This window comes from Lepidochelys olivacea, assembly GCF_965140295.1.
Source record: "Lepidochelys olivacea isolate rLepOli2 genome assembly, chromosome: 20".
Classification (NCBI taxonomy): domain Eukaryota; kingdom Metazoa; phylum Chordata; order Testudines; family Cheloniidae; genus Lepidochelys; species Lepidochelys olivacea.
In genome coordinates this window covers 11,545,065-11,616,140 of record NC_140430.1, presented here as the reverse complement: position 1 = coordinate 11,616,140, position 71,076 = coordinate 11,545,065, and the positions used below count along the sequence as shown (strand labels likewise).

At 50.5% G+C, this 71,076-nt stretch overlaps 1 protein-coding gene across 3 annotated transcripts; it reads right to left on the bottom strand.

Annotated features, from left to right (window-relative positions):
- Positions 1-16,244: 16,244 nt before the first annotated feature.
- Positions 16,245-46,742, bottom strand: NEUROD4 (neuronal differentiation 4). Of its 3 annotated transcripts, none has more exons than XM_084610269.1 (2): positions 46,468-46,742; positions 16,245-19,592 (listed from the first exon to the last, which is right to left on the bottom strand). In XM_084610269.1, the coding sequence occupies exon 2, from the start codon at positions 19,581-19,583 to the stop codon at positions 18,588-18,590; it is 996 nt and encodes a 331-aa protein (XP_084466395.1). In that variant the 5' UTR covers positions 19,584-19,592; positions 46,468-46,742; the 3' UTR covers positions 16,245-18,587. The 3 variants fall into 3 exon arrangements, with proteins under 3 accessions (XP_084466395.1, XP_084466394.1, XP_084466396.1); XM_084610268.1 differs by lacking the exon at positions 46,468-46,742 and adding an exon at positions 45,234-45,362; XM_084610270.1 differs by lacking the exon at positions 46,468-46,742 and adding an exon at positions 42,688-42,771.
- Between the last annotated feature and the right edge of the window lie 24,334 nt (positions 46,743-71,076).

Genomic DNA, 71,076 nt, shown 5'->3' with positions numbered 1-71,076 from the left:
CTTTGCCTTGGCTTTCCTGATTTTGTCCCTGCATGCTCACACTATTACCATATATATTTCCTTGGTGACATGCCCCTCCTACCATTTCCTGTGTTTATCCCTTTGGGGTTTTAGATAGCTAAAAAGTTCCTTCTGCAGCCACATTGACCTCCTGTGGCTCTTCCTCATTTTCCACTGTGTTGGAATAGCTTGATGCTGAGCCTCACGTATTACATCTTTTGGGAACTGCCAGCCCCCTTTGACTCCTTGGCTTCCTAATTGGTCTCGCCACAGGACCTTGCCTACTATTTCTCTGGGTTGGTTGAAATCTGCCTTTCTGAAGTCGTGTCCTTGTTTTGCTGTTCTAGTTTCCTCCTTTCCTAAGGATCTTGAATTCAGTCAGATCGTGATCACTTCCTCTCAAGTTCCTGACCACCTTTATATTCGCAACTAATTCGTCCCTCGTGGTCAACACCAGATCCAAAATGGATGACCCCCTAGTTGTTTCCTTGTCCCTTACAAATGCTAGGAACTTGCAGGACATATTACACTTTGCTATAATAGTCTTCCAACAGATATCAGGGAAGTTAAAATCCCACATTAATACTAGCTCATGTGCGTTAGCTGCTTGTGGAATGCCGGATCCACATCCTCTTCTTGATTTGGTGGTCTGTAATAGACCTGCACCATAACATTGCTACTTGTTCTTTCCCCATTTTTTCCTCACCCAGAGACTCTCAGGAGGTCTGCCGCTCACTTCCTCTTGGACCTCAGAGCAAGTGTATGCATTCTGGACATACAGCACAATGCCTCCTCCTTTTCCCCCATACCTATCCTTCCAGAACAAGCTATATCCCTCAATGGTGGTACTCCAGTCATGGGGGTTGTCCTACCACGTCTCTGTAATGCCAATTAAGTCATAATTTTCTTCACATACCATGACTTCTAGTTCATTCTGCTTGTTTCCCATACTCCTTGCATTGGTATTCAGGCATCAAACATATTTTGCCGACTGCCTTGTTGCTTTTCTTCTTGCCTCTTTGATGCAGTTGTGGTTTCTAGTCCCTTCTCCAGAATTTATGTCCCTTGCCTTCACTTACTCGCATCTGGGCAAATTCCTCTGGGCCTCATCAATCAACTTGCTGGACATGTTCTCGATGCCACAGGCTCTGTCTGGGGGCAGGTCTACACTACAGTCGGGATCGATGCTGTGAGATCGATCCACCAGTGGTTGATTTAGCAGGTCTAGTAAAGACCCACCAAATCAACTGCAGATTGCTCTCCAGTCGACCCCTGTACTCTACCCCCGACGGGAAGAGTAAGGTAAGTCGACGGGTGATTTTCTCTGTTGACCCCCCTGCAGTATAGACCCCATGGTAACTTGACCTAAGGTATGTGGACTCCGGCTACGTTATTCATGTAGCTGGAGTTGCGTAGCATAGATTAATTTACTGTGGTAATATAGACATAGCCTAAGATTCCCAGCTTGAGTCCCGTACTGGTTTCCTTCATCATTCCAGCCCCATCCTTGGCCCTGCAGATTGGGTCTGACCAGCTAATCTGTTGATCCTGGTTTCTTTCTGTCTCCTCCACTTTCCGAGGGTTGGGGAATGTGGTCTCAGTGGCTAGGGCTGTCCAAGTCCGTCTCTGTGCCAATGAGAGGTTGGAGCAGCCACTGCCTCTTACAAGCATAAACCCCCACGGCTCTGCAAAGCTGCAGTTGAAGTTTCTCTTTGAATTATTTATAAATACGTAAATTGTCTCATTAAATAATTTACATCTCCCCCATAGTGTTAAAGAACTTGGCTGTGCAGGAGCAGAAGTTTCTCTGAAGAACAAATTCACAAGCCTGCTTCCCTCCACCAATCCCATGTCACTGCTGTGGGACATTCATGTCAGGTTATTACGGGATTCCCTGCTGGAGCCAGGACACTGCACGGGGCATGAGGTCACTGTGTGGTTAGAAATGCACGTCCCCAGCTATGTGTTACCAGGGCCTGCAGAGAGGCCAGGTTTTTGGGCTGCTTCCCGCTTGGTTCCAGGCACAAACAGGGAGTGCAGAGCCCTGACAGCCAACAGCCCCTGGCACCAAGCCATATGGAACTAAAATCAGCAGAACCCTGCAGTATCTGGGAGATTGAGTCTGGGGAGAAGATCGGTGAGAACTAACCCTTTGGCCTTTGAGAGCAACTGTCAGCCCAGGTCTCCAAGAGCTTCATCTGCACCAGAAGGTGCCATGCAGGGTCCTGTTGGTTTAAGTGCTACACGCCTTCCAATACCCCAATCCTGAATAGACTTGTGCAGGGCCCGCGGTGTGAGAAGCCTACTGGTTTCTGTGGGTTCCTCACAAGGCATAATGCTCCATTTGTGTATTGAAAGGTCAGGTCCCAGATTCTCAGTCCAGGTTCAATCACTCTACTGTTTGGTGCCAGTTATATTTATGTGACTGCTCTCAGTTAAGCAGCAGCCATTACCTGTCCCTCATTAACCTAAATCAGTTTCAGCAGAGATGTTCCACTCGAGTGACTCTCTCAACATAACACCGACCCGGTGAGCTGGAATGGGCAGCAGTAATATTAACTGATGTCACCATCTTGACATTCTTGCTCTAGGTACATAGAGCCCCATGGAACTGCCCCAGGAGAGTCCCGAAGAGCTGGCAGCCAGCACTAGGCATGAGGGACAATGGCTCTGGGGTGTCTAGTGAAATATCCTCTTGATAGAAAATGCCCCTTTTAACATCATTGACCTTTTCTGCAAAATTTTCCCCCTTTGTTTTTTTCTCCCACAAAGCATTTCCCAGCCACGTTCATCCTGAGGTATTACCCGGAGACATTCATGCCCAGACATTCACCCAAGACGTTACCCAACCATGCTCACCTCCAGATGTTACTCAGCCACGTTTACCCCCAAAGTTACCCAGCCACATTCATCCTCAGATGTTTCCCAGCCATTTTTCCCAGTGGAGTTCATCCCCAAAACATGCCCTGCCATGTTCATTTCCAGATATTTCCCAGTTGTTCACCTGATCCCCAATAGGAGCTGCACACTCTGGGCCCTGGGGACAGGAGATTCCATTCCCAACTCTGTGACCCCTGATTGACCCAAGTTTGAGGCTTGATTGTGGAGCCAGCTCATATTACCAGGCACCCACTGCTGCCAGTATGCTCAGTGATGCTTCTTTGGTGGGGTTCAGCAAGTCCATGCTCAGAGCATGGGCTTCACACTCTGGCTTAGTGCAATGGCAGCCAGTGAGGTGCCACTCTATTTAGCCCTATGGAATGTGTGTATGTGTGTGGGCGGGGCAGGGCGGGAGGAGGAACACAGCCCAGTGCATTAGTACTGTCCAGGTTAGTTTCACATACACATTGCAGCTGTTCCCGCAGCAGGTTCTGGCTGTGCAATAAATTTGTTGGGGATGCGACTTCTGCTCATGCCAGCATGGGAAAGCCCTCCACTGCCCCGCTCTCTGCCAGTGCCAGCCCACACTAATCAGCAGCAAAGTTAGTTGCCAAAATCTGATGTTCCCCATGGGAAAAGACGATTAACTCAAGAATCAACAGTCTGAAATTTCAGCTTAGTGGAGAAATCCTTATGGCTTCCCACACTGGGCACATCAGGAGCTCAGTGGCTCATGGAGTTATCAGATTACATACAACAGAATTATAGCCGTTAAGTCTGGGTTTAAAAAGGCTTAGCAATTATACTGCTCTGTGCACTCCCACCCTGCGAAGGAAACCAGGGCGCTGGGGAGTTGCTGTTGGGGAAGGGCAGGAACATGATCAATAAGTTATCATTGCCAGGAAAGCCATGCTTCTGGCTTCTCCAGGCTAACTGGAAGAGACCTCGAGAGGTCACCTAGTCCAGTCCCCTGCACTGAGGCAGGGTTAAGTATGATCTAAACCATCCCTGACAGGTGTTTGTCTAACCTGCTCTTTAAAACTGCCCATGACAGAGATTCCACAACCTCCCTAGGTAATTTTTGCCAGTGCTTAACCACCCTGACAGTTAGGAAGTTTTTCCTAATGTCCAACCTAAATCTCCCTTGCTGCAATTTAAGCCCATTGCTTCTTGTCCTGTCCTCAATGGATAAGGAGAACAATTTATCACCCTCCTCTTTATTACAAACTTTGACATACTTGAATACTGTTATCATGTTCCCCGGCACCCGCAGTGTTCTCTTCTCTAGACTAAACAAACCCAACTTTTTCAATCCTTCCTCATAGTTCATGTTTTTTAGACCTTTAATCCTTTTTGTTGCTCTCCTCCGGACTGTCTCCAGTTTGTTCACATCTTTCCTGGAGTGGAAACTGAACACAGTACTCCATTTGAGGCCATGCCAGTGCTGAGTATTATTTCTCATGTCTTGCTTATAATATTCCTGCTAATACATCCCAGAATGATGTCTCCTCTTTTTTTCTTTTCTTTTTTTTTTTTTTTTTGCAATAGTATTACATTGTTGACTCATACTTAGTTTGTGGTCCCCTATAACCCACAGATGCTTTCCTCCTTCCTAGGCAGTCACTTCCCAGTTTGTGTTTGTGCAGTACATTATTCCCTCCTAAGTGTAGGACTTTAAGTTTGTCCTTATTAAATTTCATCGTAGTTATTTCAGACTGTTTCTCCAGTTTCCCAAGATCATTTTGAATTATAATCCTGTTCTCCAAAGTGCTTGCAACCCCTCCCAGCTTGGTATTGCCCACAGACTTTATAAGTGTATTTTGTATGCCATTCTCTAAATCATTGATGAAGATATTGAATGGAACTGGACCCACTGGACAGATCCCTGTAGGACTCCACTTGATAGGCCCTTCTAGCTTGACTGTGAACCATTGAGATCTACTCTCTGAGTACAGTTTTTCAACCAGTTGGGCACCTAAACTCTAGCAACCCAAGCACCCCCATTTTTATTTTAAAATTTTCAGGATCACCAAACCACCCCTCCGGCTCAGCTCCAGGCCCTACCCCCACTCCAGTGCTTCCCCCAAAGCCCCATCCATGCCCTACCTCTTCCCACCGCCCACTTACTCCATTCCCCCTCTCTCTGTCACTCGCTGTCCCCCACCCTCACTCACTTTCACCAGGCTGGGACAGGGAGTTTGGATGCAGGAGGAGGTGAGGTGTGCGGGCTCTGGGAGGGAGTTTGGGTGCAGGGTGCAGGCTCTGGGCTGGGGCAGGGAGTTGGGGTGCGGGCTCCGGCCAGGTGGTGCTTACCTCAGGAGGTTCCCAAAAGAGACCGGCACATCTCTCTGGCAGTGCCTCCTAGGCAGGGGGGTGGGAGGTCTCCATATGCTGCCCCTGCCCGCAGCACTGCCCCCACAGCTCCCATTGGCCACAGTTCCAGGCCAATGGGAGCTGCAGGGTTGGCACTCGGAGTGGGGGCAGCGCGCACAGACCCCCGTGTCCGCCCAGAGGCTGCAGGGACATTATGGCCGTTTCTGGGAGTGGCGCAAGCCAGGGCAGGTTGCGAGCCTGCCTTAGCCCCGCTGCGCCTCCAGACTTTTAGCGCCTAAAATCTCTCAGTTTGGCTTCAGTAGCTTCTGGGAGATAGAGGGAGGGGAGGAGTTAAGGGAGGGAGGGGGAGGAGTTGAGCAGCGGGGCCCACGGGCCCCCTGGAGTACACTCGGGGACCCCCTTTGAGAAACATTGATCTAGGGTATAGTTCCATAGTTTGCTTATGAGAAGGTCCTGTGAGACTGTATCAAAAGCTTTACTAACTTTGAGATATGTCACATCTACTGTTTCCCGCATCCACAAGGCATCTTATCCTGTCATGAAGGATATTAGGTTAGTATGACATGATTTGTTCTTGACCTTATTATCTTCTGGCTGCTTACAAGTTGATTGTTTGCTTATTTGCTTCATTATCTTTCCAGGTACCGAAGTTAAACTGACTGGTCCATAATTCCTTGGATTATCCTTATTCCCCTTTTTATAGCTAGGCACTATGTTTGCTCTTTTCCAGTCCTCGGGTACCTCTCCCATCCTCCACGAGTTCTTAAAGATAATTGCTAATGGCTCAAAGATCTCTACAGCCAGTTCCTTAAGTATTCTAAGATGGCTGACTAGAAGACATCTCACTTATCTAAGGCCATGTCTACACTACAAACTTTTGGTGATGCGAATTACATTGACATGCAGCTGCCACAGTTATTATATTGCCGGTGTGTGTGCATACTTGGATCCTTGCATCAACACTGCTCCTACTCATCAGCAGTGTTTGTTCCAATGCGCAGAGTGGTGCACCATGGGTAGGTATCCCAGTGTGCAACTGGCCACCATCCAGGGTACTGTCTTTTTGGAAGTTTTGGCAATGCGTGCTGGGGCAGAAATGAGTCACTCAGGGGTGACTGGGACTGTGGGGTCAAATTTCCATCATGCAACTTTCTCTACCCCGTAATGCTATCTCTGACAGCAGCATAAAGCCTGCACAGCTCTGCACTATTGTCATGAACGTTGCAAGCACAAGAATCCATGGGAATTTGCAGAGCCTGTGGGAAATAGAGAGAACCAATTCAAGATTGTTGGTGGCGTCTGGGAGCCTGTAAGGAATTGTGGGGTACTTGGTGCATATCTATGGATATAACACTGACCATGCACCTCTGAATTTTGTGGTGCTTGCTGTATATTTATGATTGTCACAGAGTGCTTGTGTCACTGATCCTATGAGTTGTGTCACAGTGTGCAATAACAACTAAGTGGGTGCTTTCACTACCGCCAGGCATTCTGCAGAGTATGTTGGGAACTCATAAAGAAGAGTTATTTTCCAAACAGCAGAGTTTTATTGAGTAACAAAAACACTGCTAAAAATTCTATGAAGTTAAACACAAATTCATTAAAACCTTAAGAAATGTATGGAATGGAGCTTAGAGAAGGGGAAGGAGCGTTCATGTCCATTGTAGCTACACATGCAGCAGTCGTGGCTCTTGCATGTGAGTGTAAGTGAAACTGTGATTGTTCTGACTGTCCCCCGGTGTGGAGTCGTCAGGGTGGGGATGCAGTCCCTGAAGCCATGTGCAGTGTTGAGGGTGGAGGGGAGGGGAAGGGAGGTGTTGTAATGGAGTTGTCCGTGGACTGCAAAGGGGAGTGAGCCAAGGACTACTGAACCTGCAGCATCTGTGTTTGCTGCCGCAGAAGCCCAATTGTGTCCTGGTGCGTCTCCCTCTCCAACTCCTGGGCCTTTCTCCTGCCTTTTTCCTTCGGCCTATAGTCATAGAATCATAGAATCACAGAATATCAGTTTTGGAAGGGACCTCAGGAAGTCATCTAGTCCAACCCCCTGCTCAAAGCATGACCAATCCCCAACTAAATCATCCCAGCCAGGGCTTTGTCAAGCCTGACCTTAAAAACCTCTAAGGAAGGAGATTCCACCACATCCCTAGGTAACCCATTCCAGTGCTTCACCACCCTCCTAGTAAAAAAGTTTTTCCTAATATCCAACCTAAACCTCCCCCACTGCAACTTGAGACCATTACTCCTCGTTCTCTCATCTGCTACCACTGAGAACAGCCTAGCTCCATCCTCTTTGGAACCCGCTTTAAGGTAGTTGAAAGCAACTATCAAATCCCCCCTCAGTCTTCTCTTCCACAGACTAAACAATCCCAGTTCCCTCAGCCTCTCCTCATAAGTCATGTGTTTCAGCCCCCTAATCATTTTTGTTGCCCTCTGCTGGACTCTTTCCAATTTTTCCACATCCTTCTTGTAGTGTGGGGCCCAAAACTGGACACAGTACTCCAGATGAGGCCTCACCAATGTCGAATAGAGGGGAATAATCACTTCCCTTGATCTGCTGGCAATGCTTCTCCTAATACAGCCCAATATGCCATTGGCCTTCTTGGCAACAAGGGCACACTGCTGACTCATATCCAGCTTCTCGTCCACTTTAACCCCTAGGTCCTTTTCTACAGAACTGCTGCCTAGCCACTCAGTCCCTAGTCTCTAGTGGTGCATGGTATTCTTCCATCCTCAGTGCAGGACTCTGCACTTGTCTTTGTTGAACCTCATCAGATTTCTTTTGGCCCAATCCTCTAATTTGTCTGGGTCCCTCTGTATCCTATCCCTACCCTCCAGTGTATCTACCTCTCCTCCCAGTTTAGTGTCATCTGCAAACTTGCTGAGGGTGCAATCCACGCCATCCTCCAGATCATTAATGAAGGTATTGAACAAAACCGGCCTCAGGACCAACCCTTGGGGCACTCCACTTGATACCGACTGCCAACTAGACATGGAGCCATTGATCACTACCCATTGAGCCCGACAATCTAGCCAGTTTTCTATCCACCTTATAGTCCATTCATCCAGCCCATAGTTCTTTAACTTGCTGGCAAGGATACTGTGGGAGACCGTGTCAAAAGCTTTGCTAAAGTCATGATATATCACAACCACCGCTTTCCCCATATCCACAGAGCCAGTTATCTCATCATAGAAGGCAATCAGTTTGGTCAGGCATGACTTGCCCTTGGTGAATCCATGTTGACTGTTCCTCTCCTCCAAGTGCTCCACCTTCCTCTCTTCCAAGTGCTTCAAAATGGATTCCTTGAGGACCTGCTCCAAGAGTTTTCTGGGGACTGAGGGGAGGCTGACCTGTCTGTAGTTCCCTGGGTTCTCCTTCTTCCCTTTTTTAAAGATGGGTACTCACACCGGGAGTATTGCATCCAGGTTTGGTCCCGCAACTACAGAAAGGATGTGGCCAAATTAGAGAGAGTCCAACGGAGGGCAATGAAAATGGTTAGGGGGCTGGAGCACATGACTTATGAGGAGAGGCTGAGGGAACTGGGCTTATTTAGTCTGCAGAAGAGAAGCCTGAGGGGGGATTTGATAGCTACTTTCAACTACCTGAAAGCGGGTTCCAAAGAGGATGGAGCTAGGCTGTTCTCAGTGGTGGCAGATGACAAAACAATGAGCAATCGTCTCAAGTTGCAGTGGGGGAGGTTTAGGTTGGATATTAGGATACACTATTTCACTAGGAGGGTGGTGAAGCACTGGAATGGGTTCCCTAGGGAGGTGGTGGAATCTCCATCCTCAGAGGTTTTTAAGGCCCATCTTGACAAAGCCCTGGCTGGGATGATTTAGTTGGTGTTGGTCCTGCTTGGAGCAGGGCGTTGGACTAGGTGACCTCCTGAGGTCCCTGCCAACCCTGAGATTCTAGGGTTCTATGAGAGGGATGCTTGGGTTGCTGGTGGGGTCAGGTTGGTGGGGTCAGGGAGCTGAGCAGGCATAGACACTACGGGATGGAGTACCAAGGTGCCTCACAGCCTGGGTACCCTGGGAAGTGTCACACCCAGCCCTCATTGAGCTGCACTCCCTTTACTGGGGTGTCTTCCCTTCCCCCCGTGCTGTGGGATCCGCCTGATGAGCTGGATACGCAGTCACACAGACTGGATGTAGATAGGCACGATGAGTGCGCCTCGCACACACACACACACACACACACACATTGGATACACACACACACATCAGATACCTGTATGCGCATACACACACCCCTCACACACACACAGAGAGGGACAATACAGAAACAATTTGCAAACACATGCACACAATGGGTGAGCACACCCTCACACACACACATTGTGTGGTTACTGCTCAGTTCTTCCCCCTCCATAGATCTTCTGGGAAAGAATGCTTCTGAACAGCTGCAAGCTGGGTCCTGGCCGGCAGCTGCGGCTGAGCTCCCAGAGCAGTCCAGTTCAGCGCTGGGCCGGGGAGCTCACACCGAACGCTGGGAATTGGGCATGTTGTCAATTGCTGCTTCTACTTGGCTAATATAAAACTAACTGTACCCAGAGTCCAGCTGTGCCCCAGATCTGCCTGCTACCCAGAGACGGGCCTGCCCTGGCTGGCCTGCTGCCACTACTCTAAGAGGGGGCTGCCAGCAACGCCCCCCCCACGATCAGCTGCATGGCCCCGGCATGTGTGCACTAGGACCGGGAACTCTACCCCTTCAAACTAAACTGCTTCCTGCAAGCCAGAGCTGGGGAGGCCAGGCACCCGGCTAGAAATGGCCAGGCACAGTCCTGCCGTGGTTGTGTACGGCTAGCGGAGCAGTGTTCAGCTTGAGCGGGTTGAGACTGGGGTGCGTGTGGCAAGCGCGTGTCTGTTTGTGTGTTGCTGTGTGCATGTGTGTGTGCCCATGTATGTGTGTGTGTGCAGTTGTGTGTTTGTGTGTCCACGTGTGTATCTGAGACTGTGTGTATGCAGCTGTGTGCATATGTGTGGGCCCGTGTATGCGTGCATCCATTTGTGTGCAGTTGTGGGCATGTGTGTGTCCATGTATGTGTGTGTCTGTGTGTGTGCAGTTGTGTGCATGTGCATCCATGTGTGTGTATATCTGTGTGTGTGTGTGCAGCTGTGTGCGCCCATGTCCACATGCATGTGGGTGGGGAGGGCAGTGTGTGTGTGTGGTGGCCGGGGGGCTTGCAGGATTTGTCCAGCTCTGCTGCTCAGCGATCCATGGTTTAGAGCCATTCCTGATCCTCTAGGAAGGACCCAAATACCCTCCTTCACCAGGTGAGGAGGAAGCTGCAGGGTGTAGAGGAGAAGGACGGCTGGAGCCAGGCGACGCAGGCTAGTACTGAGCCCCTCATCCCAACGCCGCCACCCCACTCCCACCTCGACTCCTGCCACCCCATGCCTCCGGAGCTTACAGGGCCGCCTTTCCCAGTAGGGCAGTCAATGCATTTCAGAAATTCGGGGCAGACCACAGGTGTGCCAAGTTTTGACTTGAGCCCCTGGGAGCGAAGCCCTTCTCCTCCTCCATCCTTCTAGGGTTCTTTCTCCAGCTCTGGGCACTGCTGTAGACCCAGGGCCCTGGGTGCTGGGCCAGGCAGCCACTGCAGCCTCTCTTCCAGTTCCTTGCAAGTGCCCAGAGCTGCGTGGGAGGTTGCAGTTGCTTTCTCTAGCCTGCTGCTGTACTGTGCACCGCTGGGTGGGGGCTGGAAGAAGGGGAGTGGACTGGAGGAAGGTAGCAGTGGTGGAGGCTTCTCTGCAGTGGTGGAGGCTTCTCTTCTTTGCAAACTGAAGTGCAGAGTGCTTGAAACACGGGATAAAAGGCATCCTGGTCTGATTTAGACCAGGACAGGCATTGTTTTACTTACATAGGGATGTTGGCAGCCCTATTGCCTGGTGGTCCAGGCCTGGCCTTGCTCAAGGGCTCAGACCCAGCCTTTCCCAAGGCTGAGCCAGGAGGACAGGGCCTCAGTCTGGGTGTGCTAGCAGCTCTCACTCTAGCTGGGCAGAGCATGCTGGTCAATTATACTGGGGCAGCATGACCTAGTGCAAGGGCTGTGGTGAGCTAGAAGCACCCCAGGATGATCCTTGGCCAGCAAATCCTTCCACTGTGCCTCGGTTTCCCCAGCTATAACATTTAGGCACATGATACTTCCTGACCCCAAGTGTGGGGCTGGCTGGGGACCAGTGTAGCAAGGGCAGCAGGGGACAAGAGGGGGCCAAAGGGTCAGCACACTTCCCCTCTGTAGTCCAGAGGGAGGCAGGAGAAATATCAGTGCCTGTCCTGTCCTTGGGGTGAGTCTCCCCCTGCCTCCAGGGCTCTCACTGACCCTGCACATAGTCCCACCCCTACCTCCTGGGAGTACCCAGGTTGTCCCGTCCCCTTCAGGCTGGGCAAACAGTGACGTGGCCGTGGCACCCTGCCCCCAGCTGGTGAGTTTCCAGCTCTGCTCTCCAGCTGGACGTGATGGAGCAGAAGCAGTGGGAGCAGCCGAGCGAGGTGGCTTTGGCCTGCCTGGCCAGGGGAGCCATGTGGCTGACGTGGGAGCCTTGCTCCTCCAGCATGGCCATCCCCTGTTCATTGCTGCTGCTTGTTACCTTCTCTCCGCCCCTCGCAGCTACGCTGCAGCTGCCCATCCCTCCAGAGGGCCCCCGAGCCTACGCCTCCCCCCTCACTCTGCACCAGGGGCGAGGAACAGCCTGCCCCATGTCTTGCAGGGATTAGATAACTTTGGTGGCTCCCATTGGGCTCGGCACGTGGCAGACAGGGGCTGCTGGCAGCAGCAGGCTTCGTGATGCACAGGGCTGGGGAGCAGCAAGGCACTGAGCTGTACAGGACACATGTGCTGATGAAGCGTGTATCTGTGGCGCTCCGGGGCCTGCTGGGGAAGGCCACATGGCATTAGACCAGGGAGTAGACCAGGCAGGGGGAGCCCCAAGGTCAGAGATTCTTGTTGCAGCCAGGACTGAGCTGTAAGTGTAAGCGGGGGAATGGTCCCACTATTGTGGGGAACTTTCCTGGCTTATACATGACCCCAGGGGAATGGGCTGGCAAAAGGATCTGAGTCCTCGCTCCCACTCCCTTTACCCAGAGGCCTGCCTGACCTCGAGGGCTCCCCTTCCACTCTCCTGTGGCAAAGTCATTGTAACCCCGACAAGGCTGGGCCCAGGATTCCTGGGGGGGCTCGACCCCCAACCTTGTCGTGGTCACTTAGGGCAAGGGCTCGGGTGTCCCCACTCCGGGGTGCTCTCTCTGCTCTGGACGCGTCCCTGACCCACTGATCGTCACACACAGTTATTAAACAGCAATCAATTTTAAAAAATAAGGAGAAAAGGGGAACCGGTTAGAGGAAAACACGTCACCCCGCTCTGTGGCCCAGGGACACCACAACCAGCATCTCTGGAATGTCAGAGCAGATCACAGTCCGTCCCGCACATGGCCCTGGCTGTGCTCCGGACTACTCCAGCCCCAGCTCCAACTGCTGCTCTGCCTCCAGCTCCCTGGGCTGCTTTTCTGGCTCTGGTTGCTGCAGCTCTGCTCCCAGCGCTGCCCTGCTCCCTGGGCCTCTTCTCTGGTTCTGTCTGGCCGGCGCAGCCCTGCTCCCCAGATCAGCTCGGGCCCCTGCAAGAATCTTATCTTAGCTCCACCCACTCTGGCCCAGGCAATTCCAGCTCACACAGAGGATGGGACCCCCCCTTGTCTCCTGACTCCCTCATTAGCCTGCCCGCTCTGTCAGTCAGGCTGACCTGCAGCATTGGCCTCTTCTCATTGCCCCTGGGGACTGTCAGTCTCAGGGCCCTGGTTTCCCATCGACCCTTCCCCTTCCTTTGGGACTGGGAGCTAGCCAGCCAACCCTCCCCACTGAGTTTTAGTAAGAGGACAAGAGTCCTCTTACATACGGATCAGCTGCTGCTGGGCAGGTCCCATGCTGCAAAGGGAGCTGTGAGCTTTGGCCCTCTCGCCACGTCATGTGCCATGCGGAGTGGGAGGATGATCGATTAACACTGGCCTATAATAACAGTGATATTAATATTCTGGGTTCCATACCCAGTGGTGCGAGGGAGCACGGTACAGTGGTTAGAGAAAGGGGGCTAGTCAATAGCAATCCCTCATTCAATTGGTTAGAGCAAAGGACTGGGAATCAGGACTCCTGGGTTCTTTACCTGCCTTTGTGAGAGGAGTGGTGTCTCGTGGTTAGAGCAGGGAGTGCTGGAAGTCAGGACTCCTGGATTCTGTTGCTAGCCCTGTCACTGACTCTGTGTGGGGCTTGGGCAGGACACATCCCTGCTTCGTACTTCCATTTCCTCCTCTCTAGAATGGTCGGTGTTACTGACCTGCCCAGGGCGATTGTGTTAACATGGCTGGAGGGTGATTGCTCTGAGCTGTCCAGTGGACAGAGCCATGGAGGGGCCAGTTTGCCATGTGGATTGATCTCACTGACTCAAGATGTCAAGTGGCATGAGCAGCACATGGGTTTTCTCTGTGATCTCCCCACATTGAATAATGAGCCTAGCTAATCCCCGTCAGGAGCCAGGGAATAGAACATGGAGCTTCCCATCCCCAGGGCACCGGCGCAGCTCCCTCTGTCGCTCTCCAGTGGCCGGTTTGGAATGAGCAGTGTGTCTGGTCAGTGAGTTCTTAGTGGAAAGGGCACAGAGCCCACACCCTTAGCAATCGCTCGTTCCCGGGATGGCTTTCTCCAATGAGTCGTTGCCCATCTCTGGGGCTGGCTGGGGAGAAGAAAGCTGCCTGGGGGAATGCTCAGTGCCCTTCCCCATGGGCGCTGGGTGGGGAAGGGTGTCTTCCCAAATCCGTGCCTTTTCACCAGTGGTGCAGGAATGCGCGAGAGACAGGTAAGTGCTTGGCATGTGGCCGTTCTGCTGAGGGTGAGGAGGGCTCTCCATCACTTGCAAGCATTGAGTCAAGCCTGGGTGTCTCTTTCTAAGGGCACAGCTACACTGCAATTGCAAACCCGTGGCACCAAATCTCAGAGCCCGGATCAATTGACTCAGACTTGTGGAGCTTGGGTTGTGGAGCTAAAAATAGCAGTGTAGACGTTCAAGCTCGAGCTGGAGCCTGGGCTCTCAGACCCACCTCCTCATGGGGTTCAGACCCTGGGCTCCAGCCCCAGCCTAAACATCTCCACTGCAATTTTTAGCCCCACAGCTCCAGCCCTGTGATCCCAAGTCAACTGACCTGGGCCAGCTGAGACTGTGTGCTGCGTCTGTTGTTGCAGTGTGGACGTACCCATAAAGATCTGCTCTAGCTCGACCAGACTTGCTGGGCTCTGGGTGGTGCTTTGCAAGAGCTCCGGTTGGATGAGTAGAACCGTCCCTTCTAGCCTTAACGTTTATTAAGCTTGCCATGGCTCTGGGCGGTGTTGCTAGAGCCCTGAGGCCTCTAGGTGTGCCTACAAAGTGCATAGTAACAGAGATGGCAAACCTGAGCCACAGAGAGGAGAAGGGACCAGAACCCAGGTTTCTTCAGTGCTGGTACATGGACCTCTCTGCTGTCGGATGGGTAATATGGAGCTAAGTCAATTGTGTGACCGACTATATGGACTATATGACCAAGTGTTAGGTCAGTCTAACGAGATAAATCAATTAACAGCAGGATACCAAGGGAGTAGAAATCTCTTTTGAAGTAGTAAGAGAGTGGCCCATTACGGACAGTTGACAAGAAGGTGTGAGTAACAGTAGGGAGAAATTAGTATTGGAGAAATTAAGTTTAGGTTTTGCAATGACCCAACCACTCCCATCTTTATTCAGGCCTAATCTGATGGTATCTAGTTTGCAAATTAATTCCAGTTCTGCAGCTTCACGTTGGAGTCTGTTTTTGACGTTTTTTTGTTGTTGAAGAATTGCCACTTTGAGATCTGTTATTGAGTGACCAGAGAGATTGAAGTGTTCTCCTACTGGTTTTTGAATGTTATGATTCCTGCTGTCAGATTTGTGTCGATTTATTCTTTTGTCTGGTCTGGGGTGGGTGCATGGCCATGTGACCCCCCCCCCAATCATTCTGAATGTGTGGTTCACCCTGTGATGAAGCGGGACTATTCTTAATGTTTCCTCTGAATATTGTGGGGGTGCCTCAGTTTCCCCTATGCAGTTCTTAAGTATCTAGGTGGTGGGATAAGGGTGTATGATCATTCCAGAGCCCTAGAGGGCAGGTGTGTGAAGGGGTCTGGACACAGAGAATGGCCGACACCCTGTTTCCTGGCGACTGATGGCGTGGGCTCTTCCCCCCTGCAAGGTGAGAGCTAAAGGGTTGAAGACAAAGAGATCAGGTGACCTTCTGGCCTGGGAAAGGGACAAAACCCAGAGGAGGAGGGGCTGGAGAGAGTTTCAGTTTGGGGCTGGCTGGGGACATGGAGTGAAGTGCAGACGTGGTTGTCTGGCTCACTGCCCCTCAAAATGGACCCGGCTGAGAGGTCCTGTTCTCTGTACCTACAAGCTCTGTATTAGACCATGTCCTGTCATCTAATAAACCTTCTGTTTTACTGGCTGGCTGAGAGTCACGTCTGACTGCAGAGTTGGGCTGCAGGGCCCTCTGGCTTCCCCAGGAGCCCGCCTGGGCGGACTCGCTGTGGGAAGTGCACGGGGGGGCAGAGGATGTTGAATGCTCCGAGGTCAGACCCAGGAAGTGGAAGTTGTGTGAGGTGTGTGTCCTGAAGACAGTCTGCTCACAGACAGGAGACTTCCCCAGAGTCCTGCCTGGCTTCATAGGGAGCAGTTCCAGAGCATCGCACAGGGACTTTGTGACACACCCCATCCCCACACACATTACACCCTGTTCTGAGACATGTAGGGCCCGATCCAGCTCCTAGTGATGTCAATGGGAATCGCTCTCCTTGCTTTCATTGGAGGTGGCCCAGGCCCTGACACCAATACCGTTACAGCTGGAGTGAGAGTCTGCAACATGCGTGGTGGGAGGCCAGCCAACTGCTCATTTGCCTTGGATTCAGCAAGAGCAGAAAAAGAGAAAACAGGAAAACAATCCACAGCCCTGAGCAAGACCATGTAAAACAAGAGCCACAGCTTTATTTGCGCCAACAAGCCGATTTTGCTTTCTTTACAAAAGGATAGAACGTTTGCTCTTAGTACAAAACAAATGAACCAATAATAATAATGCTAGGGGCTGTACAAACAGGTTCCTTTGGAGTTCGAGACATTACAAAATTCCAAACTCTATACAAATGTCCTCTGCAAAATAGTGAGGATTCCCCAATAAAGGGCTCTCTGGGCCAACAGTCATAGCGTGGGATTCCAAAAATAGTGGCCTGGCTTTTCTTTAAAAGTTATTGCTCGTATAAAAGTGTTTAGGGACAGAGTCAGGAACTGATAGGCCAGGTCCTACAAAGAGCTTCGAAAAAATGAAAAAGGGCAACATTAAATATGCAATTCCTTGGTTAAATACTTGGTTTAATAACCAGAAGATGGGCACAGAAGCAGCAGAGGGAGAATAAATTAAATAAATAATGTTCTAATAAATAATCATGGAGCAACAGCATGGCAAAAACCTACATGCATTTCCCTACAAAGCTAAACTCCAGCTAGACACTTTGAAGTTGATTGGGAAACAAGCAGGTTATTTAGCATGTTCCACATTTTCTGTAAAATGGAAAAAAATAAATTAGACCCAGTTAAATAATAAATAAGAGAGGAACTTAAGACACACTTATTTTGGCAGGATCTGTTTTCGAAACATAGGGTATGATAAATATAATACAAACCATAATGACACATTTGCCCTGGCCGTGTACATGTCTGTGGTTTAGTTCTAAACACTTTTTTAATTATTACGTCCAAGTTTTACGTGACAGATATTTGTGCTTCTGCAAGGTGAAGAGTCTTACGGTTTGGAGTCTTCGGTTTCTCCGCAGGTTACATGTAACTGTACCACATGCTTCTGCACATGGTCTCTGACATGACCTGAAAAAGGGTTTCATACTCTGATAATCTCATGCTGGTTTTGAGCAGCACAAAAAGTGCTGAAGGACAGGATTTCACTGGAGGGAGATCGGCAGCCTCAGGACAGGCGTAGATGTAGGAGGCAATTTCCTTGAAGCTTTGAACCTGGGCTGATCTTCTAGTGCCTGATTGAGAAGGGGACAGTGAAGGCAAAGTGTCCAGGGTTTCAAGCTTCTTGTCTCCATGAAGTTAGACACTTCAGGAGGGAATAATAATTTTGTTCCTGCTTGGAGGACAGGGGATGTTTGGGAGCTGGGAGGATATCAAACGCATTGAAGAGCTCGCTGGGAGAACTCACCACAACATGTCTTTTTGCGCATTTATTTTAGTGCTGTCTGTATCTGGTTCAGATAATCGCCACCTTCCCCAGCCAATAAAGCCACGGCTGGACTTGAGAGACCACTAGGGAAAAGCTGAGCTGCCTTTCCCAGGAGCATAGTCCATGTTATGCTGATCATTCAGAACGAAAAAACCCTGCATGCTGCCCTCAGAACAGTGGTTATTAATCATGTGGCTGAGATGCATCCACACTCTGGGAGTATCTTGCGTCTAAATTCTGTTTGGTGGGATTCCTCAGGATGAAGTCTGGGTGCAAATGCAAGGTTCTGGTGCCAAGACACCCCAAAGAAGGAGCTAAAGGGAGACCTATTTGATTGGCAACAGACAAAGAGAAGGTTTGTCCAGTGGCTACTGCACTGATCCTTCTTCGCCCCCTGGCAGGGATGGAGATTTCTGCAGTATCGTTTTCAGGTTCCAGTCTAGCTGTCTTGTGTTTGTCTCTCTTTCTTGATTCAAGCTCCTTTGGGAGGCGGTTATGACTCAATTGACTCAATTTCTTCTGTTAATGGCTGTTGCTTTTATCAGTTCCAAATTCCAGAATTCAGCAACCAGGTTTCCCCCGGATGGATCAGCGTGTTGGATTCTGTTGCTTGCGGCAGAAGCCTGGTGACGAATGGCTGTTCCGTTCCGATACTGGATGCATCTGGAACCAGTGCAGAGCCCTGAATGGTGCAGATATCTTGAAATACTCTGCAGGCTCCTACCCCCACCACTGTATCTCTCAGGGTGTCTGCAGAAGGGGGCATTGGATGTTCCATTTAAGAGCCAAAGTGATCATCCCTGTGTGTGCTTGGCTGTCAATAAACAAAGAAGGAGACAGTCACGGAGTTTCTGGGGGCAAACGTGAAAACCAGCAAAATAGCACAACTAAACAATTGTCAAGACAGTGTGAAAAGGGCTAGCAGAGATTTTCATAGAAGTATCTCAATGAGACCAGTCCAGAGATCTTTCATACAGCTTTGGAGCAGTGATATCCCTGTCCCAGTCGTGTTCACTCCAGAAACATCTACGCCGCCTGGCTGCATTTCTCTTGATTCTCATATGTTCATGTCGAACTGTCATCTTTCTCATTATTCATTAAATATGGCGTTGAGCTGGGGCCCAACCACATGGTGCGGGTAGGACTCGTAGTTCATATCTATGGGGAGCTCGTAGCGGGGCACTGTGCTTTGGAAATGAGACGTGTGTCCATGAGCTCCGGCCAGGCTCACCGAAGGGTAGTGGGCCATGAACGTGTAGGACTTGTCCAGGTCTGGAGACCCATCCTGCTTCAAGGAGAAGTTCCCACTGATGCTCAGGGGAGGCGTCAGGGGCCCTTCATACGGTGGAGTGGTGCAGTCTGGGTGGTGGCTCCCAAAGGAAGGATCCACCAAACTTTTGAAGGTGGGAGGCTTTAGATGTAAGAGGTGAGTTTCCATGTTCCCATAGGGGGGGCTCGGCAGTCCCGGGGATTGGTAGTTGAAGGTATGGCTAGGTATGGCAGAGTCACACACTGGGGACTTCTCTTCATGCTTCTCAAGGAAGAGGGACTGAGGCCCCAGCTGCAGACAGCCGGCAACTAGGTTACTGGTAGGCTGTGACAGACCTTTGCAAAGCATCTCCACAAAGCCCTTCCCTTCTGGGGTCTGCCCAGTCTCCAGCACCTCAGACAGAGCCCATATGTAATTCCTTGCAAGCCTCAGAGTCTCAATCTTGGACAGCTTCTGAGTCTTGGAGTAACAAGGCATCACCCTCCTCAGATTATCCAGAGCATCATTCAGACCATGCATCCGAGTGCGCTCCCTGGCATTGGCCTTGACCCGCCGGGCTCTGAACCGCTCCAGACGTGCCTTGGTCATTTTCTTCTTCTTTGGTCCTCTTCTCTTAGGCTTTTCTCCATCCTCCTCCTCCTCCTCTTCCTCCTCAACACTGTCATGTTCTTCGTTCAAGCCAGCCATCATTCCATAGGGGGCTTGTCTGCTGGCTTCTTCCTTCGTTTCATCTTGGGAGCTCAGGGCTTCATCCATCCATGACTGGGACCTGACAAGCTCTGACATCTCTTTGGGTTTGGCATATGTCTTGGTCATCTCTGATGTCTGCAACAAAGAAAACAGTGGGTGTTAATAAGGCCCAGGCCAGGGACTCACTCATCACTTCACATGCATCAGAAATTGAATGCAAGATCACCTTCCAATAATGTTAATGTTACAGAACAAATCTATGAATGACAGGCAGTATCTAGCTCTGCATCTATCTGGCTGTCTCTCTGCCTATGTGCCTACAGTATCTAATCTAATCTATGTTTTTATTCCATGCCTATCATTGTGGTATCTGGGCATCATGTGCATAGATTTCAGTGGCGTTGACTCCTGCCAGCTGGGATGAGCTTCTCCCAAGAGCGCGAGGCAGAGGCATCCCCGGCACTCCCTAGTTAAGGAGCTGTATTTTGGGAGCAGTAGACCACAAGTTCTGCCCATCCCCTCCACCCCCCTTCCATACCGCATGGGTGGGATTTACCGGTGAGCCCAGTGCCCCTTATTGTGCGTGGCCGTGCCCAGCTCCGGGTTCAGTCTCCTCTAACCCCTGCATGCTAAGGGTGCATTTTGCCTAAGGGGGGGGGCGTGGAGACACCAGCTGGTTGCAGAACCAGTGCCCCTGCTGGGCAGCGTTAGAACTCAGCGGGAGCCTCTTTGTCACCTCTGAAGTACTGGAGGAGAAGAACCCTAAAGTCCCATGCTGATGCTGTGCAGATCTTCCATTCGGGGTCTCATGGGTTCCAGGGACTGAGTTTTATGGATTTTTTTTACTCCTTTAAATTTCATTGTGAGTGTTTCAAGTCTGAATTCAGTCTGGCTCCATGAGGCTCGTGACCTGCCTGGCCATGCTGGGGCTCCACTCTGCACAGCATGGAACAGGGATGGATTTGTCTGACTGCTTCATGGCTGGTTGGAAAATAAAAATAAAGGGAATGATCCTACTCTGTCCACTGGAAATATGCAGGAGGCAGGAGAGGGACAGATCTCCACAGAGCAATTTGGGTTGAACCAGGCAGACCTCATCCTGAAAGTCCCCAGGGCAGACACAGCAATGCTAGCTCAGCCCCTCTGGAGAGGGGTAGCATATTCCCTGCTCCACCATCTTCCCAATCCACCATATCCTGTGACTGATGAGCTGGAGCATGGGGCCCTCAAACTTTTTAATGCAGCTGAGTCGGGGGGATAGCGGTCCTGGCTAGCTGGGAGAGGGCTCCCATCATAGCAAAGGTTGAGAATTACTGAGCTAAGGAAAGGCTAAGGTTTACTCTTGTAAAGTGTGTGTGTGTGTGTGAGCATATGTGCATTCTTTCTGCCTGGTTGTGGAATTGTGTTGCTGTTTGGAACATGGGCGCCTCTGTGCTAGCTTGGCTTAGCATCTCTGTGTTCAGGACTCTCATGCTCTCTTTTTCAGAGGTGCTGAGCTCGTGCGGCTCCCACTGACTGTGGATGGGACTGACAGTCTCCAGAGCTCTGGAAGCTAGGCTTATGGACAGGGCATCCCTATGCAAGAATAAGCTGTGATCCAGGACCTGGAGTTTGAGCTCCATTTCAACACACAGTAAAGCAGGTTCAAATGTTGAAAAAGCAATAGCAAAAAAAAAAATTAAGTACATCAGAAGCAGGAAGCCTGCTAAACAACTAGTGGGGCCACTGGACGATCGAGATGCGAAAGGAGCACTCAAGGACGATAGGCCATTGCGGAGAAATTAAATGCCATCTTTGCATCAGTCTTCATGGCAAAGGATGTGAGGGAGATTCCCGAACCCTGAGCCATTCTTTTTAGGTGACAAAACTGAGGAACTGTCCCAGATTGAGGTGTCAGTAGAGGAGATTTGGGAACAAACTGATAAACTAAACAGTAATAAGTCACCAGGACCAGATGGCATTCACCCAAGACTTCTGAAGGAACTCAAATGTGAAATTGCAGAACTACTAACTGTGATTTGTAACCTATCATTTAAATCAGCTTCTGTACCACATGACTGGAGGATAGCTAATGTGACGCCAATTTTTAAAAAGGGCTCCAGAAGTGATCCCAGCAATTTCAGGCCAGTAAGTCTGACTTCAGTACCAGGCTAAGTGATTAAACCTATAGTAAAGAACAAAATTGTCAGACACATAGATGAACATAATTTGTTGGGGAAGAATCAAATCATCACTCACCAATCTACTAGAATTCTTTAGGGAGTCAACAAGCATGTGGACAGTGGGGATCCAATGGATATAGTATACTTGGATTTTCAGAAAGCCTTTGACAAAGTCCCTCACTAAAGACTCCTAAGCAAACTAAACTGTCATGGGATAAGAGGGAAGGTCCTCTCATGGATCTGTAACCGATTAAAGGATAGGAAATAAAGGGTAAGAATTAATGTCCTGTTTTCAGAATGGAGAGAGGTACATAGTGGTGTTCTCCAGGGACCAGTACTATTCAACATATTCATAAATGATCTTGAAAAGGGGGTGAACCGTGAGGTGGCAAAATTTGCAGTTGATACAAAACTACTCAAGATAGTTAAGTCCCAAGCTGACTGCAAAGAGCTACAAAGGGATCTCACAAAACTGGGTGACTGGGCAACAAAATGGCAAATGAAATTCAATGTTGATAAATGCAAAGTAAGGCACAATGGAAAACAATAATTCCAACTATACATAGAAAATGATGGGGTCTACATTAGCTTTCGCCACTCAAGAAAGAGATCTTGGAGTCATTGTGGATAGTTCTCTGAAAACATCCACTCAATGTGCAGTAGCAGCCAAAAAAAGCGAGCAGAATGTTGAGAATCATTACGAAAGGGATAGATAATAAGACAGAAAATATCATATTGCCTCTATATAAATCAGTGGTACACTCACATCTTGAATACTGCGTGCAGATGTGGTTGCCCCATCTCAAAAAAAGATATATTGGAATTGGACAAGGTTCAGAAAAGGGCAACAAAAATTATTAGGGGTGTGGAACAGCTTCTGTATGAGGAGAGATTAATAAGACTGGGACTTTTCAGCTTGGAAAAGAGACGACTAAGGGGGGATATGATAGAGGTCTATGAAATCATGACTGGGGTGAAGAAAGTAAATAAGGAACTGTTATTTACTCCTCATAACAAAGAATTAGGGGTCCCCAAATGAAATTAATAGCCAGCAGGTTTAAAACAAATAAAAGGAAACAACGAGGAGTCCGGTGGCACCTTAAAGACGACCAGATTGATTTGGGCATAAGCTTTCGTGGGTAAAAAACCCACTTCTTCAGATGCATGGAGTGAAAATTACAGATACAGGCATAAATACTGTAAGGTAACTCGCTTCTCTTCATGTGCCAATATATATTTATATTTGTATCTGTAATTTTTACTCCATGCATCTGAAGAAGTTGTTTTTTTACCCACGAAAGCTTATGCCCAAATAAATCTGGTCGTCTTTAAGGTGCCACCGAACTCCTCATTGTTTTTGTGGATACAGACTAACAAGGCTACCCATCTGATAAACAAAAGGAAGTATTTCTTTACACAACGCACAGTCAACCTGTGGAACTCCTTGCCAGAGGATGTTGTGAAGGCCAAGACTTTAACAGGGTTCAGAAAAGAACTAGATAAATTCATGGAGAAGAGATCCATCAATGGCTATTAGCCAGGATGGGCAGGGATGGTGTCCCTAGCCTCTCTTTGCCAGAAGCTGGGAATGGGCAACAGGGGATGGATCACTTGCAGATTACCTGTTCTGTTCATTCCCTCTGGAGCACCTGGCATTGCCACTGTCAGAAGACAGGATTGTGGGCTAGAGGGACCTTTGGTCTGACCCAGTATGGCCATTTTTATGTTCTAATCTTTGTAATGCTAGTCCCAGGGCCCCACAGTGCGGGTGTTGACATGCTGTGCAAGCCCCTTATCTAGCAGTGCAAAGACCCTGCAAGACAATTGGGTGCATCATTGCTCTGAAGAAGGTGCTATCCAAGCTTCTTTTGCAGGAAGTTTGGTCACAATGGAACAGAGCCTGGGGGGTCAGTGAGGAAGTCTCTTGCAGAGGATTTCTCCTGAAAATGTAGCCATGGTGGTGCGGGGGGGTTGTCTGTCTGTCTATCTGTTACAGTACATGGTTAGATCAGGGGCTGGTACTTACTCTGGATTCTGTAGATGTGAAACCAATGTTTGCTACATACAGACAGTGCCAGAGACAAGCAATGAAAAGAAAGGGCCATGCTGATGGATGAGAGGAAGGAAGGCCCAGTAGATCAGACACTGGCCTGGACCTCAGGAGAGCTGTGGTCAATTCCTGGCTCTGCCACAGACTCGCTGAGTGACCTCTGGCAAGTCACTTCATCTGTCTGTGCCTCAGTTCCCCCACCTGGAAAACAGGGACAATAACCCTGCCTTTGTGTCTTGTCTGGATAGGTTGTAAGCTCCCTGGAGAAGGCCCACTACTCCCATGGATCTGTGCAGTGCCCAGCACAATGCAGGCTTGACATGGCTGGGGCATTTAAGTGCTACTGCATCATAAGTAAACATGTAAAATCAAATGGCTCTGATGGGTGGGTTAGATCTCAGCAAGAACCTATTAGACATACATTGTCCCTGGATCTCTCACAGTGGGCTCCAACTTGCCATCTGAGTTCTGGTAGATATAACGTCTTGCATGTACTGAGTTGTTTCAGTCCTTACAGGTCATTTAAGGCTCCTCTTCTAAAGGGCAAATACCAGGTAGCATGAAAACCTGATCTTGGTAGGAGACAGGGGCAGAGCCCTCTGTGAGCTGCTCTGGTTTTCATTTTTCTGCATTAGCTCTTGTAACCTGAGCTTGTTTGCCTGGAACTTCGTTTACCTCCGCTGCATAATTAATACAGTCACACTGCACAAAACAGCCTCGGTTTCATGTTAATCAGCCCCCCAAATCCCGCCAGCTTGACTGGCTCATTTAATAAAGCTTAAAGTGTAAGCAGCTTTATTGAAAGTGTGCCGTCCAAGCAATGGGTCAACTGGCCACCATCCCATCCAATGTGGAAAATCCCACATTTAATATGCATTGTGGGGCTTGTGCAGTGGATTAGGTTGTTAATTGCTGCAACCACGGGTCGCATCCCAGAAGCACCAGGTGGGCACTAATTAGCAACAGTAATAGGAAGTAGTCACATGATATTTTCCCTATTAAATCAATCATAGAATCACAGAATCAGAGAATCTCAGGGTTGGCAGGGACCTCAGGAGGTTCTAGTCCAACCCCCTTCTCAAAGCAGGACCAATCCCCAACTAAATCATCCCAGCCAGGGCAATGTGGGCAAATATGACAGGAAACATTTTGGGGCCATATCTGTGGATGCAGCCAAGCCATGAGGGGGTATGTCCTAGAGATTTCATTGCTCTCCTCTGTGCTAGGGAGCAGCCAGGGACTGATCCATTCTCTGGCATAAGGAAAGCCAGGTTCTGGGCTGCTCTAATCTATATTGCAATGGGCCTCTATGGGTTGTTCCACTGCCCTCGGATGGCCAGAAAGCAAAGCAGCCCAGCCACACCTGATCCTGCCACAGCACATCCCTATGCAAGATGACCACTTGGGGCAGCTTTCCAGACCCTTTGCATCATGAGCTGAAGAACTGCTGCATTCGCTCTTCAGACTGGGGAGACTGTCAACCCACCAGCAAGGGCAGAAACTGCATGGGATTAACTCCAAACTCCCATGCTCTGGTACTGAGCACAGGGCTAGCACTGCCTGGGGGAGTTCGCCATCGCTGCCTACTTTGAAATCGAGAGAGGCTGTTCTTCTAAAAGATCTGCTCAAGTTCAACCAGGAATGAAGGCGGGGCAGATCTCTGGCCCATGTTACAGGTCAGGCTACATGGCCACAGGGTCCCTTCTCACCTTTACCAATAATCTAGGAATGCAAAAGGTGAAGTGGGATTTAGTGGCCGGTCTCACCTTGATTTTAATGGGAGATCTCAGAATCCACGAGTGAGAATGACTAACCTGCCAGCATTGACCAGTTTGACAGGAATGCAATAAAGTGAACAGTGCAGATAAGGGGAGGATCAGGGGAGTGCTAGGAACCCACAGCTGCAGGGTGTCCTGAGGGAGGGGAGGGAATGCCCCGGAGTGCCATTTCCAGTATCCGCAGCGTGCATGTGTTTGAGAGAGAGAGAGAGAGGATGAAATCCAGTAGTAATGTCCAGCCTCCAAAGGCTCAGGACACTGGCATGTAGTGCTCCATCACAGGAAGATACCCATTCATACAGCAATGTTCAGGCTGAAGGGGGAACGGTCTCAAAGCCCTTCAAAAACAGAGCAAGTGAAAAGAAAATCTGCATTGGGCTCAGTTTATTCTCCACTGAAATGCAGACACCTTTAGGATGGCCATGCAGAGGCTATAAAATGGCGCACAGTGACACTACCCAACAATCTACATTGGGTAAGGAAAGAAGATTCCCTTATCCAGCTGACAATGCAGGAAGAATGTGATCAGTTTCCTGAGCTGGAGTTTGAGCAGAATACGAGGCAGGACACCCCAGCTGCTGAAAAAAAGTGTTCTGTTCTTTTTTTTAAGACTACAAAGGGCCAGCGCCTCTGTTCTATCCCCCACCCCAAAGAAGCCATCTCTCAGAGCACGGGGTCCTCTGGAATCAGACGAGGGTTGGGCTCAGGACTCAGGACTTGATTCTGCCACGCATTGCTAAGTCACATTGATGCGAGCAAGCTCAGTGTGACTAATGGTGGGAGTCCGGAGCTACTCAGCAGGAAGGCCAGGGATATGGCCCATTTGAGGGAAGGGAATAAACAGCATCAGTCCCGGGGACACCCATGTGCTCTTTGTTGGCTTCACACAGCCAAACTCAACCGAGTTTATCACTGAGCTGCAGGATCTTGGTACCAGCTGTTACCTAGGGCAGCTCAGATTTGCAGGGGGGGGTCATGAAAAAGACAGAAAACAAACAGGTTTTGTTCATTGGACCTTTTACATTTTTCCCCATTTTCAGTGAAATATTCCAAGTGAATTTTTTTTCAAAATGAAATGAAAATTTTTGTTTCGTTTTTAATAATTTTGGTTTGAATTTTCAGGGATTTTTTCCCTTTCTCTCACTTTTTTACATTTCTCCCTTTTATTTTCAATGGAAAAGTGGGAGGCAAAGGGAGTAAAGAGTTTAAAATGGGAGTTGAAGTAAGACTTTCTTTTGCAAAACTCTGTTCACATTTTTCCAGCGAAGAAACGTTTAAAAGTACGAGGCCCTGCTTTTTCCAGTGGGAAAAAGGGGGTTGGAAAATAAGACACTGAGAGAATTTCCCCTTATTTCAAAATAAAACATATTTAAAAATCAATATTTTTTCAACAATTTTCATTCTGAACATTTTTCATTCCACATTTTTTTTGCAAAATGAAAAATTTCATTGAAAACTTTTTTTTTCCAAAAAACTCATTTTCTGTGAAAAATCATATTTCGACGAAAAGCTTTTTCACAAAATAATGTCGAGCTACTCAACTCTTCTGACGGTGCTGCAGAGGGGAGAGAAACGAATGGACAAGGCCTGCAACAGGAACATCACAACTCAGGAAGCCACAGTGAGGCTCAGGCATAAAGAAGGGGGATCCACTGGTCATGGTATTAGCCTGGGACTTGGGACACCTGGGTTCTTCATAGATTCCAAGGCCAGAAGGGACCATTGTGATTGTCTAGTCTGTCCTCCTCTATTGCACAGGCCAGCGACTGGGGGTACTGGGCATGGATTTGTAGATTCATAGATTCCAAGGTGAGAAGGGCCTGACCTGGTGTATAGCACAGGCCTGAGAGACCTGCCCCCAGTAACTTCTAGAGCAGAGCTTTTAGATACACATCCAATCTTGATGTTAAAAGTGTCATTGATGAAGCGTCCACCACAACCCTCGGCAAATTGTTCCAACGATTAATTATGTGCCCGGGTAAAAATTCACACCTTCTTTCCAGTCTGGATTTGTCTAGCTTCAACTTCCAGCCATTGGCTCACGTTAGACCTTTCATTGCTAGACCTAAGAACCAATTATTAAATATTTGTTCCCCGTGTAGGGGTCTTACAGGTACTTGTAGACTGTGATCAAGTCTACAACCTTCTTTCTTAAGATAAATAGATTGAAATCCTTGTGTCTCTCACTCTAGGGCAGGTTTTCTGATCCTTTGTTCATTCTCATGGCTCTTCTCTGACCCCTCTCCAATATATCAACATCCTTTCTGAATGGCGTACATCAGAACTGGACACCGTATTCCAGCAGTGGTCACATCAGTGCTAAATACAGAGGTAAAATGACCTCTTTGCTCCTACTTGAGATTCCCCTGTTCATGCATCCAAGAATCGCATTAGCCCTTTTGGCCACAGCATTGCACTGGGAGCTCATATTCAGCTGATTGCCCATTTTCAGTCACTGCTTAATCAAAATATTATGCAGTATGAAGACAAAACCTTACAGAAGTCCCAGTCTATTACATCAACACTATTTCCTTTATCACCCAAACTTGTAATCTCAAAAAGAAAAGAAAAAAAGCTACCAAGTTAGTTTGAACAGAATCTATTTTCTATAAACCCATGTTGATTGGCATTAATTATATTACCCTCCTTTAATTCTTTATTAACTGAGTCCTGTATCAGCTGCTCTCTTTTCTTGTCTCAGCTCAATATCAGATTAATAGGCCTATAATTACCCAGGTCATCCGGTTTACCCTTTTAAAATATACTTGCACAACATTAGCTTTCTTCCAGTTCTCTGGATGTTCCAAGACTTATTGAAAATCAACATTAACAGTCCAGTGAGATCCTCAGCCAACTCTTTTAAAAGTCTTGGATGCACATAAGCTGGACCTGCTGATTTAAAAATGTTTAATTTAGTAGTTTTACATTCTCCTGATATATTAGTGGAAGGGGGAAACATTATCATGCTCATAAGATAAGACTGCATTATCTGTTTTTTCCCAAATAAGGAACAGAAATATTTATGGAACACTACTGCTTTTTCTGTATTGCTATTGAGAACTTTACCATTTCCATCTTGCAATGTACTGATGCCATTGTCGGGGTTCCTTTTGTTCCTAATATACTTTAAAAATTCCTTCTTATTGTGCTGCCTCACAGTGAGCAGCATCCCCTACCAGATCACTCATAGCACTGAATGCAGGTGTCCTGCTGCGGGTGTCCTGTTTCTCCCATGTGGGAGTCACTGGAGATACTGAGCAGTTCTCCATCAAAGGATTGTATTGAGTCACCCCCCCCTCTCTCTAGCTGCATTAGCAAACATTAGACTGGGCTCTACCCATGGTTCCTTGCTCGTGCTTCGCTATGGGGGTTCCGTCCTCCAAAACAGCTGGTACCTGGCATTGTCTGAGAGGGGGCTCTGGGCACTGTCTAAGACCAGGCTAGATGGATCCCTGCTCTGACAATGCCTCTGCTTCTTGCTTTGCATTTCCTTTAGGCTGGCACTTGGCACTAAACACCCACCACATGATGGGTGGGCCAGTGCCTTTGGGAACAGAATATTCAATCCCCCCCCCCCCACACACACACATATTCTCCAGAACCAGGCAAATTGGGCCTCCCAGACAAACACTGTGGACCCCTGGCAGGTACTGACACTGTGATGGGTATTTCAGAACTGTTGGGGTCTCCAGAGCATGCATGTCATTCCCCAATGGCTCCCAGAGCCGTTAGTATCATTGTTTCAATTGTGGTGGTAGGCAGCAGAAGCGCACACCAGGGCCATGTTGTGCCTTGAAGGCAGTGCACAGACTCAGAGCAAGAGACAGCCCCTGCCCTGAAGGACTCAAGGCTGCACAAACACAGGTTGGGAGAAAAAGTTGAGTCATTATACCCATTTTGCAGATGGAAACTGAGGTCCAGAGCATTGCAATGACTTGGCCAGGGGCTTTCAGGGAGTCACTGGCAGAGTTGGATTTGAATCCAAGTCTCTTAAGCCCCAGCCCTGTGCGTTCATCATAGGCCCATCCTTCTTCTACCTGTAAGCCCCCTACTAAAGGAGAAGGAAAGCCAGCATTTGTCAATACAAGCTTGACTGAGCTTTTTGGGACATAAAATCTGAGCATTACCCCAGAAGGAATTCCAGATCTGGATGAGATGCTCCCTTGGGCTCTTCCCCTAATGGCCCTGAATGTGTTTTCACTGGAAAAATTAGTACATTTCTCTTTAAACTGGAGAGTTAAAGGCATTCCCCAGGTCTGGTCAGAAGAAGCCTGTTTTGGTGATTACACTGATTTCCAAGCTAGTCTTCCTGGGGGATTCAGGCCTAGGTACTATATATCTCCCACCCTGTACTGCCTGGCAGGTGGTCTGAGGGGCAGGGAAGGAGGTACTGAGGAGGGGAGGGCAGCATAGGCAGCTCCAGGTTGGAAAGGAGACACCCCAAGGTTCCCACCTGCTCCTGGGCCCATTCTAACCCCTCCAGGTCCCAATCCTGGGTCCTACTCTCACCTCTCTCCCAATCCCCACCGTGCACAAGTTTATGCAGGGGCAGAGGTGTACACAATACTTCCATAGCAAGGGTGCTGGTCCTCTGTCCCCCACCGCCCTGGGGTCTAGGCACTTCACAGTCTTTACTGTATTGGCTAGATTGTCGGGCTCAATGGGTAGTGATCAATGGCTCCATGTCTAGTTGGCAGCCGGTGTCAAGTGGAGTGCCCCAGCGGTCGGTCCTGGGGCCGGTTTTGTTCAATATCTTCATAAATGATCTGGAGGATGGTGTGGATTGCACTCTCAGCAAATTTGCGGATGATACTAAACTGGGAGGAGTGGTAGATACGCTGGAGGGCAGGGATAGGATACAGAGGGACCTAGACAAATTGGAGGATTGGGCCAAAACAAATCTGATGAGGTTCAATAAGGATAAGTGCAGGGTCCTGCACTTAGGACGGAAGAATCCAATGCACCGCTACAGACTAGGGACCGAATGGCTAGGCAGCAGTTCTGCAGAAAAGGACCTAGGGGTGACAGTGGACGAGAAGCTGGATATGAGTCAGCAGTGTGCCCTTGTTGCCAAGAAGGCCAATGGCGTTTTGGGATGTATAAGTAGGGGCATTGCCAGCAGATCGAGGGACGTGATCATTCCCCTCTATTCAACACTGGTGAGGCCTCATCTGGAGTACTGTGTCCAGTTTTGGGCCTCACACTACAAGAAGGATGTGGATAAATTGGAGAGAGTCCAGCGAAGGGCAACAAAAATGATTAGGGGTCTGGAACACATGACTTATGAGGAGAGGCTGAGGGACTGGGATTGTTTAGTCTGCAGAAGAGAAGACTGAGGGGGGATTTGATAGCTGCTTTCAACTACCTGAGAGGTGGTTCCAGAGAGGATGGTTCTAGACTATTCTCAGTGGTAGAAGAGGACAGGACAAGGAGTAATGGTCTCAAGTTGCAGAGGGGGAGGTTTAGGTTGGATATTAGGAAAAACTTTTTCACTAGGAGGGTGGTTAAACACTGGAATGCGTTACCTTCTTCTCCTTCCTTAGAAGTTTTTAAGGTCAGGCTTGATAAAGCCCTGGCTGGGATGATTTAATTGGGGATTGGTCCTGCTTTGAGCAGGGGGTTGGACTAGATGACTTCCTGAGGTCCCTTCCAACCCTGATATTCTATATTCTATTGATCCTTGAACCACCTGTGAGACAGAGCCGATGGGGAACAAAGGGCCAGAGAGTCTAAGTGATGTGAGAAAGGTCACAGGGGGAGCAGTGGCAAGCCAGGGACGGGAGCCTCCGAGCACTGTGGAAGTTCCAGAAGACTGGAAGAAAACTAATGTTGTGCCAGTTTTAAAAAAGGGTAAATGGGATGGCACAGGGAATTATAGGCCTGTCAGCCCAACATCGATCCTGGGCAGGATAACGGAGTGGGTGATATGGGACTTGATTAATAATGAACTAAAGGAGGGTGATGTCATTAATGTCAGTCAAAATGGGTTTATGGAAAATAGATCCTGGAAAACTAACTTGATAGCTTTTTTTGATGAGATTACAAGTTTGGTTGATAAAGGTAACCGTGTTGACGTAAAATATACTTAGGCTTCTGTAAGGCGTTTGACTTGGTGCTGCAGACATTTTGATTAAAGAACTAGAACAATATAGAATGTACATGGCACACATTAAATGGATTAAAAGCTGGCTAACTGATAGGTCTCAAAATGTAACTACATGGGAAATCGTCATCACATAGGTCTGTTTCCAATGGGGTCCCGCAGGGATTGGCTCTTGGCTCTACGCTGTTTAACATCTTTATCAATGACTTGGAAGAAAACATAAAATCATCAATGATAAAGTTTGCAAATGGCACAAAAATTGGAGGAGTGGTTAACAATGAAGAGGACAGGTCACTGATTCAGAGCAATCTAGATTGTTTGATAAACTGGGCGCAAGCAAACAATATATATTTGAATACAGCTAACTCAATGTACACAGCTAGGAACAAAGAATGTAGGCCCTGCTTACAGGATGGGGGCGGGGGCTCTATCCTGGGAAGCAGAGACTCTGAAAAAAGATTTAGGGGTTGTGGTGGATAATCAGCTGAACATGAGCTCTCAATGTACACTGTGGCCGAAAGAGCTAATGTGATCCTGGGATGCATAAACAGGGGAATCTTATGTATGAGCAGAGCGCATCTGTATTTGGCCCTGGTACTCACATGCTGTGCCCACAATTCACAAAGGATGTTGATAAACTGAAGAGGATTCAACGAAGAACCATGAGAATGATTAAAGATTAGAAAACCTGCCTTATAGTGACATACTCCAGGAGCTCAGTCTATTTAGCTTAAGAAAGAGAAGGTCAAGGGGTGACTTGGTCAGAGACTAAAAGTACCTACATGGGGAACAAATATTTAATAACGGGCTCTTCAGTCTAGCAGAGAAAGGTCTAACATGATTCAATGGCTGGAAGTTGATGCTAGACAAATTCAGACTGAAAATAAGGCATAAATATTTAACATTGAGTGTAATTAACCACTGGAAAAACTTACCCAGGGTTGAGGTGGATCTTCCATCACTGACAATTTTTCAGTCCAGATTGGAAGTTTTTCTAAAAGCTCTGCTCTAGGAGTTACTCGAGGCAGGTCTCTCTGGCCTGTGCTATACACCAGGTCAGGCCCTTCTGGTCTTGGAATCTATGAATCTACAAATCCATGCACAGGGCCCCAGTGAGGCACTAGGGGGCACTGTGCTGCTGCAAGCACCATCTTTTGGGACCAATACAAAGCCATGCTCCCGGCATCCATGGTCACTAAATATCACAGGGCACTTTCCAGAGGAATAGGCAGCTGGCAGCTTCGATTTGCATGCATGGGTTCTGCTCACTCACACCTCACTGGTCTGTTGCTAAAGAGGCCACAACGGTGCCAGGATCTGGCCTGTGGATTCCTTCAACCCTCCTACATCTCTTCAACTGGATCAGAACCAAACCCATTTCAGTTTGGAAACGGGCCATCTCATCTGCCCTCCTCCCCCACTCCTGATCTCTGTGCTGGGGTTTCTGGGCCAAGTGTGGCCTACTAGCCCCTGTTGCTGTTCCAGTGATGGGTGCTGCCCTCACAGGTGGGTTTGCTCCCTTCATTGCCCTCTGGGGCCCACCTCGCCAGTTCTGTGTCAGAGACTCAGAAACTGCCCTGTTGGCTCCTGCTGCCCCCTCCCTTTAAGCTGTTATGGGGCTGGGGAGCCGAAGCCTGGAGCTCTCAGGGAGCTCACCCATCCCCCACACAACTGGGGCAGAAGGAACATGGGCATCAGAGGGGGTTCCCTGGAGCCAGGCCTGCTCTGTGGTGGGGATCCGGGGCAGGTTTTCAAGAGCCAAGAAGCAGAAAAGAGAGTCCCTGGTTACTGGATCCCTCAGTTCCAGGCCAGTCACTGAACTCCCCTGGAGATCCTGGACCCACGTACTAGGTCTCATTCACCAAGGTACCCTAATCCTATTGGGGCTTACTGCAGCCAGTTCCAATGCTGACTCTTTGACGGTCCCCTATCACAGTACCCATGCTTACAGGGTCTGGGGAGGGCGCTGCACACCACAGTGGCACACACTGCCCTGGCAAAGGCCCAAGACTATTGAAAGCGGAGTCACCAGGACCCACATGACCAAGACCAGGATCTCAGGGACGGTGGGGGTCACCTGGGGCCAGGCTGTCAGGCCAAAGCTGCAGCTTGAAAGGTACACAACCAGAGAGACTTGTAGGGCCCAGCTCCCTCCCCATTCACACCAGGTTTTACACCAGTGCGACTCCCCTGGCCGCAATGCAGTCACACCCAGGTGAGGGAGATCAGAATCAGTGTCAGACAAGAAGATAAACTTAGCTTCAGGTCCCTCCTCAGCCTTTTTGTAGTTTTATGATCCCAACCCCTCATAAACCATCCGGCAAGCTGCCCTGCAGAAGGACCCTTCAAGCAGCCACAGCCCAATTTGGAGCCCATTCCCCTGCAGCTCCACGGCTGGCTGTGCTCAGCACCTCTGACAAATCCGACACCAGCTGCTGGAAATGCAGCCAGAGCACAGATAGGAGTGGAGGGTTTGCACTTCCCATGCTCTGACCATTACAGTCTGAGCTGCTGCTGTAACAACATGAGATGTGCATGTCCAGAAAGGAGCTGGGGTTTTATCAACAACAGCCATCCCATGCATGCGCACACCCACACATACACATATGGACCTATGCACAGACACAGATATGCACCTTGCCTGGCTTACCTATACTGGTTGCAATATTGGAGACTTGGATTAGGATGAGTTGGAGAAGATGGATTTCTGTCTGGCCTCTCTCAGTCCCAAGAGAGAACAACCACGTAAACAAAAAGCACAAACAAAAGCCTTCCCTCCCACCCCCCGCAAGATTTGAAAGTATCTTGTTCCCTTAGTAGTCCTTTGGGTCAGGTGCCAGCCAGGTTAGCTGAGCTTCTTAACCCTTTACAGGTAACAGGATGTTGCCTCTGGCCAGGAGGGATTTTATAGCACTGTATACAGAAAGGTGGTTACCCTTCCCTTTATATTTATGACACGCCCCCCAAATCACAGATAGGGTGAAACACTGGCTGTGATTTCTTCCTGGAGCTCTAGGAGAAAACAGAGTTAATAAGACACATGCATCTCTAAATATACTACTAACTGTATAAAGACTAACAATATTTTCCACATCTTAAAGACGATTTGGACCAGTTGATTCTGGGAAACTTTCACGGGAGAGTGCATCAGCCACTTTGTTAGAAGCTCCTGAGATGTGTTGGATGTCAAAATCAAAATCTTGGAGAGCTAAACTCCACCGAATACGTTTTTTGTTATTTCCCGTGGCGGTATGAAGCCACCGAAGCGCAGCATGGTTGGTTTGCAGGTGGAAACGCCGTCCCCAAACGTATGGGCATAGCTTTTCCAGAGTGTAACATTTTCCAGTGGCGTAACATTCCTTTTCACTGATTGACCAGTTTCACTGATTGACCAGTTGCTTTCCCTCTCAGACAGCTTCTTGCTGAGAAACACAACAGGATGGAACTCTTGATTCGGTCCTTCCTGCATTAAATCTGCTCCCACACCACGCTCGGACGCATCTGTGGTTACTAGGAATGGTTTGTCAAAGTCTGGAGCCCTTAGCACAGGGTCAGACATGAGTGTCGCTTTAAGCTGGTTAAAGACCTTCTGACACTCTTCAGTCCACTGAATGGCATTTGGCTGTTTCTTTTTGGTTAGGTCTGTCAGTGGGGCGGCAATTTGGCTGTATTGCGGTAGAGATCGCCTGTAATATCCAGCCAAGCCTAAGAAGGATTGGACGAGTTTCTTTGACTTTGGGACAGGCCACTTTTAGATAGCATCCACTTTGGCCTGTAGGGGGTTGATAGTTCCTTGACCCACCTGGTATCCAAGGTAAATCATTCTGTTTCGGCCTATTTGATACTTCTTAGCCTTAACAGTTAGTCCTGCCTCCCTTATGCGCTCTGTGGCAAATTGCTGGTACAATTAGGATGGGTCCCGCGCTTCCTCTTCTTGTGGGTGGGTTCAGGGCACAGTTTCCTGCCCCTGATCTAGGGTATTTACTGTCCCACTAGTAACCCAGAGAAGGGTAGTGGAGAGGGAGGGACCTGGGCCCGCCCTCTACTCCGGGTCCCAGCCCAGGGGCCCTTGGGATAGTGGTAAACCACTTGAACTAGTGCGTCCTTCCCCTGGGCTACTTCCCCCTCCTGCTCTTCAGCTTGTGGGGCTTCCTGCCCTCTCTCTCTGCACAAGCCAGGTGTCTCTTTACCTAGGGTCTTGGTCTTCTAGCCAGCCACGGCAGTTCTCCAAACTCTCCTCTACTTCAACTCCTCCAAACTGCACTCTGCTCCAACTCCTTCCCCTGGCTGATTGAAGCAGGGGGTTTTTATCAGGTGACTAGCTTCAGGTGCTCTAATTGGCTTCAGCTGCTTTTAATTAATCTATAGAAACCTTTCTTCCCTCTACAGGGAATAAGGCTTCTCCTCATCCTGGGACTTACATATCTCTCCTATATCACTCTCCTGCTGCCTTCTGGCCATGCTGTATCACAGCTCGAAGACTTTTTGCAAATGTTCCAGGTGTTCTGCCCAGGCATCCAAAAATATGGCCACATTGTCAAGGTAGGCGACTGCATATTCTCCTAATCCTGCTAGGAGACCATCTACAAGTCTTTGGAAGGTGGCGGGTGCATTCCGCAGCCTGAAAGGGAGCATATTAAATTCATACAGCTCGACATGGGTGGTGAAGGCTGACCTTTCCTTGGTAGATTCATCTAGCGGTACCTGCCAGTACCCCTTGGTTAAGTCCAAGGTAGAGATGAACTGGGCCCGTCCCGGTTTCTCTAATAGTTCATCTGTGCATGGCATTGGATAGTTGTCTGGGCGAGTTACAGCATTTAGCTTATGGTAGTCCACGCAAAAACGTATCTCCCCATCTGGTTTGGGAACTAGAACCACTGGAGATGCCCATGCACTGCCAGAGGGGCGGATTACACCCATCTGTAACATATCCTGGATCTCCCGGTCTATAGCAGTTTTAGCTTGAGGAGACACCAGGTAAGATTGGACCCTAATTGGGTGAGCATTACCTGTGGCAATGGAGTGGTATGCCCGTTCAGTCAGTCCTGGGGTGGCTGAGAACGTTGGCGCGTAGCTAGTGCACAGCTCCTTGATTTGCTGTTGCTGCATACGCCCAAGGGTCATGGAGAGGTTCACCTCTTCCACACCACCAGCACTTTTCCCTTCGTAGTAGACACCTTCAGGCCACTCAGAGTCATCTCCTCCCTGGGCTGTAAACTGACAAATTTTTAATTCTCTGGAATAAAAGGGCTTTAGAGAATTAATATGGTACACCTTAGGCTTTCGGTTGGAGGTGGGGAATGCTATGAGATAATTAACAGCTCCCAGGTGCTCTTGGACCGTGACGGGCCCTTCCCATGATGCTTCCATTTTATGGGCCTGGAGCACCTTTAAGACCATGACTTGGTTCCCTACTTTGAATGAACACTCTCTGGCATGTTTATCATACCAGGCTTTTTGCTCTTTTTGAGCATCTTTTAGGTTTTCTTTAGCAAGGGCTAAAGAGGTTCGGAGGGTGTTTTGTAGGTTGGTTACAAAGTCAATAATAATAGTTCCCGGAGAAGGTGTAAGCCCCTCCCATTGCTGCTTCACCAACTGTAATGGCCCCTTAACCATGCGGCCATATACAAGTTCAAATGGTGAAAACCCTAAACGGGGATGTGGTACAGCTCTATAGGCAAAGAGCAACTGCTGCAACACTAGGTCCCAATCATTGGAGTGCTCATTTACAAATTTACGTATCATGGCCCCCAAAGTCCCATTAAATTTCTCCACCAGGCCATTTGCTTGATGATGGTAAGGGGTGGCAACCAAGTGATTCACCCCATGAGCTTCCCAAAGGCTTTCCATAGTTCCTGCCAAGAAATTAGTTCCTGCATCTGTAAGGATGTTGGAGGGCCAACCTACCCTGGCAAAAATGTCCGTTAGTGCCTGGCACACACTTTTAGCCCTCGTGTTGCTTAGAGCTACTGCTTCTGGCCATGGGGTGGCAAAATCCATGAAAGTCAGTATGTACTGCTTTTGTCTGGGTGTCTTTTTCAGAAAAGGACCCAGAATATCCACAGCTACTCGCTGAAATGGAACCTCAATGATGGGGAGTGGCTGGAAAGGGGCTTTGACCTGGTCGTGGGGTTTTCCCACTCTTTGGCATACGTCACAAGATCGGACATAGGCAGAAACATCCTTGCCCGTTCCCTCCCAGTGGAATGACCTCCCCAAATGATATTTGATTCTGTTCACCCCAGCATGGCCACTAGGATGATCATGGGCTAAGCTCAAGAGCTTGACCCGGTACTTAGTTGGAACTACCAACTGTCTCTGAGGATGCCAGTCTTCCTGGTGCCCACCAGAAAGAGTTTCCTTGTATAAAAGTCCTCTTTCTACAACAAACTGGGATCGATTAGAAGAGCTGAGAGGCGGTGGGTTGCTCCCTGCCTCCATCCAAGCTCTCTGGAGGCTTTCAACTGCTTCCTGTTCAGCCTGGAACTGTTCCCTTGATGCTGGAGACATCAGTTCCTCACTGGATTGTGGACCTGGGCTTGGTCCCTCTGGAAGTGATGTAAGGGATGGGGCTGTTTCCGTTGATGCTGAACCGCTCTCCGCTGGTGCACTATAGGGTATTTCAGGCTCTGGCTGAGCCTCTTGTGTAGCGTCATCTGCTGCTGCTGCCAGTGCAGGCTCGGTGGTGCCCTCTGGTGTTGGAGCTGTAGACGGGGTTTCAAGCGCTGGACTCAGTGCTGGCAATGGTTCTGGTGCTGGTTGCTTCTCCAGTTTCGGTTCGGGGATTGGCTTTGGCTGGGTCTCTGGGACTGGATCCACTACGGCCGTTGCAGTCGTTGGCAGGGGATCCGGTTCCACCACCTCCTTCTGGGTCTCTGGTAACACAGATGGGGGCCTGGTGGAAGGCTCAGGAACAGGGATAGGTGTGGAAGCTTGCTTAGTCTGGCTGCGGGTGACCATTCCCACCCTCTTGGCCAGCTTTACCTGGTTGGCCAAGTCTTCCCCCAGCAGCATGGGAATGGGATGATCATCATAGACTGCAAAAGTCGACATTCCTGACCAGCCCTTGCACTGGACAGGCAACTTGGCTGTAGGCGAATCGAAAGAGTTGAACTTGAAGGGTTGAATCGTTACTTGGGCCTCTGGGTTGATTAAGTGGGGGTCCACTAAGGATTGATGGATAGCTGACACCTGTGCTCCCGTGTCCCTCCACGCTGTAACCTTCTTCCCTCCCACACTCACAGTTTCCCTTCGCTCTAAGGGTATCTGGGAGGCATCTGGGCCTGAGGACCTTTGGTGTGACCCCAGTGCAATGAGCTGTAATCTGTTGGGTCACTGGGGTGAGGTGGGTTGCTGGAGAATGGTGTGGTGGGACGATAAAGTGTCTGGATTTTCCTTGGGATGTAGGTGGGGCCTTGGGTTGCCCCCGGTGATAGGCTTTTGTTTCTGGTTGCCCCTTCTGATATTTGCCCCAACTGCGACTAGTTTTTTTCTTTTCTGCCACCTCCACCCATTTGGCTCCAATCTCCCCTGCCTCGATTACAGTTTTGGGCTTCCCATCTAGGATGTATCTTTCTATTTCCTCAGAAACACCCTCTAAGAACTGCTCTGTTTGCATTAGGAAGGGCAACTCTTCTGGAGATCTAACACTTGCTCCTTATATCCAGGCATCCCAATGTTTCACAATGTGGTACGCATGTCGGGTAAATAACACATCTGGTTTCCACCTGAGGGCTCTGAACTGCCGATGGGAATGCTTGGGTGTTAGCCCCATTCTGACTCTCGCCTGGATTTTTAACTGTTCATGTGTTCCTTAGGCATTTCAGCCACCACCTCCGCTAAGGGTCCACTGAGCTGCGGCCTCAGCTCTACCATGTATTGGTCTGTAGAGATGCTGTACCCAAGGCAGGCCCTTTCGAAGTTTTCTAAGAAGGCCTCGGTATCATCGCCTGCCTTGTAGGTGGGGAACTTTCTGGGATGGGAAGCGGTACCTGGAGAAGGATTTCTATTCTGCTGAGCTTTTGCCTTCTCCATCTCCAGTGCATGCTTCCTCTCTTTTTCTTTCTCCTCCATAGCTCTCTTGTGGGAAGCTTCCTCTGCCTCCACCCTGGCTTTTTCTACCTCCATCTCCAAGCACCTTAAGGCCATCTGTCTATCATGCTCTTTTTGTTTCTCTTCAGCTTCGAATCTGGCCAGCTCTAGTTTATTAGCTGCTTCACTGGTAGTCATTTTCCTGCTTTCTTGTGCTTAACTCTAGCTATACCCAAGAGTTAGGAAAGAAAAAAAAAACTTGTGAATTTCCCTGCAGGAGGTTAACTACCCTGCCTTTAGGTAGAGAAAACTCCAGCTCAAAAAGAAAAAACCCTTTGTAAAAAAACTAACACCTCTGTCTCCAGGCAAATAGACAGAAAACCCTCTAGCTGCTCTCAGCTTAAAAAAAACCTCTTCAGGTCTGTGCTTTTGGTTCAAAATGATCCCACCACTCTGTCACTATGTCAGGGTTCCTTCCCCACTCTGAACTCTAGGGTACAGATGTGGGGACCTGCATGAAAGACCCCCTAAGCTTATTCTTACCAGCTTAGGTTAAAAACTTCCCCAAAGTACAAATTTGCCTTGTCCTTGAACAGCATACTGCCACCACCAAGCATTTTAAACAAAGAACAGGGAAAGAGACCACTTGGAGACATCTTCCCCCAAAATATCCCCCCAAGCCCTACACCCCCTTTCCTGGGGAAGGCTTGATAAGAATCCTCACCAATTTGTAGAGGTGAACACAGACCCAAACCCTTGGATCTTAAGAACAAGGAAAAAGCAATCTGGTTCTTAAAAGAAGAATTTTAATTAAAGAAAAGGTAAAAGAATCACCTCTGTAAAATCAGGATGGAAAATACTTTACAGGGTATTCAGATTCAAAACATAGAGGATCCCCCTCTGGGCAAAACCTTCAAGTTACAGAAAACAGGAATAAACCTCCCTCTTAACACAGGGAAAATTCACATAAAACAAAAGATAAACTAATCCGCCTTGCCTGGCTTACCTATACTGGTTGCAATATTGGAGACTTGGATTAGGGTGGGTTGGAGAAGATGGATTTCTGTCTGGCCTCTCTCAGTCCCAAGAGAGAAAAAACACTTAAACAAAGAGCACAAACAAAAGCCTTCCCCTCTGCCCCCAGATTTGAAAGTATCTTGTTCCCTTATTGGTCCTTTGGGTCAGGTGCCAGCCAGGTTAGCTGAGCTTCTTAACCCTTTACAGGTAACAGGATGTTGCCTCGGGCCAGGAGGGATTTTATAGCACGGTGTACAGAAAGGTGGTTACCCTTCCCTTTATGTTTATGACAGCATGTATACATGAACACATACACACACACACCTATGTATGTGTGCACACATACACAGACATGCATGTACACACACACATATTCAGACACACAAACCGACACACACGTACACACACAGATTTACACACACATAGCAATAATAAAGGTTTCAGTGAGCGGTTACTGCTCAGACCCAGCTCCCCACCTGATATCACAACTGGCACATACTATGTCAATGGCTTGGCTGTGACTGTATTTAGTAATGGTCCTTGGGAAACTGAGGCAAAAGGGTTGGAAAAGGACCTGAAAAGAAAGTGCAGGTGGGGTGGAGCGAAGGCCTAGAACCTGGCTTGTGTAAATCAGTCACTCTCTTGATGTCAATGGAGCTACACTCACTGACCCCAGCAGCCAGATCCAGCACCATTCAAGTCACTGCATTGACTTCAGTGGAAGCAGGATCGGGCCCTCTCAGAGGATCTGGCCCAGAGTCTATAGGAGACTCTTAAATGGCTCATAGATCTTGTGTTGCATGGGGACAAATGGCACCCACTAGGCCCAGTTCACCACTGCCCCTCCCACAGTCGCACCAGGGCACAGGGGTGTGAAACGCTAGCAGACCAGCAGGGTGATGTCCTGGGGTGCGTGACTATGCTGGCACAGGCTGGCATGAATTGTGCCCACCCTGGGAGTGTTGCAGTGTGGAGCCTGGCCCAGGCTTCGCTTGGCACCATTCCACAGTCACAGGCTAGCTCCTGAATGAGGCCTGGACATTGTCGCCTCTGAGCAGGGGAGTCACTAGATAGAGCAGCGGGAGAGAGATTTATTCTTGCCTGAGGGGAAATCTCAGAGCCCCCTGGAAGCAGTGCCCGGGCAGGCTAGTCCTGTGTGTGCTCTGAGCTCCTGTCCCCACCATGCAAATCTGATGGCCGCTCTCGAATGAATTGCGTTCAACTTGCCCCTCATTCCCTGAGACAGGGAAGTGGCAGAAGAACCCCAGCCCCCCAGACAGCATACTGCCCCCATATCCTTTCCAGGGCCCAACCCCACCCTGCTTTCCACTCCCACTGCCCCCTCCCCCAGCATGGGAGTTACAGCATCCTTAGCATAGCCCTCAGGCCAGCCCTGCAGGATGCCCTGGCAGCAGCTCTTACTGCCCGCATGCCAAGCGCTGTGTGGGAGTCGGTCCAGGCTGGATGTCAGGCTGCTGGCGATCGCTACCCATGTGCCAGCAGTTTGGACAAGGCTGGTTGGCCCTCGCACTGTTCCACGTGCCTTCGCTGGCATCACTCCTGCTCTTACACCTAGGAGAAGGCAGGCAGACCCTGACTTCTGCATAACCCCTCCCACTAAGGTACTGCTGCTTGCTGCGGGGAGAGCAGGGCCGAGAGCAGCTGAGCTTCCTTGTCAGCTCCTCCACCTCACTCTGCCTGGCTTCCTGGCTCCCTCTCCCTCACACACAGCAAACCTGGCTACTCTGTGGCTTTTAAATCATTGTAACGCTGTGTAAAATTGGGCTGAGCATTATCCCTGTCCAACCCCTGCAAGTGACCCCAAGCCTCTGATCCGGGCTCTGGATCCAGATTAGCCCATGATCTAGCAGCACTCAGAGCCACCATGGGTGTGGTTGGTTAAAGGGATGGGAGACAGCCACATCTTTGTACCCAGTAAAGGGCAGAGGGAGTTCTGTGCAGCTCCTGGTATGACAGAGTCCCTGATCTCAGGAGCAGGAAGTGGGTGTGCCCAGCACAACGGGGCCCTGATTTTGATGTGCCACCAGCATACAAATAACAGTGAAACCAGAAAAAATCTGTGAATTACTTGAGAAAGGATGGGATCTAGGGAACACCCAAGCTGCAGTCAGTTCCAGCGATCCCAGGGGTCAGCATATTCAGAGACTCTGAGGGTGAAGGCTGGGTTGATACCTGAGTTGATAAACCAAGAGACCCAAAACTTATGACAAGGAAAAGTAGAATGTCATTGGGCACAGACTCTTAAGGTTCTGTGTTACTACTTCATGATGCAAATGATGTGTATGACCTGCCCTGGCTGAGTCCAGGTCTTTGTCCCCCCTCTAAAGACTAGTCAGTCTGTGAGATTAAAAGCCTACCATGGCAGCCAGCTAGAGAAGCTGCTCCTTTAGCTCAAGCAGAGAGAACTCATCCTGAAGGGATGTTTACACTGCAGGTGGGAGTGTGCCTCCCAGCTTGAGTAGACAGACATGCAGTAGTGCTAAAAATAGCTCCCCAGGCGTGGCAGCGTGGGCTAGCAGCCCAAGATTGGGCCCAGGGGGTTGGAGGGGCTTGAACTCAGGCGACTCGCCCAGGCTGCTACAACATCCACACTGCTATTTTCGGGATGCTAGTGCAGGCGGAGCTAGCATGTCTGTCTACTGAGGCTGGGAGGCTCACGTCCAGCGGCAGTGGAGACAGGCCCAAAGAACCAAGGCCCTAGGAGAGGGCTGTTATAGGAAACGCTATTGAAGTGCTAGGGCAAGCTGTGACTGCTGCTTTGGTGGGAAAACGATCCCTCTCCCCATGAACATGCCCAAATTTCAAACCTTTCTAATCTCTCTCACGTTGCAGCCCTCTACATGTCACTGGGGGCAGCAGTTCTCTAGGGTGCGTCACATCGCAGGGGATATTCTGGGGCAGCACCACGTACCAGCATGGTGCAGTGGGAACAGGAGCAGGGGCTTCAGTAACTTCCACTGCCTCTGAGAGTCAGACATTTCCCTACGCAGGCACCTGAGACTGGCTCAGATCAACTTCCCTGCAGCAGTGCCCCCCTTGCCCTTAAAAATCTGGGATGAATCAGAGCATGAGCCAGCCCTGGCTTCTCTCTCTTCAGGGAGATCCCTGCCCAGAAATATTCTCTCTTCCCTTGTGGTGGTAGGATTTGTGTTAAACACCCGCCCCTCAGACACACAGTCTCTCCCTTCCCTCCCCCTAAAGCACAGATAATTACCCAGGTACTCACACTTTACTCAGGCCAACTCCATGTGGTTGGGGGGGGTGGGAATTTGTCACAGGGAGCAGGGACCATGCAGTGCCCACAGGACCTAAGGTTTGGTTCTGTTCTGTTGTCCCCATCACCCGAGTGCTGAGATCCCATTGAGAGCTGAAGTAGTTTGGCCCATGCCTTGTACTGAAATGTCACTAGATCAAGGCGGATGATGTGGCTTGAGTCTGGAGTTAGAGCCCCCACCCTGGGCAGGAGAACTGGCAGGATTTCAGGCTCTGCTGAGAATCCAATAGGTGGGCCTTTCCTCTCGCCATAGGGCTCGGGGACGCTGTACTGCAGGAGGAGAGGCAGTGCCCCCGTGGTGTGTTTTGCAAGAGCAGGGGGGTTAACACTAGTGTCCTGATTAAATCCCAAGCTAGGTAATTACATTCTCCTCACCTAAATCCCTCCGGCAGCTCCAACTGCACACGGCATTCTGCTTTACCTCCTCCCTAAGCCCTTGTATAGTGTTGCTGTGATCTGTTAAGGAAACACTGTACTCCGCCCCAGAGGTGGGTGCATCTCAGTGGCTACCAGCTCATTAATTAAGTGCTTTTGGATGAAAAGTGCATGGGTACCAGAAATTCAAACCAGCCAAGTGACAGCCGGATAGCTGGGCAGTGGGCTGACCCGAAGGCAGCCTCTGCAATTCTTTGCTGATGGTTGTGGTCAGGGAAATACATTCCCCCAGATGCTCCTATCAGCCAGTGGACAGAGCTCAGCTGCACGATGTCTTTGCCAGTGATGGTCCAGAGATTCCTCACCCGATTCCTGCGCACTTTCAGGCCCCACAAATATCCCGTTTTGCTATTAACCCAGAGCGTCCCTTGCTAGCATCTGTGCTAGCTCCTGCCTAGTTCATTCCTGCTGCCGCAGCGCTGGTTACCCCCCGCGTGCTCACTGGGGTAGTTATCTATTACTTAGCAAACTTCTCAGCAGTGGGAGGGACTTGGGGCGCTGACGGAGGCGGGGTTGTGTTGGAGTACACAGAAGCGTGTTTAGCTAGGACAGGTAATGTGGTGCCCTAACACACTGGGCACTCTTGGCAGGTTACACTGGGCGTGGTTGGTGGGAATTCACTTTTGAAGTGATGTTAACAACTTGGAGCTTTTAAAATTCTATAACGCTTGGAACATGAGACGAAAGAAAGAAAGAAAGAAAGAAAGAAAGAAAGAATGATTCTCTTTCTTTCTTTCTATCTCCTGATCTGGGGACTGTAACAGGTTCTGTCCCCTCCCAAGCTCCCTTAGCAAAATATGCCAATGGCAGGATAATGGTGGAACACCCCAATATGCGAATGGCAGGAAAATATTTCCTGCAGTGCAGCCCCAACAAAAGGCAGAGCTGAGATGTTGGGGAAATACCTTATTCATGCATCTGTTTCGGGCTTTGCTTCCTGCAGCGGGTTTGCCATGCGACACTGCTTTACAAACCACAGTGGGAACTTCCATCTGCCGGTGGCTCGGCCAGTCTGAAGTAGGAGTGGAAGAATTTCCAAGCCACCAACTTTCACCTCCTGGCAAGCATTTATGGGATTGTTGGTAGAAGCAGGAGCCCCATGCAGTGCACAGCTGGGAACAGCTACTCCCTGCTCCTGTGGCTCCAGAGGTCCATCGCTCCAGCCTCGGCTGGCTAAGCACCGCAACCCTCCCGCAATTCACCCTGCCCGCCGCTGACCAGATTCTAATGCTAACTTGCCCCTGTGTCCCGAGGGCTCCGCAGCTGTTGGTGACTAGCGGTTTCTCACCACCGGCCTGAAGCTGGGGGAGTGGTTTGGGAGGAATAATTAAATGGTAGGGTCGCACCGGTCCTTTCTGCTCACAAACAGCCCCAGGCTTTCCGGCGCGGGTCATCGCTTGAGCTTAGCAGCTAAATGGTTCCGAGACGCAGCCCCACTTTGGGCCTTGCGCCAGAGCCCTTCGCCGAGAGCATCTGTTATTCCGAAAGCCAGGGGTCCGCTTTGGAGATGCAACTCACCCGGCACATGCCGCTCCCCCCGGTGGGGCGAGGGGCAGGGCTCCCAGTCCGGAATCAGAACTTCAGCTTTCCCGGCAGGTCCCTTGGAGAGGGGAGCCGAGCTCTAAGGTGAACGGGCTGAGCTGGGCCTGCCCATCTCCGCAGAGGGGCAGTCTCCCGTGCCCAGCGTCCCCAGGGGACAAGCGGGGCTCGGGGCTCAACCCCCGGCTGCTTCCCTACTGAAGACCGGTGGGATGTGCTAGCAGGGAGCCCGGTACTATCCAAGCTGGCTTCTCCGCTCTGGCCGTCTCCGGTGTCTGTGCACAAGGGGCAGGCCCCCGCCGAGCCCAAGGTGTAGGCAGTGCCCGCCTGCCCTTGCCGGGGCCCCGGAGAGCCCGCTGCCCACTCACCCTGTCTAGCGGCGCAGCCCCTGCTCCTGCAGCTGCCTCCGCCGGGCTGGGTCCCGTCGCTGGCGGCTTGAGAGGGGTGGGACCGGCCGCAGCCCGCCCCGGGGAGGTCCCAGCTCGCTGCGGTCGCTCCCTTTGCCCCGCTCGGGGCCCCGGTTGTCCCGCCCGTCTGGCAGGCGCAGGCCGGGCACGGGGCCGGTCCCGCCCGCGGGGAGCCGCGAAGACGCAGCCTTACCTGCCGCCAGCGCCGAGCGAGTCCCCGACGGTGCCGCCGTCAGCGAGCCAGCGCCGTGCGCTCCGCCCGACCCGCGGGTTCAGCACCAGGGCTCTGGCCAGCTCCTCCCTCCCCGCCGGCCTCAGGGCTTCCCCGACGCGCCCGGCCCAGCCTGCCCCGCCCGGCCCGAGCGGTCCAGGAGCAGAGCCCGCCAGGCTGGGCTGCTCCTTCTCGGCCAGGTGCAGGACCACGCTCGCCTCGGGCAGCTCCGCGGCTCTGCTCCAGGCGCCGGGGCCGCGGCCGTTTTGAAAGCTTCCCCGGGTGCAATTTCTGCACCACTGCGCCGCCGGGGCGACTCCTCCCCTTTCCGAGGGGCCGGCCGTAACCTGGGGCTGGCTCCTCCTGGCGGGCAGGCCGGCCCCTCCGAGCGCTCCTCGCAGCCGCGCCCGGGCACAGCGCGGCCGCGCTCCGGTGACTTTCCAAGGCGGGGCGTTGCGCCGTGTGAGGCAGAATGCGCCGGCTTAGTACAGCACCGGGCACCCGGCGCCTGGCCCCGGCCTGGGGCTCCTAGCAGCTACCAGCATCCTCAGAGCAGGCTAGGGACCATCTTCACAAGCCCCGAAGTGCCACTGATGTTCCCACTGACTCCAGCTCCTAAATGCCTGAGTCACTTTTGAAAATGGGCCCTAGGCTCCTAAGTCACTTCCACGCTTTTAAAAATTGCATTGGAGGGCCTATAATCACAATTACCTTCTAGCTAATCTGTTGATTTATCTATCTACAGCATGTGCCATATTAACACAGCTCTCTATTGTTATTCTTATTCTTATGAATAATAACAACAATAATATTATATATAACCAATAATTATTATTAATACGATAATTAATCATAATAGTAGCCCACATTCTCCTCTCCCCCCACCCCTCCCAATCCAAGAGTAATTTTCAATTTGCTAATTCTTCCCAGGTGGAAGCCAAAGAGCAGTTCTCAAACGACTTTAGATTTTGTTTAAGAACAAAGTAGGATCAAAGAATTGCATGAGTTTGGTTTTAAATGCCCATGAAAATAGCAGATTAAAAACAAATGGAACATTCCCCCGTGTTGTTAGAAATCCAAATTCAGCTGTGTTGGGGCTGAGCATGGAGAGGTGGAAAATGAAGTTGACTAGAAACTGATCACAGACAAAATGAAACTGCCTGGCAGATAATGTGTGGCTGCTCTAGGGTTAAGGCAATGGGCAGGGGCTCCGGACACCTTGGTTCAATCCCTGGCTTTGATACAGACTCCCCATGGGACCTTGGGGGAGTAACATGGACACTCTGTGACTCAGTTCCCATCTGTAAAAGCACGTAAATAATTCATAGATTTTAGGGCCAGAAAGGACCATCCAGTCAGAGCTCCTGCATAGCACAGTGAATGCACCCAAGGACTCCTGGATCGACTTCTGGTTGAGCCAGAATAGATCATATGGAAAGAGACAACCACTCTTGACTGAAAGACTCCAAGTGATGGACAATCCACCTGTCCCTTGGTCTGTTCCAGTAGCTAATTAAACCCATCCTCTGTCTATCTTGCCTATTTAGAGTGTAAGCTCTTTGTGGCAGAGATCACTTAATACAGCATCGGCAACTCGAAAATCTTGAATCAGGTCTAAAATAAGCATGAGGTTAGTTTTAAAAGAATAATAAAAATAGGGTTCTTTTTATTTGCCTTCTGTTTTTTGAATCTGTTGCTCATGATCCAGTCACATTTCCAGAGTTTTTCCTCAACAATAAGGGCAAGAAACTTTCTTCTTATTCAATGAAAGTTGAGATTCTCATGTGATCACTGGACTCCTGGAGCTGGGACTTTAGGAAAAGCACCAAATATCGTGCAACTTGCAACAGAATCAGAAGAGTTGGTAACACTGCTCTTGCACTGTGTCTGTGCAGCGCCCAGCACAACGGGGCCCTGATCTCAGTCGGGGTCTGTGCAGCGCCCGGCACAACAGGGCCCTGATCTCAGTCGGGGTCTGTGCAGCGCCCGGCACAACAGGGCCCTGATCTCAGTCGGGGTCTGTGCAGCGCCCGGCACAACGGGGCCCTGATCTCAGTCGGGGTCTGTGCAGCGCCCGGCACAACGGGGCCCTGATCTCAGTCGGGGTCTGTGCAGCGCCCGGCACAACGGGGCCCTGATCTCAGTCGGGGTCTGTGCAGCACCCGGCACAACGGGGCCCTGATCTCAGTCGGGGTCTGTGCAGCGCCCGGCACAACGGGGCCCTGATCTCAGTCGGGGTCTGTGCAGCGCTCGGCACAACGGGGCCCTGATCTCAGTCGGGGTCTGTGCAGCGCTCGGCACAACGGGGCCCTGATCTCAGTCGGGGTCTGTGCAGCGCTCGGCACAACGGGGCCCTGATCTCAGTCGGGGTCTGTGCAGCGCCCGGCACAACGGGGCCCTGATCCAAATTCAGTTGGATGTCAAGTGTTCTCAACCTTTCTGCACTTCCCTGTGAATGGTGGGTCCCAGCCTTTCTCTCAGCCAGGCCTGCATCCCCGCATCCTCCAGGTCAGTGTCAGTGAGGGCCCTGGGAGGAGGGTGATGTGAATGATGCACAGCCACCACTGTTAACACTCGATGCCATGTCTGGCTGTTTGGTGTCCTTGGCTTGGGCACACAGTACACTTGTTTGGGAGATTCCCTGCCTATGCCAACACTGAGGACACTTCACATTAATTTAAGGCATGCACACTCATTTCCTTGGGAGCTTGGGATTACAGGGAATACTAATTAATTCATTAGTGGATTGATGCCTTAGGTCCCACCTCTAGGCTTGGATGCTCAGGATGTGCAGGGAACAGATTGCAGCCAATAAATCTGCCTGTTGCCACACTCCCCCCAGCTCTGTATCGAATATCACCCTCTCCCTTCCTGGCAGATGGTTCCAACAGGTTTGGACTCCTGCCTCTATTCGGAAATATACAAAGGGGGAGAGCGGCCGACCAATGAGATGAATCTGGTAGCAGGAGTGGTACATGCAAATGTCCCTGCTTTTCTGGACAGCCCCGGCCCCTGAAACGTCTGAGTCTCAGAGAATGAGCAGCAGTCTGCCTGGCCTCCTCTGGGCTGAGTCTGTGCGAGTGACCCCAGTGAACTAACGGGGGAGATCATGGCCCATTGTCTGCCGACAGACTCCCTTTCATTGCAGAGCCAGAGGAGCCCACGTGCCACAGACTAATCCTATTGTGAGGAGACTTTACATCTGTTCGAGTTAAGAGGGACTTGCCCCCTGGGAGCTTTCTCTCAAGATGTTCACCTTTTCGCTCAGATTGCTAGCTCCTCCTTGCTCCCCCCTTCTGAATAATCCTGGGGGGGCTGACCTTCCCTTCAGGACAGTCACACACCAGAGATCTTTGAAACAGAGGCCTCAGCATGGAGTGTGACACAGAGGGAGATTGCCCCAGCTTGGTTCCATCGAGTGTAATAGACACACTCCAGCAAGCCTTTGGTAGGGCTCGGCATGTCCTAGTGCTGCCTCCACCCTCCAGAGTAGAGAATCAGATCCACATGCAAACCTCTCCGAAGTTTGTTATAGGGCCAGAGTTGGTACCTGGACACGGATTTCCCCATAGCTCAGGGGAGTTCAGTTTTGGGGCTCAGTTATCTCCAAAGGGAAGTCTGGACCTTGCTGTGGGGACAATGTGAGGGCAAGGTCCTGGGCCAGTTTTTACTCAAGGGAAGTTTTTCAAAGTAGGGGCTGGGACTTGGCAACCCTTGATATCTACACATCAAAAACAGACCCACAGTAGGGAGTCTAAAGAAAAGGAGCACTTTTGGCACCTTAGAGACTAACCAATTTATTTGAGCATAAGCTTTCGTGAGCTAGAGCTCACTTCATTGGATGCATACCGTGGAAAATACAGAAGATGTTTTTATACACACAGACCATGAAAAAATGGGTGTTTATCACTACAAAAGGTTTTCTCTCCCCCCCAACCCACTCTCCTGCTGGTAATAGCTTATCTAAAGTGATCACTCTCCTTACAATGTGTATGATAATCAAGGTGGGCCATTTCCAGCACAAATCCAGGTTGGGAGTCTCTGAGCCTGGGTCAACCGACTTGGGCTTGTGCTCTGGGGCTGAAATTTGACATTCAGGCTCAGGCTGGAGGCTGAACTCTGAGACCCTCCCCCCTCTCTGGGTTTCACAGCCTGGGCTCCAGCCCTGAACACCTACATGGCTATTTTTAGCCCAACAGCACAAGCCCCGCACAGAAACCCGAGTCAGTTGACCTGGGCTCTCAGATTTGCGGCAGTGGGTCCTTTTTTGCTGTGTAGACGTACGATAATGGGACAACACAGATGAGGTGAAGGAGTGTCTGGGAAAGTAAAGGAAACACGGAACAATTTCAAAAATGCCTCAGGCCCAGATTTTGAAAGCAATTTAGGCCTTGCTGAGTTCAGCATTGCAATTTAGGAGCCTAGATCTCATTTTCAAAGTGGGGGTTGGGTGCTCCTAAATGGCTACGGTCCAGGATCCACAAAGGGACCATGGTGCCTAAGGCCAGTTTTAGGCTTCACTGCAACTGCCTAACCCCACAGGTGCCTAAACTCACTCAGTGCCTACGTCATCAGGGGAAAAGTTCCCTAGGCACCTATATTTCTGGGCAGCCCCAGGGAGTTCCACAAACCAGAGGAAAATAGGCAGAATTGTACCTATATCACCCATGGGCCCTGATCCAGCAGGTGTGGTCAGAAGCTACCTACTGGATAAGGCCCCATCCAAAATCCAGCCAGAGGAGGAGGAGGTGGGTGCCCACCTTATAAGGGTTAAGACATGACTTGATTACAGTCTATAAATATCTACATAAGGGACACATATTTGATAATGGGCTCGTCAATCTAGCAGAGAAATGTATAACCTGATCCAATGGCTGGAAGCTGAAGCTCGACAAATTCAGGCTGGAAATAAGGCATACATTTTTAACAGTGAGAGTAATTAACAACTGGGCAGAAAATTAACTTAGAGGCAGAAAAGCTTTGAACGGAGGTCTCCCCTCTCTTGGGAGAGGGCCCTTACGTCTGGGATACTCTGATGTGGGGCTCCTTCAATCTCTCCTGTCCAAGCTGTTCCACTGTGGATAAATAATGAAAGTCACGGGGCCAAGGAGAGGGGGCGTATGCTAGCCAGGCAGTCAGGCTACACTCCTGCCAGTTGGGAGACTTGGGATCCTGACTCCAAGGGTTAATCACTTATACAAAGTGGAACACCCTCAGCAGGAGAGACTGAGGGAGCCCCAATCAGAATATTGCCTACCCCAGTGGCTAGAGCACTTAGCTGAGATAGATCCCTCTCAAATCTCTGCCAGAGCCCGGGGTCTTGTACCTGGGCCTCCCACATCCCGCGCTAGCGTGTTAACCACTGGGCTAAAACCAGCCAAAAAGCACCTCCTCATGTGGCTGTTTTGTGTGGAGCAAGGCACGTGTCTTGCTCAGAGAAAGCTTAGGGGCTTAAGCCACTGGCCTCTGGAAGAGGGTTTCCTGGTTGTGAATGGCTAGCTGAGACAGCCCTGATTTAAATGTCTAGGTCTGTGGGGGCTGGAGCTTAGGACACACCCCTCCTTCAGCATCTCCCATGGGCTGGCTTAGGCGACTCCTTGCCAGGTGTGCTGACTTTGGGGGGTGGCATTCTGAGGTACCCTTTTCTTCCCAATCGTTGCACAGCAACCTGGGGACCTAACTCAGCTCTGTGGGTCCCATTGTTGTTCTGTGATTTTCCAGGTGTCTAAAAGTTAGAGCTGCAGCGCTAAGCATCCCAGTGCCTGAGTGCCTTTTTGTGTCTGGGCCTAAATCCCATCTGAAAATGAGACTTAGGCCAGGTCTACACTAAAAAGTTACAGTGACCCAGCTGTGTGAGAAATCCACCCCACTGAGCAACGGAGTGAAGCCGACCTAGCCCCCGGCATAGGCAGCACTATGTCTCTGGAAGAATATTCTCCTGTCAGCCTAGCTGCTGCCTCGCAGGGAGGTGGATGAGAGATGGGAGAACCCCTGCTGTCGGCACAGGTAATGTCTATGGGGAAGCACGGTGGCCTTAGGCTACTACCTCGGTCAAGCTGAGTGTCAGCAATTCGCAAAGAGCTTTAAAACTACGGGTCCCAGTGACAAAGGGCCCTAAGGTCCATTTCAAAAGTGACTCAAGCACTCAAGAGCCTAAATTTCTTTGAAAGTAAATGGGACTCAGGCTCCGAAGTGACACTGCTGCTTTTGAGAATGTTTTCCTCGGCTGCTGCATCAGCTGCACCCTAGGGATCCAGGGAGCTGCCGGAGGGCTGAGGACAACAGTGCTGACTGGAGCAGAGCATATTTTTCTGTAGATATTGGTTCAAACCCTGCAGCGGCTGCATCTGTGGCCCATTGGTATTCGCTTTCCACAGGTGTTCAGGCTCTTGTACTGTTCTGGTTGGGAGCCTGGGGGCAGTGGTGGGTTAGCCACTGGGTCAACGGGGGGCTCTGGAAAAATGGGTGCCCCCAGACCCTGACTTGCTCTGCCCACCCGGCATTCCTGCCGGGGAGTGGGGTCAGGGCATGGGGGCTTGTTCCGCTCTGCCCGCCCACCTGGTGTTCCTGCCAGGTAATGGGGGAAGCCCCCATGCCCCAACCCCAATCTCCAGCAGGAGTGCTGGGCGGAGTGGGGAGGGGAACTGCAGGTGGGAGGAGTGGGAGGAGGGGTCCCCACTTGTTCTGTCCCAGGGTCCCACAAAACCGTAATCCACCTCTGCCTGGAGGAAGGCGCAGTTTAAGATCAATTATTGGCTGAAAACAAATTTCAGTTGTATTCTGCCACTGAATTGCAGAGCACGTGTTATTAGCATTTCTATTACAGTGGAGCCTGGAGGCTCCGAGTGAGATCAGGCCACTGTGGTGCCAGGCATTACTGAGCTCATGGCACCATCACGCTGGGCGCTGTACAGACCCCACTCAGGCCAGGCCCCATTGTGCTGGGTGCTGCACACACACAGAGTGAGAGACAGTTCCTGCCCCACATTCTAAATAGACAAGACAGATTGAGAAGGGGAAACAGAAGCCAGCTATTTACCCACAGTCACGCAGCAGGTCAATGCAGAATCAGGACCAGAGCGCAGGTACCTGGACTCCCGAGCCAGAGCTGCACATGCTGCCCCTCTCAATCGTGTCTGCCTGGTTGTCTAGTTTCATTGTTATCAGCTGCAGCCACATGAAGCCCTATCAGCATGGGGAGCCATTCCAGCAAGTTTGTTCCAAAGGCGGTGGAGAACAAGGGCAGTTTATTTTGCAGCCTCTTTTCTAGGCATGGTTAGTGCCTGAGGGTCTGGAGAGCTGGGTTTGAATCCTGACTGTGCTGTTGATTCATTGTGATGTTGGGTGAGGCAATTACCCTTCTGTGACTCAGTTTCCCTCTCTCTACCAATATACACCACTACTGGAGATGGCCCTCAGCAAAAAGATGATAATATTTACTGATTGTTATTCTGCTCTCCTCCATCCGCCATCTGTTTTTGCCTGTGGTGGTTGTCAGCTCTTCATGACATGGGCTGGATTTTATTCCCTGGGTGTGAGCTGCCCAGCACACTAGGGTGCTGTAGAAAAACAATTACAAATAATGGCCAATTTAATCTACATGTTTAGCAAGCCCCACAACCAGAATCAGTGCAGTATCTCTGGGTATATCTACTGGCCTGTGGCTGCCAACTCGGGCTCGTGGGGCTTGGGCTTAGGGGCCGTTTCATTGCTGTGTACTTCCGGGCACGGGCTGAAGCCTGGGCTCTATGAATCTGTGGGATCGGAGGGTCCCAGAGCTCTGACTCCAGCCCAAACCCAAAAGTTTACACAAGAAACAGCCCCATAGCCAGCGAGCCTGAGTCGGCTGGCACAGGCCAGCCACAAGTTTTTCTTTCCTGTGTAGACATAGCCTTGGACTCCTGCTTTCTGTATTACTTCACTCTCCTTTCTGGCTTCTCCTGGCTCTCCCAGTGTTTGCCAGTGCACATCTCTTGGCTCACTGGCGCTAGAACACACTGCACATCTCTTGGCTCACTGGCGCTAGAACACTGCACATCTCTTGGCTCACTGGCGCTAGAACACACTGCACATCTCTTGGCTCACTGGCGCTAGAACACACTGCACATCTCTTGGCTCACTGGCGCTAGAACACACTGCACATCTCTTGGCTCACTGGCGCTAGAACACACTGCACATCTCTTGGCTCACTGGCGCTAGAACACTGCACATCTCTTGGCTCACTGGCGCTAGAACACACTGCACATCTCTTGGCTCACTGGCGCTAGAACACTGCACATCTCTTGGCTCACTGGCGCTAGAACACACTGCACATCTCTTGGCTCACTGGCGCTAGAACACACTGCACATCTCTTGGCTCACTGGCGCTAGAACACTGCACATCTCTTGGCTCACTGGCGCTAGAACACACTGCACATCTCTTGGCTCACTGGCGCTAGAACACACTGCACATCTCTTGGCTAGAACACACATGGAAAGATAGTGCCTCTATTTGTCTAGGCAAGAGCAGCAAGATTTTCTCTGAAAAAAGCATACACTGAGCCCACCTGCATGCTCATCCCCACACAAACGACAGGGGTAACAGAGTTAAGTGGTTAGAGCATTGCAAGCCTGGTTTCCTGGGTTTTATTCCCAACAGTCTGCAGGACATCAGGCAAGTCGCTCTCCCCTCTCTGTGCCTTGGAACAGTAATTCTGATCTACCTCGCAGAGATGGTCTGGAGCGTAAGGCATTATGTTTTGCCAAGCACTTTTGGAACCCACAGACAAAGAATGCTGGGTGAGTGCAAAGAACATTAATACTGAGCACTTATGGCCCTCATCTCCACCTACAGGGGGAAACTGAGGCGTGAAGAGGGGACAGGACTGGCTGCAGGACACAGAGGGAGTCCTTGGCAGAGCTGGAAATAGAACCCAGTGTCGTGGCTCTCTGTCTCACCCTGCCCACCGGACACACTGTTGCAGGCTGATTGTCCATGTATACACACTTGCGCAGTGCTGCATGCTTCTGCACAGACTCTACTCGGGGCGTGGGGTGGGGGTTACATCGTCCACCCCCAGCTTTCGTGCCAGGCCCCTGGAATCTTGCTGCTGCCTCAGCTGCTTGAGAGGCTGGAGCACAGGGGCCGTCAGGCAGGGTCTGGTGCACGGGCACATGCCAGCACCGCATACACGGGATTCTGCTCTCCCAGGCTGCATGGATGACCCTGCCTTCGGCTCCGGTTTGGTGACTCTGAGCCAGATGCCCCCGAGCTCCCAGTAGCTCCCCTGCCAGAGAGTCTCTCCTTTCAGTGCACATGGTCCCTGATTGGATTCACTGCTGTACATTGTATTCCTCTGGCACACTGCACAGAGCAGACCCATCTGCCAACCGCCCTGTGTGGCCCCCTCCCCCTCCCGGGACTGTGGGACACTCCTGTCCTGACACCATTCAGCTCATGTCACATTCAAAGCAGCCAATCAGGACCCCGGGCCGACCTTCCCGCAAACACAGATGGTAGCACTCTCGCCCAAGCGGAGCAAAAGGCCAATTGCTCCCTCGAATGGAGCCTGGTGCAGAATGGAGAGCACCTGGGAAAGGACAGACAGGGGGTGCAGGGGCCACAGATGGGGAAGGGGTTTTCCTTGGCCCTACTGCAGTGTTTTGAGGGGGATAGGGGCTCCCAGGACTGGATGGGGAAGGCAGAGCCTTGGCAGAGTGTGCCATGCTGTTCCATGGCATCCTGGGCAAGGCAGGCTGGTAGAGTCCAGATCAGGCTGGCAGGGAAAGGGATGCCATGGGATCCTCTGCTCTTTGGGGCTCCCTGGAAGGGGGGTCCCATGCAGCACCGTGTCAGTGAGGGGATTCTGGGGAGTGTCAAGCTCATTGTGATGAGGCATAGGTCAGCAGGCACCAAAGCGCGCGGAGTGGGGATGGTTCTCAAGGGTGCCACACCATGCTATGGGGATGCAGGTCGGGAGGTCCCTTGCTGTGTGGTATGTAGCGGGGTGCCAAGAGGTGTTATAGGGGAGTATGATCTACTCAAATACGTGGAGGGATGCCATGCTGTGTTACACAGGGGTGCCATGCTGTGTTACATGGGGGTGCCATTCTGTGACATATGTGGGTGCCATGCTGTGTTACATGGGGGTGCCATGCTGTAATATATGGGGGTGGCATTATGTTACATGGGGTTGCCATACTGTTTTGCTTGAGGGTGCCATGCTGTTATATGGAGCGCCATGCTGTGTTACATAGGGTTGCACCACGGTTTTAGGTGATGAGTGGTATATCAGGTTATGTGGGAGGTGACATATGCGGTTGGCATGCTGTGTTACATTGAATCACAGAAATGTAGGGCTGGAAGGGACCTCAAGATGTCATCAAGTCCATCCCCCTGTGCTTAGGCAGGACCAAGTAAACCTAGACCATCCTTGATGGGTGTTTGCCCAACCTGTCCTTAAAAACTTCTAATAACAAGAATTCCACAATTTCCCTTGGAAGCCTACTCCAGACTTTAACTATCCTTGCTCTAGATTAAACCCATTACTTGTCCTCCCTTCAGTGAACATGGAGAACCATTGATCCCCGTCCTGCTTGTAACAGTCCTTATCACGTTTGAAGAGTGTTCTCAGGTCCCCCCTCGGTCTTCTTTTCTCCAGACTAAACATGCCCAGTTTTTTTAACATTTCCTCAGAGGTCACGTTTTCTAAACTTATCATTTTTATTGCTCTCCTCTGGACTCTTTCCAATTTAACCACATAGTTCCTGAAGTCTGGCATCCAGAATTGGACTCAGTACTCCAGCTGAGACCTCACAAGCGTTGAGTAGAGTGGGACAATTACCTCTGGTGTTTTACATATGTCAGTCCTCTTAATACATGCCAGAATATAAGCCTTTTTCACAACTACATCACACTGTTGACTCCTATTCAATGTATGGTCCATTATAATCCCCAATCAGTAGAAAATGATCTTCAGTGTTTATCGATCAATGTTTTAAGACAGGGGTAGTCAATAGGTAGATTGCAGGCCAAATCCTTTGGGTGAAGATGAGGAGTTTGGGACTCCCCCCAGCCCTCTCCCTGCCAGCAGCAGCTAGCTCCAGAGAAGGGGCCTCTAACCCCCCTGCCGGTAGGCAGCACGGAGCCAGGGGAAGGGGCCCTCTCTCCCCCCTCCTGGCAGCAGGGAGCTCCAGGGCCGGGGGAGAGGCCCACAGCAGCCCTGCAAGCCCCAACTTACTCCCTTCCCCAGTTCCCACCCATCCCCTACCTCTCTCCTCTCCAGGTCCCTGCTGTGTGGCCCTTTAGAGCTGCTGCATGGCTATTTATAGCCTGCTGCACGGCCGCACTGCTTAGCAGGAACTTAGGGAGCCGCACATAGGGTCGATGGGAGGCGCCACTTGCTCACAGGTCTTGCAATGAGGAACACTGGCCTATTGCTTTTATTTTTAGTGAATTGAATGAAAAGTGAAATCAAACCACTGTATAACCTAAAAATAACCTCCAAGAAAAATGTAATAAACTGTATTTGAGACTTTGAGAAAGTACATAGATAAATGTTAAATACATGCAAATATTAGCATTAAGACACTTTCAGACAACTGTTTTAAGTTTTACATTTGTTTTGAGTTAACAAAGAATATGAGCTTTGGTTTTGTCAAATAAAATTATTGTAAGCGTATAACCCTCCCTAAGCTCACCAGCCCCCCAATTGCCCCCCAGCTTCCCTCCCCTAATACCCTGATTACCCCAACCCAGCTCCCCTTCCCTAACCCTCAGTACCCCCAATTGCCCCACAGCTAGGGTGACCAGATAGCAAGTTTTAAAAATCGTGACGGGGGTGGGGGGTAATAGGTGCCTATATAACACAAAGCCCCAAATATCGGGACTGTCCCTATAAAATCAGGACATCTGGTCACCCTACCCATGGCTCCGCTCTCCTAACCCCCTGATTGCCCCAACCCAGCTCCCCTTCCCTGACTCCCCAACCCCTCCAATTGTCCCCAGCTCCCCCCCAACCCTCCCAATTGTCCCCACCCAGCTCCCCTCCCCTAACCCCCGATTGTCCCCAGTCAACTGCCCTCCCCTAACCCCCGATTGTCCCCAGTCAACTGCCCTCCCCTAACCCCCAACTGCCCCTCTCTCAGCTCCCCTCCCCCAACCCCCGATTGCCACCACACAGCTCCAGTTGGGGGTCTGGGGGGGTATTTGGGGATGCAGGAGGGGTGTGTGAGTACTGGGAGAGGTATTTAGGGGTGCAGAAGGGGGCATTTGGGGTGTGTGGAAGGTGGTATTTGGGGGGTGGTGGAGGAGATATTTGGGGGTGCTGGTGGTGGTATTTGGGGGCATGAGAGGCTGTGTGAGTACTGGGAGCAGTATTTGGAGATGTGGGAGAGACCATTTGTGTGAGGTGATATTTGGGGTACAGGAGGGGTGTGTGTACTGGCAGGAGGTATTGGGGGTGTGTGGGAGGTGGTATTTGGGGGTGCTGGAAGGTGTGTGTGTACTGGGAGGGGATATTTGAGGGGCAATGTTGAGGGTATTTGGGGGTGCTAGAGTAGGTACGTGCAGCCTCACTCTCAAGGTGGGGGCAGTGTCACTCCCTGTCACAGTGGCAGGGTGGCGAGTGCGGGCCCAGGATGTAGCACCAGCCCATCAGTGAGCACGTCCCTGCAGGCCTCTCCCACTCCCCATGGCAGGACTTGGGGCCCGGCTCCCGACTGGGCTCTGAGGCCCCATAGCAGGGCAGGCAACACAGCCAAGAGGCATTTGGCAGCTCCGTTTACCTTTTGGGCCGGGCAGCCCAGCTTCCCACAACCATACAATTGGCACCAGTTCCCCACCCAGAGGAGTCTGAAAACCGTTTCTTACCTCTGTCTGCATAGGGGGTACATGGATTTTCCTCATTCGTCTTCTGGAGGTCACATGCTGCCAATTTTCTTCCCCGTTCTGCACTGCCCTCTCTGATTCTTTGGCATGTTGTGCCTCCAGAACCAAATGCTGACTTCTGTACAGAAAGTCTTCATTTTCTCTGATGCAAAGCAAGGTTGCAATGGTCTCAAGTTGCAGTGGGGGAGGTCTAGGTTGGATATTAAGAAACACTCTTTCACTAGGAGGGTGGTGAAGCACTGGAGTGGGTTACCTAGGGAGGGGGTGGAATCTCCATCCTCAGGTTTTTAAGACCCATCTTGACAAAGCCCTGGCTGGGATGATTTAGTTGGTGTTGGTCCTGCTTTGAGCAGGGGGTTGGACTAGATGGCTTCCTGAGGTCTCTTCCAACCCTAATCTTCTATGATTCCTTGATTCTATGTTCTGTCATCTGCCACCACTGAGAACAGCCGGGCTCCATCCTCTTTGGAACCCCCCTTCAGGTAGTTGAAGGCTGCTATCAAATCCCTCCTCACTCTTCTCTTCTGCAGACTAAACAAGCCCACTTCCCTCAGCGTCTCCTCGTAAGTCATGTGCCCCAACCCCATGATCTTTTTTGTTGACCTCCACTGGACTCTCCCCAATTTGTCCACATCCTTTCTGTAGTGGGGGGCCCAAAACTGGATGCAATACTCCAGATGTGGTTTCACCAATGCCAAATAGAGGGGAATAATCACTTCCCTCAATCTGCTGGCAATGCTCCTACTAATGCAGCCCAACATGCCGTTATCCTTCTTGGAAACAAGGGCACACTGCTGACTCATATCCAGCTTCTCATCCACTGTAATCACCAGGTCCTTTTCTGCAGAACTGCTGCTTAGCCAGTTGGTCCCCAGCCTGTAGCAGTGCATGGGATTCTTCCATCCTAAGTGCAGGACTCTGCACTTGTCCTTGTTGAACCTCATCAGATTTGTTTTGGCCCAATCCTCCAATTTGTCTAGGTCACTCTGAATCCTATCCCTACCCTCCAGCATATCTACCTCTCCCCCCAGCTTAGTGTCATCCGCAAACTTGCTGAGGGTGCAGTTCAGCCCATCATCTAGATCATTAATGAAGATGTTGAACAAAACCAGCCCCAGGACCGACCCCTGGGGCACTCTGCTTGATACCGGCTGCCAACTAGACATGGAGCAATTGATCACTACCCACTGAGCCTGACAATCTAGCCAGCCTTCTATCCACCTTATAGTCCATTCATCCAGCCCATACTTCTTTAACTTGCTGGCAAGAATACTGTGGGAGACCGTATCAAAAGCTTTGCTAAAGTCAAGATATATCACATCCACTGCTTTCCTCATATCCACAGAGCCAGTTATCTCATCATAGAAGGCAATCAGGTTGATCAGGCATGACTTCCCTTGGTGAATCCATGTTGACTGTTCCTGATCACCTTCCTCTCCTCCAAGTGCTTCAAAATAGTTTCATTGAGGACCTGCTTCATGATTTTTCCGGGGACTGAGGTGAGGCTGACCGGTCTGTAGTTCCCCGTGTTCTCCTTCTTCCCTTTTTTAAAGATGGGTACTATATTTGTCTTTTTCCAATAGTCTGGGACCTCCCCCGATTGCAATGAGTTTTCAAAGATAATGGCCAATGACTCTGCAATCACATCAGCCAATTCCCTCATCACCCTCGGATGCTTTAGAGCCGGCCCCATGGACTTGTGCATGTCCAGCTTTTCTAAATAGTCCTTAATCTGTTCTTGCACCACTGAGGGCTGCTTACCTCCTCCCCATACTGTGTTGCCCAGGACAGCAGTGTGGAAGCTGACCTTGTCTGTGAAGACCGAGTCAGTGAAGAACCATGATGATGTCACTCTCCTGCATTAGATAGCTTTTGCATATGGTAGGCACCCTTTATTTCAAAGCTTCTCGCACCCGGTCAGTGGAAAAACACTGATATCCCAAGATAGGGTGCCCAGCTAACAAGTGTAAAAAATCGTGACGGGGGTTAAGGGTAATAAAAGCCTATATAAGAAAAAGCCCCCAAAATCGGGACTGTCCCTATAAAACTGGGACATCTGGTCACCCTATCCCCACGATGAAGTCCAGCACCAGATGACCTAGTCACATGTCCCTATAGTGTCACAGCAGCCATGACTCAAGGCTGTCTCCAGAGTCCTCAGGAAGGCCCCAAGGTGGGAGATAAGCTTCTTCTAAGGCCTATAGTTTTCTCTAATGGCCCTTCCCTACCCAGCTTTTCAGAATGAAAGCATCTTGTCTAGTGGGCATTCCCCAGGGGTAAATACATTTGTAATAAAGATATATAGTCAATATTCCTAACTTCAGATACAAAAATGATACATGCATGCAAATAGGATAATCACATTCAGTAAATCATAACCTTTTCAATGATATCTCACATGACCTGTTTTGCATAAAACACATCATAATTGTGCCATAATTATATCATAATACTATCTCTATGAAGAATATGGGGTGTAGTGTCACACTGCCAACATGGGGTGATTCTATATTAGTCCTTGTCCCAACAGGAACTAACCACAGAAATAAAGTCTAATGGTAGCTTAGGTACAAGTGATCAGAATTGGGCAAGCAGAATAAAGTCTAGACCAGTACTATAGATACCTGGTGCTTTAATAGAGCCAGTTTCACAAAGCTGAACACAATTCTGAGCCAGATCAGCAGGGAGAACGGATTTAATCATAAAAATGTGAATTATAATGGGGAATCACTTTAGAACACAGTGACAGGATGCATTAGTCCGGGGGGGGGGGCTGCTGAATGCCTTGTGCTCCTACTACGCCTACCCCAGAAAAGAGCATTGGAGGTGGGTCTTCCAAGCTGTCGAGAATGGTTGCATGGGACACAGCCAATCAGAAAGAGGCTACAGGGAAGCAACCAATCAGGGCCCAGCAGGGTTGTATGCAGTACCTAGTTTACCATGGTGCCAGGCCCAGAGTCAGAAGGGGCCAAGGCCAGCCTGATCCCCCGGCTGGCTGAGCCAGCCAGGAAAGCTGCCCCTGCCCCACCTCTTCCCAGCCCTGCTCCGCCCCAGCCCCGCCCCCACTCCACCCTTTCCCCTGAGCAATGGCCCGGGGCACTGCAGCAGGGGTTAGGTGCGCCCTGCACTCACCAGGCAGTGGGAAGTGAAGCAATCTAGCCCTAGCCCACTCCACGCCGCCGGTGAGTGCTGGGGGGCGGTTCTCCCCTGCCCCCCAGTCCCAAGGCTGGGAGCCAGGGGAGCAGAGCAGAGCGGGCTGGGGCCGGGTCACTCCACTTCCTGCCACCCCATGCGTGCAGGGTTGGGTCCACCCTGCAATCACCGAGTGAAAGGAAGTGAAGCAACCCGGCTTGTGCTGGGGGCAATTTCCCCCCTGGCCCCGAAGCCTGGGGAGGAGATGGAACGGTGGGGAAGGGGCATGGGATGGGGAAGAGAAGGGGAAGCAGGGACAGGGGGAAGAGGCGGGGGGAAGGAAGGGAGTGGGATGGGGAGGAGATGGAGTGGTGGGGAAGGGGCATGGGATGGGGAAAAGAAGGGGATGGGGGAAGCAGGGGCAGGGGAAAGAGGCAGTGGGGAAGGAAGTGGGTGGGATGGGGAGGAGATGGAGTGGTGGGGAAGGGGCATGGGATGGGAAAGAGAAGGGGATGGGGGAGCAGGGGCCCAGCATGCGGATCCCCTTGGCAGCAGCAGCTGAGGCTCCCCTGTTAAGCAGGCCCATCAAACCCTCACTCTGACAAGCCCTACCTCCCCTGCATCTGTACCACCCCGATGAGCCCCCCCAGACACCCTCCCCACTGATCCCCAACCACCCAACCACCTACACCTGGACCTCCGCCCAAATGAACCCTGTCACGAGGAGGGTGGTGAAGCACTGAAATGGGTTACCTAGGGAGGTGGTGGAATCTCCTTCCTTTGAAGTTTTTAAGGTCAGGCTTGACAAAGCCCTGGCTGGGATGATTTAGTTGGGGTTGGTCCTGCTTTGTCACACCACCTTATAGTCCATTCATCCAGCTCATACTTCTTTAACTTGCTGGCAAGAATACTGTGGGAGACCGTGTCAAAAGCTTTGCTAAAGTCAAGGAATAACACATCTACTGCTTTCCCCTCATCCACAGAGCCAGTTATCTCGTCATAGAAGGCAATTAGATCACATGCCCTTTTCCCCAATGGGGGTCCACAAATATGTTTGGCGCCAGGCCCAGAAAAAGTTAATCAGGCCCTGGTCGTACAAAAGGAACTGCAGGGCGAGAGAGTTCGGTCTGCTGACAGGGACTGATGGAGCAAGGAAGGTGCTCCTGGCTTGCTGCTGGGACTCAAGTAAGACTGGGGCTGCAGGGAAGTGGCCCAGGGATGCAGTTAGTTAAAATGATGTGGCACATGGCTGCTAATTAAAGGGTCACTGGACTGGGACCCAGAGTAGTGGGTGGGCCTGGGTCATCCCCTCCCAAGCAGCCACTGGGGAAGTGGCTAAGCACTGAGTTCAAGAAAAGTGGCTCAGCGGGAAAGCTGGGGTCATTGAGGACTCAGGTGCAGGCAAAAAATCTCTAGGAATGAATCCCTGGGGCTGCTGCTCCATCCCCGAGCAGGAACCTTTGCCATGTATCCAGATCCCAACTCTGCCATCGCCGGAACCGACAGCCAACTGTGACCGGAAATCGTCATCACCAATGAGGATCAGAAGAAGATCATGATGATGAACATCACAGTGCCCTTTGAGAACAGGACCCCGGCCTTTCACAATGCCTGAGCTCGAAAGGTAGAGAAATACGCCCCTCTGACTGAAACCTTGAGAGCTAAGGGTTATCAGGTTCAGACACACGCACTGATTGTCAGAGCACTGGGCACATGGGACCCCAGTAATGAGAGAGTGTTGCAGGAATGCAGAATCGGTCAATGCTATGCTTGGCTGATGCAGCAACTCATGATGTCGGATGCCATCAGGTGGTCTATCTAGAGGAGCCAACTGGGGGGGAGTTTTTCTTGACCTGCTGCTCACAAACCGGGAAGAATTAGTAGGGGAAGTAAAAGTGGATGGGAATCTGGGAGGCAGTGACCATGAGTTGGTTGAGTTCAGGATCCTGACACAGGAAAGAAAGGTAAGCAGCAGGTGTGACGAAGTGGGCCTGTTCTTAATGTTTTCTACGAATATTGTGGGGGTGCCTCAGTTTCCCCTATGCAGTTCTTAAGTATCTAGGTGGTGGGGTAAGGGTGTATGATCATTGCAGAGCCCTAGAGGGCAGGTGTGTGCAGGGGTCTGGACACAGAGAATGGCCAACACCCTGTTTCCTGGCAACTGATGGCCTGGGCCCTTCCCCCCTGCAAGGTGAAAGCTGAAGGGTTGGAGAACAAAGGAATCAGGTGACCACCTGGCCCGGGAAAGGAACAAAGCCCAGAGGAGGAGGGGCTGGAGGGAGTGTCAGTTTGGGGCTGGCTGGGACATGGAGTGAAGGGCAGACGTGGTTGTCTGGCTCACTGGCCCCAAAATGGACCCAGCTGAGGGGTCCCGTTCTCTGCACCTGCAAGCTCTGTTTTAGACCATGTTCCTGTCGTCTAATAAACCTTCTGTTTTACTGGCTGGCTGAGAGTCACGTCTGACTGCGAAGTTGGGGTGCCGGACCCTCTGGCTTCCTCAAGAGCCCCGCCTGAGCGGACTGGCTGGGGGAAGCGCACGGAGGGGCAGAGGATGCTGAATGCTCCGAGGTCAGACCCAGGAAGATGGAAGCTGTGTGAGCTGTGTGTCCTGAAGACAGGCTGCTCACAGAAAGGCGACTGCCCCAGAGTCCTGACTGGCTTCATGGGGAGCAGTTCCAGAGCATCGCCCAGGGACTCCGTGACAACTGGCTTCACTGTCCCAATTCTCCACCCAGCTAACAGGTAAGGTCCAGGGACTCTCATCTTCCACTCTCCTCGCCTTCGCACCCTGCTGACTGGACACAGCCATCAGATCACAAGGCTGCCTAGGCTCATCCAAACTTTCCTTACCAAGCACCTTGCCACTCCCCACAGAGCCCCTCGCCCTACCTATGGCCCAGATCCCTGTGCAGACCCAGGAGGGGTGGGGCTGGCTGGTCGTTGGGGTGCCCCAGGACACCAGCTGCGAGACCCTGTTGTGGGGTGACTGTGTCTCTTTGGGACAGGATCCAGGCCCTGTTCCTGTAACTGCCAAGGGTTTGAATTTGAATCCAGGGAACCAATCGGCGGAGAGGGAATGGTCAGTGAAAATGCAGATGACCTGGCTGGCAGCAGGGAGGAGCCGCTAGGCTCAGGCTACCTGCGTGCCTGTAACCAGACCCCTGGGGCTGGGTGGGACAGAGAGATGCTCCCTGCCCCCTTGCACACAAGAGTGGGGACTCTCGCTGGCTCTGATGCATTGAGGAAAGCAGTGGCCTGCCCCCACTGGGACAGCAAGGGCAGTGCTGAGCACAGTGGGAGCTGAGACCCCAGCTGAGTGGGGGGAGACATAGGCAGGGCAGGGGATCTGTGGGGAGTGGCAAGGTGCTTGGTAAGGAAAGTTTGGATGAGCCTAGGCAGCCTTGTGATCTGATGGCTGTGTCCAGTCAGCAGGGTGCGAAGGCGAGGAGAGTGGAAGATGAGAGTCCCTGGACCTTACCTGTTAGCTGGGTGGAGAATTGGGACAGTGAAGGAAATGGGTCTCTGTCTGTCAGGGGTATTGACTTGCCTATGGAGGGAGCTACCCTGGTCTCCAAGCAGTTGTCTGTGACCAGCCTTGTGTGCTGGGACAAAGGGAATGAGATCCCAAGCTGTGTGTCTGGGAAAGGAGAAAGTGTGTCCGGCTCTTCTTGGTCTGTGGAGCAGACAGAAGGGGCCTTTCAGCCTGTGATGGTTGAGGGTCGTGCAGTTGTCTCAGAGCTGGTTCTGGACTCAGCTAAAGCCCAGGAAGGGAAGGGTCCTAAGTTTCTGTCTGCTCGGGAGAATGGCCCTGTAACTAGGTCGCATCCAGTTAGGGTCTATGTAAAATCCCCGAGACCAGACAATTCTGGTGCTTGTATTTTGCCTGTTGCTAGTGTGTTGTTGGAAAGGGTGGAGCAACTCTGTCTAATCAGGGTGAGATCCTAGCCAGGGCACAAGGAGAGCATGAAGGTGTGTGATTGTGTTACCTACTGAGGGTGTGGAAACCTGTAGCAAGGAGGAAAAGATTCCTGAACTTGTGTGTGGCAAAGGGAAGGAGAATGCTTCTAACCTTTTATCTAGGAAGTCTGTAAGTTTGCCTGAAAGGGGATTGTGTAGGAATCCGCCTGATGGGCCAGAGGTGATTCTGGATGTAAGGGAGACCCAGAAAGAGTCTGTTGTTGCTCAGGAAAGTGTTCCCCTAGAGCAAGCCCTAGGTAAAGAGGGTAAGAGCAGAATTTCTGGGAGGGGTGAATTGTTGCATAGAAAAGCCCTTGGGAAAGGAATCCTCATGGAGTCTTTGCAAGCAGTTTACTGCAACTGAAGGGTGTGAAAATGATTTAATCAAGAAAGTTTCAGTTCCTAACAGCCAGAAATTTTCTGTTGTGAATGGATCCACTGACTTTCCTGTTGAAAGATCCAGTGTGGATAGCTTTGAGAAGGTCTCAGATGGAGTGAAAGCTGTTAAGAAAGGTATACCGTCCTATAACCAAGTGGCTGTGTTTGGCCAGCTTGTTGGGGAGACAAGGTTGTGGAGAAAGGGATGTCTCCATGCTAGTTCTGTAAGTGAACAGTATGTGGCCCAGGTCAAGATGGGGGCCCTTAACCAAGAGAGCCCGAATTGCAGCCCTCCAGACTGGAGCTCTTGGAGAAAACCCAATCCCAGTTTGACCCCCTGGGGTTTTGGGGTGGCCAAAGGGCATGGGCTGCAGAAACCTTCCCACATGCAGCCTGCTAGTGCTATCGACCACCCCCGACCTAAGGGAGGGCGTGAAACTGGAAGGACCTGGTGTAACTCCTACCAAGGAATGGGAGAGATGCTGGGGCATCCATGGGAACATTGGTGGCTTCGAACTTCCCCAGGTCACCGGGTAAAGTGACCCTGCTCAGTTCGATCTCGAAGGGGGGAGAGATGTGATGAAGTGGGCCTGTTCTTAATGTTTCCTACGAATATTGTGGGGGTGCCTCAGTTTCCCCTATGCAGTTCTTAAGTATCTAGGTGGTGGGGTAAGGGTGTATGATCATTGCAGAGCCCTAGAGGGCAGGTGTGTGCAGGGGTCTGGACACAGAGAATGGCCAACACCCTGTTTCCTGGCAACTGATGGCCTGGGCCCTTCCCCCCTGCAAGGTGAAAGCTGAAGGGTTGGAGAACAAAGGAATCAGGTGACCACCTGGCCCGGGAAAGGAACAAAGCCCAGAGGAGGAGGGGCTGGAGGGAGTGTCAATTTGGGGCTGGCTGTGACATGGAGTGAAGGGCAGACGTGGTTGTCTGGCTCACTGGCCCCAAAATGGACCCAGCTGAGGGGTCCCGTTCTCTGCACCTGCAAGCTCTGTTTTAGACCATGTTCCTGTCGTCTAATAAACCTTCTGTTTTACTGGCTGGCTGAGAGTCACGTCTGACTGCGAAGTTGGGGTGCCGGACCCTCTGGCTTCCTCAAGAGCCCCGCCTGAGCGGACTGGCTGGGGGAAGCGCACGGAGGGGCAGAGGATGCTGAATGCTCCGAGGTCAGACCCAGGAAGGTGGAAGCTGTGTGAGCTGTGTGTCCTGAAGACAGGCTGCTCACAGAAAGGCGACTGCCCCAGAGTCCTGACTGGCTTCATGGGGAGCAGTTCCAGAGCATCGCCCAGGGACTCCGTGACAGCAGGATACGGACCTTGGACTTCAGGAAAGCAGACTTCGACTCCCTCAGGGAACGGATGGGTAGGATCCCCTGGGGGGCTAACATGAAGGGAAAAGTAGTCCAGAAGAGCTGCCTCTATTTCAAGGAATCCCTGTTGAGGTTACAGGGACAAACCATCCCGATGTGTCGAAAGAATAGTAAATATGGCAGGCGACCAGCTTGGCTTAATGGTGAAATCCTAGCGGATCTTAAACATAAAAAAGAAGCTTACAAGAAGTGGAAGGTTGGACATATGACCAGGGAAGAGTATAAAAATATTGCTCGGGCATGTAGGAATGAAATCAGGAGGACCAAATCGCACCTGGAGCTGCACCTAACGAGAGATGTTAAGAGTAACAAGAAGGGTTTCTTCAGGTATGTTGGCAACAAGAAGAAAGCCAAGGAAAGTGTGGGCCCCTTACTGAATGAGGGAGGCAACCTAGTGACAGAGGATGTGGAAAAAGCTAATGTACTCAATGCTTTTTTTGCCTCTGTCTTCACTAACAAGGTCAGCTCCCAGACTGCTGCGCTGGGCATCACAACATGGGGAATAGATGGCCAGCCCTCTGTGGAGAAAGAGGTGGTTAGGGACTATTTAGAAAAGCTGGACGTGCACAAGTCCATGGGGCCGGACGAGTTGCATCCGAGAGTGCTAAAGGAACTGCCGGCTGTGATTGCAGAGCCATTGGCCATTATCTTTGAAAACTCGTGGCGAATGGGAGAAGTCCCGGATGACTGGAAAAAGCCTAATGTAGTGCCAATCTTTAAAAAAGGGAAGAAGGAGGATCCTGGGAACTACAGGCCAGTCAGCCTCACTTCAGTCCCCGGAAAAATCATGGAGCAGGTCCTCAAAGAATCAATCCTGAAGCACTTACATGAGAGGAAAGTGATCAGGAACAGTCAGCATGGATTCACCAAGGGAAGGTCATGCCTGACTAATCTAATTGCCTTTTATGATGAGATTACTGTTTCTGTGGATGAAGGGAAAGCAGTGGATGTATTGTTTCTTGACTTTAGCAAAGCTTTTGACTCGGTCTCCCACAGTATTCTTGTCAGCAAGTTAAAGAAGTACGGGCTGGATGAATGCACTATAAGGTGGGTAGAAAGTTGGCTAGATTGTCGGGCTCAACGGGTAGTGATCAATGGCTCCATGTCTAGTTGGCAGCCGGTGTCAAGTGGAGTGCCCCAGGGGTCAGTCCTGGGGCCGGTTTTGTTCAATATCTTCATAAATGATCTGGAGGATGGTGTGGATTGCACTCTCAGCAAATTTGCGGATGATACTAAACTGGGAGGAGTGGTAGATATGCTGGAGGGCAGGGATAGGATACAGAGGGACCTAGACAAATTGGAGGATTGGGCCAAAAGAAATCTGATGAGGTTCAACAAGGATAAGTGCAGGGTCCTGCACTTAGGACGGAAGAACCCAATGCACAGCTACAGACTAGGGACCGAATGGCTAGGCAGCAGTTCTGCGGAAAAGGACCTAGGGGTGACAGTGGACAAGAAGCTGGATATGAGTCAGCAGTGTGCCCTTGTTGCCAAGAAGGCCAATGGCATTTTGGGATGTATAAGTAGGGGCATAGCGAGCAGATCGAGGGACGTGATCGTTCCCCTCTATTCGACATTGGTGAGGCCTCATCTAGAGTACTGTGTCCAGTTTTGGGCCCCACACTACAAGAAGGATGTGGATAAATTGGAAAGAGTCCAGTGAAGGGCAACAAAAATGATTAGGGGTCTGGAACACATGACTTATGAGGAGAGGCTGAGGGAACTGGGATTGTTTAGTCTGCAGAAGAGAAGAATGAGGGGGGATTTGATAGTTGCTGTCAACTACCTGAGAGGTGGTTCCAGAGAGGATGGTTCTAGACTATTCTCAGTGGTAGAAGAGGACAGGACAAGGAGTAATGGTCTTAAGTTGCAGTGGGGGAGGTTTAGGTTGGATATTAGGAAAAACTTTTTCACTAGGAGGGTGGTGAAACACTGGAATGTGTTGCCTAGGGAGGTGGTGGAATCTCTTTCCTTAGAAGTTTTTAAGGTCAGGCTTGACAAGGCCCTGGCTGGGATGATTTAATCGGGGATTGGTCCTGCTTTTGAGCAGGGGGTTGGACTAGATGACCTCCTGAGGTCCCTTCCAACCCTGATATTCTATGATTCTATGATCTAGAACACATCACCAGACATCGGCAATCCCAGGAGAGATGAGCTGGAGAGCCAATGAGAGGCGCAGTCGGGAAAGTAACTGAAATAATTCTCTGATGGATTGTATTTTCTAAATGGACAACCTACCCTAAATTCTCAATTACTGAGGGACAGACTTAACTCATTGATATATTTTGCTTTCCACAACCAACTCTCTGTACAGCTTTTCATGAGTGATGTACCCAAATACTTGGATGCTAATATCTCAACTGTGTTGTTAAATTTATTCACCTAAATTTGGGTTATTGCTGATTATGTACTATTTGTATCTTATGACTTTTAAAACAAACTTTTATTTGTGGATAATCTAACCACTATACCCAGATATACAGACACTCTTTTCTTAACCTGTGTATTATATAATTTTTAACATTACCTTTAATAAAATTTTTGAATGCAGGGGTAGTGAAGTGTTGTTATCTTCATTGTATGATTAAAGGGGACCAGAACTATGTTGAGTTCGTCCCGATTGAGGGGGTCACCCTCAGCTGAAAGGAACTCGCTAAGCCAGGGGCTCAAATGCCAGATCCCTGAGAAAGTAAGAGGAGTAGGGATAGGTATCCCAGCCAGGAGGTGTGGACTCTTCCCAAGGGTTCCTGGTCTGGTTTAACCTGTTTCTCCCCACTGTTCAAAGACAGAGCTAAATAGGCTTCGTTAGGAGCCTTTTGTTATGTTAAAGTGCTCAAATGAGAGCTGAAATGACTTGTGGTGGGGCAGTGTTTTTGCCCAGTCTGC

Coding starts and splice junctions, on each gene's coding strand:
- NEUROD4 (XM_084610268.1), bottom strand. CDS start 45,320: ATGGAAGTTCCCACTGTGGTTTGTAAAGCAGTGTCGCATGGCAAACCC. Junction 19,593..45,233: donor GAAACAGATGCATGAATAAG/GTATTTCCCCAA, acceptor TCTTTGTTGCAG/ACATCAGAGATGACCAAGAC.